The following is a 71475-nucleotide window of genomic DNA, read 5'->3' as shown; positions in this document are numbered from 1 at the left end:
TCATTCTAAATTTAGGTATTGCAGCAGAGTTGCAAATGAAGAAAGCAGTATGTTTCCCAAAGCACTTCTGGGTTTCTTCCAGCAATTTGAAGACTTGCTAGAAAGCTAGACTTGATAATGCTATTCTGAAAATCCCTTCCTGAAGAAAAAAACCTTCAAATAGGGATGAGAGAGTAGTGCATATTGGTAACATGTAATATCTTGTAAATTTAAGCTATTCCTATCAGTGGTTGTCCTCTTAACAGCTGCCCTCTTGTGAAGCAAGAGCTCTCCCACAATTTCACTTGTTTCAAACCCAGCAAAGAAAGAACAATGTGTAAGAGCAGTATTTCAACAAGACTAAAAAGACCCTGTACAAAACATTTAAGCCCTGCTGAACCTGCACTCTCAGTAAAATATACATGGATTTGACAGCCCTGTTTATGCATGTCTTCCTTCTGCATGCTGCAGTTTCTGGCTTCCTATGCTTTCAATCTGACAGCTTGCCCTGAAACTTACAGTGAACCCCTCCTTGCATTTGCCAGAAAGCTATTTTGTATTACAGATGCATTTGGATCACATCCAAAGACCTAATGCTCTATGTAAAGGAAAGTAAAAAAATTCAAATATTAAATGCTCTTCAGAGTCGAAGCCTTCCGGAGAACAGCCCTCTCCCTGCAGCTTGGTGAGGAGCTGGTGGGTGTGAAGGCTGGCAGCTCTCTGGCTCTCTACAGCAGATCTCTAATGCTCTGCAGCTGACTGCTGCCCCCAGGCACTGCCAGCTGAGGGAGGGAGAAGGAGCCAGCAGCTCCTGCCCAGCCACTGACCTTGCCCGGGCCAGTGGCCACCTGCAGCTGCCTGCACTGCAGCCTCGCTGCTGGATTCCATTGTCACTGCCAATCTCATTTCATCTCACCTTCTGCCAGATGTAATAGATTGGGAATCAAAAGGATCTCTGAGGAAAGAAATGCTAAGGTTCTCTAAAGCAATCCATCATACCTGCCATTCTTGCTCTGGACAGCTTTCTTGCCAGGAACTACTCAATGTTCTTTATGTTCGACATGTGAAAGCTCACATCACATCTCCAGTAAGGGAATTTCTGTAAAATGCATTGCTGAATGTAAGGTAGTAATGCAGATCCTTGTTTAACATGCTGTGGAGGAACAGGCACAGGGCACAGAGCTTGCTGTGTGCAAGCACAGGGCAGCTTGCACGGGGAGGATGGGGTTTGCTACCATATGTGCTGCATCCCTCCCAACACCATCTTCAGCAGATGTGGGCAAGGAGTGTCCCTGCAGCTCTTTTGCCCAAATACCCAACTATATCCAAGTTTTTTGGTGCACAGTCTCTAAATCTGCTACTCTGAAGCCCAAAAAATTTCTTTAAAATGCTCTCTGCCTTTTTCCCCTCTGGAAGATTCCATCTCAGCTGGAAAGCATGACAAATTGTATGTCTCTATTGGAGATGTGTTCCATGAGGCTAAATGCATGCTTTTTATAACAGATACTGTTTCTTCCTCAGACCCTGCAGGTTCCTCATTCTCTGATATCATTCTAGTCTTGCTGACAAATTATTTAAGCTGAAATTAACTTAATTGCTTTTATGGTCTGGTATGGCTTTGGGCTGTACATATCTCTGTTCTGTCAGTATTTTTTGCATTAGCTTTGTTAATGTAGTTCTTCAGTACTAACTTGCTGAAATTGTATTGAAGTATCTGAAAATCTCTTCTGTCATTTTTAATCTAGTGCTTCACTTATTGCTCCTTCAAGCTGCTGACCCTAATTACAGCATGACTGTGCCCAGTCATTGGCACAGTCCCCAGGTCTTCCATGAAGAAGACCCCTGCCCTGAAACCTGATACACTGAGTGTGTTAGTGGGAGGTGAGGTATGCAGGCTTGAATTCCCTTGGCCTGAAGTGGCTACTGAAGCTACATCTCCTGATACTCAGAGAGTGGGAGACAGGGAAGTTTTGTTCAGCTGTTTTGGTTACTTATAGTTGTTATATAGTTCTTCCTCTGTCTATATAACAGCTCACAGAATCACAGATCACAGAATCATTTAAGTTGGAAAAGACCTCCAAGGCCATTGAGTCCAAGCTTTGACTGATCTCTACTTAGAGCATAGCACTGAATGCCATCTCAGTTGTCTCTTGAATATTTTTCCAGGGATGTTGACTCCACTACATCCCTGGGAAATCTATTCCAATGTTTATAAACCCTTTCTGTGAAGAAAATTTTCCTGATGTCCAAGCTGAACCTCCCCTGATGCAGATTGAAGCTGTGTCCATTTGTCCTGTCACTGGTTGTCTGGGAGAAGAGATTAACTCCCATCTTGCTATAACTTCCTTTCAGGTACTTGTGGAGAGTGATAAAGTCTTCTCTGAGCCTCCTTTTCTCCAGGCTAAACACCCCCAGCTCCCTCAGCTGCTCCTCATAGAACTTACATTCCAGCCCCTTCCCCAGCTCCACTGCCCTTCTCTGGACATGCTCCAACATCTCAATGTCCTTGCCATGAGGGGCCCAAAGCTGAACACAGTTCCTGAGGTGTGGCCTCACCATGCCCAGTGCATGGGAACAGCCCTGATCCTGCTGGCCACACTATTACTGATGCAGGCCACTGGCCTTCTTGGCCACCTGAGCACTGCTGCTTCATGTTCAGCTGCTGTTGACCAGTACTCAAGGGTCTTTTCCACTGGGCTGCTTTCCTGCCATTTTTCCCTCAGTCTGTAATACTGCATGGGGTGGTTCCTTGATTACCATGATATCTGCTTAAGCTGAACTCTTTTTGTCATTAGAAAGGATGAGAGAGAATTTTTACTATCTCACCACAGATATATTATGTGTATATATATCTCCCAGAAATACACATTTTCTGAAATGGAAACAGCATTATATCCTTCTTGTCTTCCCTTACAACTACTTCTCAGACAACACAGTATTAAGCATTTGATCCCATTAGCAATAAAAGAACTTGGAACTTAGCTGCAAAACACAGTGTTGGAGAGTCAAGCCAGAAAGGTTATTTTCCAGTTCCAGCAAGTGTCTAGTAGGATAATGATTAGATTTTTGCTACCTGGTGCTAGTCAGAAGGTATGTGATTTGGGACTGTACTGGAGCTACTCTGTCTGGCAGGCCATACTGACACAACTAAGAAAACTCCCACCATCTCTCTGATTCCATAGGGTAAGTGGTGGTACACATCTGTTCTACACTTGCAAGTGCTTAGCTACAGCTAAATCCTGACTAGTCCAGGTCAATGTTCTTGGGTGAGCATAGCTGTCCAAACAACTCAAGTTGGTTGGCATCACAAAAACACTATGTGCCTAATATGATCTAGTCTAGCTGTATAACATCTTCTGCTCTGTGAAGCAGAAAATATTGGAGACTGCTTTCTTAACTAGTACAGCAAATTACCCATATGTTTCCTGAACATTTGCTGGTACAGAACCTAACTGTGGTAACTGTTTAAAAAAAAGAAAAAATCTTTCAGTTTGGTAGGCAGTTCTAGGATTAAAGCAGAAGATGCTGAACCCATTATCCACACTGGCACTTGTAAGTGCTGCTCACAGAATGCAGAATCTGCTTCAGACTGGAGGCTGTTCACAGCTGCAGAGATGTCCCTGCCAGTCAGCACCACATTGTGCCAACAGCTGCATCTACCTGACCATGTGCCTGCACAATCAAAATCTCTCCCAAGCCAACTGAAGACAAACCACAAGCCTGAAGGAAAAATCCAGGATTTCCCAGAGATGCTAATTAGACTGAGCAAGCTGAAACAACTCCAACTGATCAATCTCACGAAAAAACATTTGCAGCATTTATAGCTCTGTGTGCTTTGTGGAAAGCTGTTAGGAAGCTACTCCAGAGTCTGGTCTATCACATCTGCCTTTTATTTATTTCCAGAAAGAGTTTCTCAAAAGTGGTAGATGAGCAAAAATAAAATATATAATGTATAATTTCTGCTATGGTAAGTGCCATTAAGTCTGTTTTTTGATGAGGTTTTCTCCTGAGCATTGCTAGCATGTTTTGAACCCCATCTCTCTGGCTTGCTCAGTGCTGTGTAAAACTGTTTTACAGAGAATAGTTTTGCAAGTATTTTTCTCCTGCAAGTATCACTTATTTTACTGTTCAAAAAAACCAAGACAAATGAATCTCTTCAAACTTCATGCCTTACAAAGACAAGTCTGAATGAAGGACCACTACAGGAAAATCTTGTTTGCAAACCCCTAGAGATATTCTGTTACAACTCTAGGAGAGAAAAATTTTTCAAGAATGAAAAGCAGTCGTGTTCTTAATCTGGGGCAGGTCAGTGTTCAAGGAACACTTCCCAGAACCAGATAGATTTAGAAAATTATTATTGAACAACTATATCTCAGGGTAGAAAAGATGTCTGAGATTAGTTGTAAATATCTCTATATTATATTGCAAACAGGAACATTTCAAAAGAGATTAAAACAACTAAAATCAACACTCCCCCACCCCCTTCCCTCAGTTTTTAAATTAAAAATAATTTTCTTATTTCTAGTAAATGAAGAACAAGTGTCTCTGCTCATATCTACTATGTCCTTCAAATGTTTACTCTTTTTTAAGTGTTCTTGGTATTTAAAAGGATTTTGATTAAAACATTATTTCCTTGCCTTCTAGATGTGAAATTTCATCCTTTTGATTAAGGTTTTGATGTTTCCCATCAAAAATATTTCCCATTTTTGTTTATGGAGAATAAAAATGATCCTTAAGATATTAAAACTTAGCAGCTTACCTTTTAACACTATTTCCGTGAGAAACATACAATTTCTTACCAAAACTGCTTGTGTCAGAAGACTGACATACGGGTTATTAGTAAGTGAATTTAATAGCAGAGAGTTGACATTCTCTTACAAGTGAAGCAGATTACACAGCTTGTGTAAACCTCACAAAACAGGTGACTCCCTGCAGTTTCCTTTCCAGCCTTTGTTGAGTCTATTATTCTTTCTTTGCCTACAAGATAATCTATGGATATTCTCTGTCTTCACGGTTACTGCCACCTTATTCTTGCAAATAAGATAGTAAATGATTTCATCCTTTCTCTTCTATCACTATTTCTCTTATTTATATTTTTAAATGTTGTCAATAAGAGTTTTTAAAAAGATAATATCACATATACTCACGTGTATTCTTTACTTGCATATGTTTACATATAGGTGCGTATGTACATATAAAAATATACATACAAAACATGTCTTATTAAGTTATTTCATATATTACAATAATATTTTGCAGGAGGTTGATCTCAAGTTCTCAAAAGATGATCAATGACCTTTCTGGATAAGGTGAAGGATAAAAAGAAACAACTGTTTCAGTATCATGATTCAAAGAAGATTCATTTACACTCTGTGCCTAAGCAACTCCATCTGTGTGACAAATAACCAAAATTTTCTATTGAATGATGACACATGCTACTTAGGCAGAACTGATGTGAAAAAGTGTCTCAGAAGCCAATCCACAAGCCATTCACTTTCATGTCTCAGTCTTCAACCCACAGTATTTAACTTTTCCCATTAACAATTCAGCTGAGTCCGAATTCCTATTAACAATCTTCATCTGCTTCTCCCTCCTCTGCTCCATTCTCAAAGGCAGAAGGGGGCAAGTCTAGACAGGTGACTTGGCAGTTTTGCAGGGAGGCTGATGATGCTGGTATGGCTTCTCAGAGGCAAGGGTGTTCAGTGCTCTGGTCCTTACCTGAGCATCAGCAATAGGCAGGAAGTATGAGTGAGACAAGGGGATACTTAGTAAATCTGCATTTAAGATGTGGCAGATGATGGCTTAAGGTTGGTACAGTGATGCTGAGGAAAAGAGCAGAGGAACAAATGAGTGTTCAAAGGACAAGAATTTGTGGGTTTGAGAGCTTGATTATACAATGACAAAAGAATTTTTCTGGAAGTAGAGGTGAAATGTCTGAGGGCTCTGGGAAGGAGAAATTGCTATTGAAAAGGATGTGAGGAGATTCAGGGTTCTTCTATGAGTAGAGAAATGGTGAAATCTCTCCTGTATGTTGGCAGCAAACAGAAAAGAAAATAAGTGTTAAGAGCTGTTAAGAAAATAAGTATTAAGACTCAAATAGTCTGAGTGGTTGGGAGAAAATCTGCCCAAACAGTTTCAAATATCCAGAGAAGGAACATGAGTTGAGAGTTATCCAGACAGTATTCCCTGTGTAAATGATGGGGATGCTGTCATCAAGGGTTGAAAGCTGTGTATATGTTTAAACATTAACTAAGCAGCTGTCCTTGGCTTCTGCTGGTGGTGTGTGGTTTTGATCCTGCTTCTCCATTACGGCGTTCCATCAGGCTGTCTGGCCATACCACACATTTTGTACCACAGTCTTGTTAGTGTTGCCTTTTTTGCAATAGCCATTGAGAAGGTGAATAATTTAACCTCTGAGTAAGATCCCAGTAGAGGAACTGAAGCAAAAATAAGTTTTTTGCGTAGAGAGATGTGCTGATATTCTCATTTGTGCTTTCTATTGCTTAGGTCCCTCCTTAGTGCTAGAAGCAGCAGCTCATTCTGTGACCTTTTACTATCATCACAATTGGGGTTCCAATTATTTCACTTAATGTAGGTCATCTGGTACACAGCATTTTAAAATTAATTCATACTTAATGTCTGCTGAATAAAAATTTAAAAATTGACCAAATAATTATTTTAGAAATCAGCAAAAACCTTCATGTTTTTGAAGTGGCTTATTTCCATGGGGATGTGCTATCTTTAATATATTTATTATCTGAGAATATAAATCGACTACAATTGTTGAGGACAAAGACAAGCCTAGTTCAACTTTCAAAAGACTTTTCTTCAGATCTCAAATGGATGTAACCATTGGAAAAACTAAGGTTGGTTTGGAAGCAAAGATTTTCTCAAAGGAATTTTTTACTTCTGAATGGCTGTAATTATCATATTACCTTTTTCCTCCTGCGTGTTACGTTTGGGTTCCACAGTAATTCATTATCATACAGAACAGCTGAAAATTACTGTTTTCTTGGGAGTCACCTTGAAGAGTTTTCAGACAGGCCGAATCTGTCATTGTGTAAAATTTTGCATGATATGCTGGGTGAACACAGCCTACCCCCCACTCTGGAGATTTAGGAAGCTTTGTTAGACCAATGCCTGGGGAGAATGAGGATGGATGGCCCTCTGCTCAGTGCACTGCACAATAAGAGGACACCCACAGAGTACTTGTGCTCAAATCAAGAGAGTGATGTAAGCAACAGAGTGATCTAAGCAATTATAGTTCCTAAGATTAATATTTCCTGCTGAAAGTCTGTTGCTTCATGACTCTTTTTGAAAGGAATTTTGCAAATTCAGGTGCATTGAAGCACAATCCCAATGAGACAATCCCACTGCAGCAAATGCTGACCAATTATTCAAGCTACCAGTGTGTCATTTCTGGTGGGCCAGCTCTCCATGCCCTTACCATTTCCATAATCTTCTTTTCACTAAATCCTTTTCTAAACAATTACTTAAGAGAGAAAGCAGTACCAGGTAAAGCAGGATTAAAATGTTGATCTTCTAATGAACTGAGACTCAGAAAAATTAAGGTATCTCACAAATATGAAAGCTGTTAAGATTTAGTTTACTTACGCTGAATAGGATTAAAAGGATTTTGACAACCTGCTGATATTTCCTCTAAGGCTGTCCTCCCCAGCACACTACCCCACACAGTCATGTAGAAGCCTATTGAGGAAATTGAAGAGTACTCTGAGTTTGAAGTTTTAAAATAAATCCTTATCTGAGTCATAGAATTCGTGTATAAAAAACACTGAATGATGTTCAAAACCTAGTGATGGATAAACCTTTGTGATGTGGTGAAAACTTGTTATTAAAGAAGAGACTCTTTAAACAGCGGTTTTATTCCCATTAGGGCATAACAGTCCAAATACTCTTCCCACACCTTCACAAGACATGTGAAGTTTGCCCTTGGGAACATATCTGGAAAAATACTAGCACCCTCCAGTACCTGATGGGAGCCTTACATGTGCAGGCAGGGCTGGCTGATAAAAGTCTCAGATGTACAGCAAGGGTGGCAGACTGCTGCCACAGCATTTTCTTCCCAGAGAAATTAAGTTTTGTTTGTTTGTTTGTTTTTTAAAATGTAGCAGGTGCCTTGCTAAGAAAAGCAGTCCAAGCTGTGCCAAAGCCCTGACAGGAATTGATGATGAAAAGAGCCTGTAGCTATGTGTCTTCTCCTTTGGTGAGCATAACCGTGCTCAGGAAGCCTTGTCACTGCTAAGATTGACCAGCTGTGAATAAAAAAAGAAAGATTGAAGAAAAGTACCTTACCATTTATGTTCCTAGAAAAACAGGATATATTATGCTGTGTACAACAACAGAGCAAGCATTTCTTGCCTTCACAGAAGATGTGAAATTCTGCTATGACACAGATGTTGATGTTTTCTGCTATTCACCTTGTTTTTCTCAACATGAATTATTCTTTGAATTCTATTCTATGAATTATTCTTTTCAAGTGATTTTGAAAAGCATCTAAAACCAGTCAAAGCACTACAATAGATCTGACCTTTCTTGTAGCTTTCTTTAGACTATTTTTTTCCTAAGAAATGTGACTATTTTCTGATTCCATCAATTTTGGAGTTATTCTCCACACTATCTGCACAGAATATCTCTACTCTGCTAGCAGTGTTTCCAGCTGATGGTTTTACCCATATTTCTCATTCATAGCTTCCTTCAAGGCCCATGGGAGACAGAGCCTTTAATTTAAAATCTGAGTTTATAGATTTTCTGACTACAAAAATACCCAAACCAAAACCCTGCTAAAGACCTGTACCTGAAAAGAAATAGCACCTAATTTATCAATTTTAAATACATATATTTAAAATTAGCCATATGAGGTCACCATTGTATGTTGGGATTTTTAATATTTGGGACTGACTGAACTGAGTTTCCTTACATATATATTTATTTCTCTGTAGTGTCGCTAGTCAGAGGTTGGTGATGAAGGGATGACTGACTACATCTTTGCTAATACGTGTGACCAAATCTCCTCTGGCTTGTATCATCAGAGACTCCAAATTTCTGCTGATCCAAACCCATGAAGACGTGTAAGAGAGTGGTGGAGTTTGTAAGGATAATAACAGTGTTTACAGAAAACCTGATCTGCAGAAAGAAAAAAGTGGACTAACTTCTGAGCCCACCAGCTCTTCCAAAGCTGTCTTTGATTTCCAGTCTTTTATGTACCAAACTGCAGGTACATCGACCCTGTGGGCTACTGGAAAAAGGCTCTCTGCTCAAAATCACACAAACTCTACCAGCAGCTCCAAAACTTGCAGTTTTGTCAGTGTGTCTACGAGTTCTGCAAGCTGTAGCAAGATCCTGGCAAGCTGGGTTGCTCACTTCTGTTCAAAGGGCTTCCCACCAGGCATTAGGGCTGCACAGGGCTCATTCAAGAGAAATTAGGTGTCAGCTCCTGGACCTGGGCATGTTCCCAGCCATGGGCAGTGTGGTCAGCCTGAACAACTACAGTGCCCAACAGTACCAGAGGCACTGGCCACCTGTGTTATTGCCATGATAGTCATGACTGGGCTGTGTCCCCTCCTGGCCTCCCCAGGTGACACTCGCAGTGTGAGCCGTGCTGGGTTCACCCATGGCTGGGGGCACGGCAGCCTCTGCGGCACAGCGAGCTGTCTCCGAGGACACGTCCCAGGAACAGAGGCAGATGCAGTGAGCTGGCAATGGGGAACAACTTAGCAGACCAGATAAGCTATACCCACAGGACCTGTAATCTTATGCACCCATTATCCAAGGAACCTTAGAGTTACTGGTGATAAAGCAATACTTTTCTGATATCATCATAATGACAGATTCAAAAGGGTTTCTCGCCTTCATACATTGTGTGTGTATACACAGATAGCTGGGTGGGTTATGAGAAAAACAATTCCCAGGCTCTTTAAACTTTGCCTTCTCTTTGTTACTACATGAGAAATAAAACTACAGGGCCCAACCTACTGCTCCCTAGGTTTGTCCAGTAAGAGGAGGCATTTTTGCATTTTGGAGACAAACTGTGCCAGAGCACTCAGCAAACAGAAAGAAATAAACCCCAAACCAGTCCCTTGCCTCTCTGCTTCTCCCACCAAAATGAAAAATACGAAATATTAAATGAAATTACCTTAAAATAAACTCAATTTTAATCATATTGTTTGGTTTTGCTCCATTTGCTTCTTTGCCTTCAGAGTATTCTGAATTTCTCTGCATCTAGGAGAGTGAGAAACATTCTTCAGATAGAAGTTGTAAGTGCACATTTTTTGGCTTCTCACTGGGTTTTGAGAAGACAAAAATCCTTGAAATCAAGAAAGAAAGCACAGAATTTATGAAACATTCTTCAGCTTGGAATAAGCTTAGTACAGTTAGCCATACAGTTAGCATAGCTGCACTGCAGCCATAAAAGAAGGTAGCAAATTTTTATGAAGTCAAATAATGCTGTCAGATTGATGGTTTAGGCAGGAGAAAAGGGGTTTTCTTTACCTTGATAAACAAGATGTATATTATTGTCAAATATATTATTGTCTGACAATCAGAAACAAGGAGAAAAACGAAAGAAAGGGTCTGGCTCACTGTAGGAGAATTATAAAATACCTGGACATGGAAAGGTCTCTAAGAACAGTATGAATAACACTCATCTTACTGAGTGAGGGCTGCTTGATCCAAGCAGAGCACATACATATAAAAGTGAAATTTAGTGTGATTTCCTTTGGAAATTACTGATGTTGGTTCATTTTAAGAGCACTGAAAATTGAAGTGTCTAAACTCAGGGAATTCCTATAAACTTGCATCTCTCCCTTCATTTCTACACACTAATACTACTGAGCATCCATCATACTCAGTATCACCCACTTGTAATTAAACAGTTTGTACCTAGGAGCAGCAGACTTTAACAGCATTTTTAGGAAGGAACATTTTCCTAAAAATAGCAGAGATCCAAATAACTTAACCAGTAATTTTTAGCTCTCCTTTTTCTCTCCAAAATGTGGTTCATACACAGCAGAGCAGCATCACAGAGATGGGCTGAGATAGCTGGTTTCCTAAAGCTTTTCAACTAGCTCATCAATCTTAAAAGGAGGCTTTGATGTGCCAAATTAGGGGTAGAAAGTAATTTAGCCTGGGTTTCCCATTTCAAACTATGTCAGATACGAACATCCAAGATTCCTCATTAACTGTTTCCTGGCACAAGCAAGAAATTCTCTGACTCCAAGAAAAGAACTGGTATTTAACTGGATGGATGAGCTTTTCCCTGACCTGGGTAAAAATCAGATAAATCTGAGCTGTGTGGGGATTCTTCTACCCCTTGCCTACTTTGAGTTGCCTCCAACCATGCTCAGTTACTCTCATCTCTGCATTCTGGCTTTTGTGGGTGCCGCCTCTATGACCCTTCCTTTCCCCCCTCTTCTTTGTTCCTGCCATCTCTGCTGACTTCTAAAGGGAGGAGACCTGAGACAAGACACTGTGTGCTCCAGGCAGCTGGAGTCAGGGTCCCTGGAGCCTGCTGGCACACACTTTAGCCACCCTGTGTGCTGGTTTTGGCTGGCATTGTGCTAATTTTCTTCACAGTAGCTGGTATGGGGCTGTGTTTTGAATTTATGCCAGACACAGCATTGATAATATTATCAATATTATAATTATAATATAATATAATATCTTATAATATAATTATAAGAGATGCTTTTATTGCTGCTGAGTGAGGCTTGCACAGAGCAAAGGCCTTTTCTGCTTTTCATACTGTCACACTGGTGAGGAAGTTGGAGGTATTGGGAGGCTGGGAGGAGACATGGCCAGGACAGGGAACCAAAGGGATATTCCAGATCATGGAATATCCTGACTCATGGTCAGTTTATAAAATCGAGGGAAGAAGAAGGAAGGGTGGGGGTATGTTTGGAGTGATGTCATTTGTCTTCCCAGCTCCTGGAGATGGCTGGACACATGCTTGCCCATGGGTAGCAGTAAATTAAGTCCTTGTTTTGCCTTGCTTGTATGCATGGCTTTTGGCTTTTTTTTGTCTTTATATCAACCCAAGAGTTTTCTACCTTTTATTCTGCTGACTCTGTTCCCAATCCCAATCCCTGGTGTTAGTGAGTGGCTGTGTATGGCTTGGCTGCTTGCTGCCTGGGGATAAACCACAGCATCCCACCCAGCTGTGCACCTCTATTTCTGTCAGTTCCTGCTTTGAAACTTAGGTCCTATTACTCCAGTTTCCCAGTGAGTACCTGTGAACCCTTTTAGCTCAGTCCAGCTGTTTCAGAATACTTGTAAAATTAGTTTCAAATTTTTTTCAGGTCAGCATTACTCTGGACAATTTTCCTTTTTTAACAGGAGCATCTCTTTATATTTTCCCTGCATTGCATAACAGGTAGAGAGTTTGGTTGTATTACAAAATGCCTGGGCTGGGCTGCTTGCATTTTGCTCAAATGTAGCTGAGAATAGAGAGGGAATGTCCAAAAACCTGAGATCAGAAATCAGCAGGTCTTGTTTTAACAAGCCAGTTGATTCCACTACAGGCTTTTTGCTGAGTGTGCAAACAGCAACAAAGAATAAACTTCAGTGCCCAGGTGGTGTAACTGCTCCATTCTCTTCCCAGTGGCTCACATCTGACAGCTCCGTGAGCTGAGCTGCAGAAACAAATGTGACACCTTTCACTGCCTTCATGAATCTCTCAACAACATTTTGCCCACTTTCATCTGGACAAAATCCAAGTCACTGCATTTGGTGCAACACGCCTGTTCAAGATCAGGATTTTCTGTATGTGACCTCAATTCTACCATTTTGTTAGAGGTTTAACTACCTCTCTAATTAATAGCTAGGGCCCTGATGGTGTTGCCATAATAGATGTTGGAATCTTGACTGCTGTAGTAGTGATGCACACAGAACAACAACAGAATGATGATTATAGAATCTCTCCATCCCTCCTGGTGCCACTGCAGATGAGAAGCCTACTATTACTTGTTACTATAAATATTTATACATCTTCCAACTCTGCAGCAAGCCCCAGAGGAATGAAAGTAGAGTCTGTTTCCAACTTCTAAGTGTCCTTACACTTACCATATAAGCAGGAGTTTTGATTTCTGCTTCCATGTTTTTTTGCTTTTTATAGTCAGACACTGTCCCAGGGACTTCCAATCTCCTGAGGCAAAGAAATGAAGGAGAACAATCTTCTACAGTTTTTAGCTGGATTTTCTTCCAGTTGCTAACTTCTCCTGTCAAATCTACATCTGTTTCTATTTTATCATAGAAATCATAATGTCAGAAGCCAGGCAGTATGGCTGGAAAGGACCTTGAGAGGACTTTGGCCCTGAAGGGATCAACACTAACACTGCATTTCTGATGGATATCTGTATAACTTGTTCTTGACAACTTGCAAGGAGATATTTCCCACTCTCTCCCAGATTTTTTTTCTGATGAGAATTAATCTTTCTTGCTGCAATTTAAATCTATGATTTCTTGTTCTGTCTTCACTTCTTTTACTTTTTGCAGAGGCTGCCTGAACTTTTCAGGTAATACTAAATATGCCCTCAGTTTTCTCCCTTCTGTTTAACAACTTTTCCTGTTCCTTCTTGTTGCCTTTTTCTGACCTCCCCAAACACAGTAAGATGGTCTTTATAAACTTGCTGATTCTTTATGTCTGTCAATGCTAAACACACTTTTCAGCAATTACTAGCAAAAAAAATTTCATTATTACTCTGTGGCTGGTCCTTCTGCAGAAACCAGTTTAAAATATACTTTTATTCTGAGATGTATAAAACCAGATTATGAGGATAGTTACAGTCTTTGGCTTTGTTTTCTTAGTCATCCTTCTGGCAGAAATACAACAACATTTATGCAGACAGAGCTCCAAAAGTCTTCCATGTACAGACTTGCAAGTAGGAGGAAAGGCAATTAGAGACTCATTTATGTGTAGAAGGAGAGGCAGGTTCTTTGTGAGGAAAATGAGCAGAATTTGAAGAAATTAGTTTCCAAATGAGGAATTAATGGTCCTAACCAGAGAGATTTAGTCCTAACCAAAGAGATCTGGGGGTTGCAGCATTTAAGTGCACAAGGTGATGCTTTGAAACTGTATGAACAGTATACTGAATGCTCAGTCTAAAATCTGCTGATTAAAAGTGTTCAAACACTACCTGGGACATCTTCTCCATGACCAGAATATTGTCCTTTTGTCACCAGAAAACAAAGCAGGAACTTCTGCTTGGTTCCCTGCCTGTGCTCCTGACACTTGTGATGATTGAGGCAGATTGAGCCCCAACTACATCAGCTACCTGGGAGAAATGCTAAGAGCACCCCCAGGATTTGCATCATGTTGTCTCTTCCCTGTAAACATTTATTTTGCATTGCATTTATTGCCTGCATTCCTCTACCTACACTGACAATTCAGCAGACTGTTGAGAACTCAGCAGATATATTAATTTTTTTCCAGTGCAACTTATCTGCTGCCTGGACACAGGGCTAACTTTGCTGGAAAGGTTTTAGATACTATTTTCATTAAATAAAGTTTTATGAACTGTAAACCTGAAAATGACATGATAAGTTTATAAGATATAAGATATAAGATACAATGCTGTTATCAAGATCAAGAGGCTTTTATACACATGCAGTATGAAGCAATCTTTACAGTCAGAGGTGCTTGAATCATAGAAAGTTATGGCTGGGAAGAACTTCCACAGATCAGCCATTCTACCTCCCACCCAGACACTGGATAAATTCTACCTACAACTTTCCTGGCAGATATTTGTCTTGTGTCTTGGTAGCCTTCTATGATAAAGCTTTTCACAGATTTCCTCAGGCAATTTATTCCAATGTTTAACTATACTCAGTCATTTTCCTAATGTGTAATTTAGACAGAATTATCTGAAGAAAAAAGAGTATGATCAGAGAAAGGTAATATTTCTATTTATCACTAGTAAACTGCAATAAGAGAGTGACACACACATCTTGAAAGCACTAACCCAGAGAGACCTGTGTATAAGCATACGTGGATCTGGGCATGGCAGCAGCAAAACTGACAGGGAGTTATGCAAACGAGGTGGCTGGAAGTGCTGAGCTCTGACATTTTACTGAAGTTCCTCCCTCTCTGGGTCACCGATGGCTGAGCCAGGGCTGTGAAGTAATGCTTCCCTCTATGCAGATTTCACATTTCTGGGCCTTCATGAGGGACATCTTTAGCAGCAAGTACAGAGCTTATTCTCATTTATCAACACAGATTGGGAGGAGGAACAAACTCTTTTCATAAATCACTCTGTTGTGGAGCACTCATGTGAGATGAGGAAAATTGGGTTCAATGCCCTCTTTTGCCTCGTGAGTCCTGACTCATAGTTTGCACTCAGGTGCCCTGTCTTCAGATTGCTCACAATTTTCTGCTTTTGCAATGCCCTGCTTGACATGGAAAAAACTTTAATTGCACGGGAAAGCAAGAGTGTGACTTACAGCATTGCAATTAGATTCTTACAGTGAAGCTTGGAACAGTTGGTTTGGGTCTGGCCACAAGGATTGCATCAAAATTTTATGCAATATTTGTTTCATGTAAAATGCAGACACAAACTTTGGCTGGAAGAGCATCACCCTCCAGCCCAACTGCCTCTCTCAGGAATCATGCTTACTTTCTGTGACTCACTCAGCATTTAACTTTTCCACACAGTGGAACAAGTTCAGCAGGTGAAGCAGAGCCTTCCCTGCCCTTGGTTACACACCCTTTGGAAGGTGAGTAATGGTGGTTTTAATCCTTTCCCACAAAGTGGAGAACAAACCTTGTATCCCAGTTCTTGGTGATTGTTGCAGTGTTTAAAATACTTTCTATCCAGCTACACTTTGAAGGAGAATAGCAGCTTCCATTTGGCTTCATGTGGATCCAATGCTGAGAGCTCAGCATGACCTCAGCATGAGGCAGAAGAGTATCTGGGGGGGACACAGACAAGCAAGGGCAGGGTCTGAGCTGCACACAGCCATCCCAATGGCCCCAGAAATGGAGTTGCAGAATTGAGACCATTGCAGAAACTCCCCTTCCTTCATGGGGAAGTACTAACAAACACAGGTCTTGAGGGTTGAACAACTGGACTTAAATTTACTGCAAACAGCTGGAGTTACATTTGAATTGTCTTCCTAAGAATGTGCAAAAGAAGTGGAAATCTGAAAATTTTTCATGTCCTGGTGAATGAAACTTAGCCTTATAATACCACTAATGTGTTAGGGGATGCTGACTGCTTTTAAAAATGTTAACCTGCATTTTAGAGATCAGGACACCAATTAATTAATGCAACATTCTTACTACCCTTCATCAAAGAAATTTTATCTAATTATAGTAGTTTACTACAAACTTTTCCTCAGGGAGTTTCAGACTGTGGTATTACTAGGTGTGCTGAATTAATTAAGGATGCACGTTTATAATTCAGCCATTCAGAAATATTTTAGAGCCTAATTCTCACAGAGTTTCTTATCTCTGTTGTTTTAATTTCTATTGTCATGAAGTTAATTCTGGAAATTACTTAATAACCAGTAGAGAGAATCTGATATTGAAATTGGCTTGCATTAATGTGGACAAAAGAAAGAAAGAGTTGAAGAAAAAGGAAAGAAAAACAGCCTTCAAAAAGGTAAATTTGACTAAATTCAGGTAGTGCATCCCAAAAATGTCATGGGAGACGAGAAGGAAGGTTAAGATAAGAAGAATGGCTGTCATTCAGAAAGAATTAATAGGAAAGACAGATACAGAAACAATCAGAACACAGAGGCAGCTTTTCTCCCTGTCATTTCATCACTGCCCTCAAATTGAAGAGGAAGAAGAAACGAAAAGGAAGTAATGTTCATAGTTACAGGAAAAGAAGAATGAGCAATTACAGACAGGATCCAACAGACCTAGACATAAAAAAGATGTCAAATAACAAGAAATTCAGCTTTAAACAGCCTTAGTAAGGGAAGAATCAGGCAAGAGGAAGGCTTCTGCTTCACCTGCAAAGCAGCTTGATGTGGAGAAGGCCAAAATACTCAGATCTTTCTTTTGCTTTTGTTTAAAATATTCAATAATGAGCAGGTCTGTATTAATTAATATAAGTCCAAAAAGTGTAAGATTTCAACATAGGTGAAGGATGGGATAGGGAGATCTTGGAAGGTAAAATTCTTACATGTTTGATGTTTCAGCATGGCTGATAAATTGTTCAGAATGTTGTTTAATGACAGGTTGAGGCAACCTCAGTGGAGAACATACAAGAACTGGAGGGGAGACAGGGAATAATGGCTCTTACTAACAACAATTAAAAACTAATTCTAAGTATTTGGATACTGAAAAAAATTCTATTACTTGCCAAACTATATGTCAAGAACAAATTATGTAATTTCAATATTTTCTTCTTCAAAAGGACAATTGTACTTACAGTTCAGGAAGGAGTAATATGCCATCTGTCCTGACTTTAATAGGGACTTTTGACACTCCCTTTCAATGTTTCTGCAGTGGTATTTAGGAGGATGGAACCAGAAGAAAGGCACAAGCAAAACTGTAATTCTCCATGATTCATTGTCAAAATGGAAGGATTAATTTTTCTACAAGGTCATCATTCAGGTTAAATTCAGTTTTCTACTTGATATAAGAATAATTTTTGTTTTCCATGCTGCCATGGAATGTAACAAGAAGTAATGAGCTTAAGTTTTCGAAAAACTAATTTTAGACATTAGTAGAAACATTTCTAATTGTGTCACAAAGAGAAGGAGCACCTTCAGAATCTGTGTCACTGGAGGTGTGTAATAACACTTTAAACAAACATAAAATCACGGAATGGTTTAGATTGTAAGGGACCTTGAAGACCATCTGGTTCCAACACCCTTGGAACCTTGGAACACCATGGGCAGGGACACTCTCCTCTAGACCTAGGTTGCTCAAAGTCTTATCTAACCTGGCCTTGAAGAATTACAGAGGTGGGGCATCCACAACCTCTCTGGACAACCTGTCCCTGCACCTGACCACCATCACAATAAAGAATGTCTTCCTTATAGCTAATCTAAACCTACCCTCTTTCAGACTGAAGCTACCACATTTGTTGGGTGACTCTTCTCTCCCTTTTTGCTGTGATTAGAAGCATTCAAAGAAAAAACTGACTACAAATGCAATAATTTTTCCTAACTCTAAAAGTGAAAAACTCTCCCACAAATTCATAGAGTCATGCACTTGCACAGCTTTGAGAATTGAAACCTCTATCACATCAAATATCTGTGATGTAGGTGAAGATCACTATTCATCTGTATCTTTTGTTTCCAGCAGCTGCAATCATAATTAAATTCCAGCATTGCTATTGTGGTTCATGTTAAAGTTTTTTGCTTTGCTGTGGCATAGCTGAGACACCTATTAGTCTCTGGTGATGTTAATTAAAGAATGAACATTGATGGCAGAGAATATTAAAAAGGGTTTGTTGTGGGAGAAAAAGAGCTATATAGAAATGTAGGCATTTATCAAGAGAAGCAGTAGCAACATGGAGAAAATAACTCCAATGAGTGAACACGACAACAGAGCTTCAGCAGATCCAGTTATTAAAAAGAAATGTCAGTGCTGCCTCCTTAGACTCAGCGTGTGCACTGCTGGCTCCTGGGATAGAGGGCTCTGCTCCAGCAACACCCTTAAATCTTTGCATGTCCTGATATGAACAGCCATAAAAGAGGCAGGACAAAAATTGCCAAGTAAAAGAAAGTGTTCTGCTGAAAAATACTGACAGAGAAAAGCCTACCAGCCTGCAACTGTGATACAGGGTACTAGGCTTGGGAAAAAGAAACATGCTTGAGAAATGCAGCTGACATTTTTGAAGTACACCTGTGTACCTGTAAATCAGAGACATTCTGAGACACTAGTGATGGGCCCCAAAATAAGAAGTCTGAAAAATACTACCTGAAAAATTTGAAACAGTTTGGGAAAACAAAATGGTTCTAAAGGAGCAGCAAACAGCATCATCTGTTGGTTGTTATCTGTGCAAAAGTGGAAATTCACAGCATCTATTGGCTGCTTGAAGTGGTGATATCCCATACCCCCTTATGCCTCTATGATCTAAAATGCAATTTTGTCCAAAGTGAAGCCACTGTCTCTGAGTACTTCCTATGCTTCACTTGTTTTTCTTTCCTAAGCAGGTTAAATCCCACAGAAACTTTAAGCAAGCACCTAGATGCTCACCAGAGATGTCTGGCTGACTCCAGACTCAGTGGCTCAGATTATATACAAAGTGAGAACTTTGCATAATTATTTTACTGAATTCCCTTCCATCACAGTTTTGGGGGATTGTCCTACCACCTTTGGGATGGTGGGGTAGCCCTCTGGGATCAGTTTATCCTCTCCTTTGGTATGGTTTGGCCCCATCTGAAATCTGTCTAATTCACCTGATACTGGCCAGTATTATATACCCATAGAAATAATCTATTTTAATCTATTTGCTAATTATGTTTGTAATAACCTGCAATAACATATACCCCCTTTGTTGCTACTACAGAATTGTCTGCTGATATTATCTGCCATCTGCCAATGATTGATTCTATGTTATTGATTGCTTGTCATCATTTTTATTGCTTGATACATGTACATCTTAATTTATTAATCATATCCATTTGCTATTGTTGATTTTTGTGCTATTAGTGCTAACCTGTAATGAGGTAGAGAAATTTAGAGGGTAAAAGTCTCCATGCCTTTGTGTATTCTGGAGTCCTAGAAACCACAGCCATGATCCCTACTCCCCTCAAGCCAGGTAACCCATTAGGTTGTGATGTTCCCAGGCATGTGTATAATTTCCCTAAACAGGTTCCCTGGTGCCATTGGGAATACAAGTGAACCTTCAGGTAAGGACGTGACAAAATGTTTTGCTGGATGTGCACGAAGCTGTAAAAATCAGTAACATCCCACTACAGGATCACATAGGAGGTTCAAGAAAGGGAAAGCACAGCTGCATTAATCAAGTGGCTCTGGCACTGTGTTGGTTTGTCACTGCTGAAAGTGGAGGCTCAGGGATGTAAAGCATTTTCGTGGTGATGAGAAGAAAACGTTTGACTCAAGGTCTCCTAGCCTAGCCACGAAAAAAGCAAATTAACGGGCAAGTTAAATTAGTATTTATCAAGTAAAAATTTAAAAATTTAAACTTCATCATCATGAATTAGTAGGGAAAATTTAACTTTTCCAAACCAGTTTTTTTTTCTTTTCTTTATGTATGCGGAAAGTAGCTACGTAATAAATATGTATAGTATAGATGTATTGAATTTGGTAGATTAACATAACACTTTCTCCTCATGCTACCAGGAGTCATTTCCATGGCTATTGAATGTGCCAGCATGAAATTAGTAGAGCTACACATAGAACTACCTTGCCCATCTAGGTTTCCTCCCCTGCCTTCAGTTACCTAATTAGTTCAAATTGCATCAACCACAATCTGTTTTAGTGTGACAAAGTACCTGCTGTGTGTCTCTTCAGGCCCACCTACGTACCTGCTGTGAATGTTTGCTTTAAAAAGCCAGAGAACTAAGAGCCAAAATTAAACCAAACCAAGCAAATTCTGTTGCATGAATCTTCTGTTTACCCAAATATCTTCCTTCTGGTGGAAAGCTATTGCAAATTGTCCTTTCTATCATTAGCTTGCAGGATCTCTGCCACCATAAGACAGCCCCCTCTTACATGCCCTTTTTAAAACTAAATGCATCCTGTCAATGGTGTTGCTGTCTGAGTTCATTAAGTTCATGCTGTCTCTGAAGTCACTGATAGAAGACATTGCAACAATCAGGGTAGAAGTGGATTTACAGTTCCTGCACTGCGTTTGGAAATGCTAGGGATAAATTTTCACAACTGTAATGGAAGAGTCACACGTCTGAGACACTGCCTCCGTGTGTCATCATGCATGTGTTGAAAGATATGAAGCAAGTGAGGAGAAAAAAAGACATCAAATGAAACAAAATTTTAATGAGTATGCTCAGGTAAAGATGAACAGAGCAGAAAAATCTGTCTTCTTTTGCTGTCTACGTTATCTCAATAGCTGTAATTTGATTTGGGGGTTTTTATTGTAAACTGATGCCAGTTTTAGAAAATCAGTAGTCTCTTTATAGGTTAAACTGTAACTGAATTTTTCCCACTTCCTTATCTTCTGTTCCATCCTCTATGCAGATGCTGCCTTTTTTTGTGAAAGTTAAGACAATTAAATAGCTTTTAATATTTGTGAAAAATGAACTAATTACTTATTTTCATAGATGTTCTGCTAAAGTAATTTTTTTTTTAAAGAGATGCAAATTACCTGTTTTCCAGAAAGCTCAGTCTAAAATCTTTGCTATCTGATCCACAGGGTTTTGTATAGAAGAAGACCTTTCAGGACCAGAGCCATGTGTGGAGTTGGAAGTAACTGGATTTAGTGCTCATTTCAAGTAAATCAAGGGATGTATTTTTGTGTTCTTTTTTTTTTTTCCTCGCTTCTTGAAGTGTCATTCTAAATGGGAAGGTAGGAGGGTATCCTATACTAAAGAACTCCAGTGAAGAACATATTTACCCAAGAGAGGGAATGGGGTTGTGATTTCTCTCTTTGCTTCCCATCCTTTCAATATTTTGTCCATAACTCTTTCATTTAAATAAGAAAACAAAAACAATAACAAAAACAACAAACAAACAAACCCTAGACAATCAACTCTCCAGTCTGGATTAACCAGGAGACATAATCCACTTAACTTCAACTGAGATGCACTGAAGATTATAATGAAAACTTTGGGAAGAAGAAATAAACATTAGTAACAGAGTCTGCTGAACTGGAGGAACTAAATATAGAGTTGGGGTGGCATTTCCTAGAATCTCAAGTATTAGGCTTAAGAATTGGCAGGTACAATCAGCAGAATTGAAATGCTTCTGACTAATAACTTCTGGCTAATAACTACTAGTTATTAATTTTACAGGATATTTAAATAAAAGATAGGAGAAGTTAACTGAACTGGAATGTGTACTGTGGAAAACATATTTTCTCTACTAATTGATTCATCTGACTGAATAGCAGTGGTTCTCAGTGTCAGCCACATAAATGACTGTTGATGGGAGTCATTATGTCCAGGTTTGCACTTCCTCTCAGTGGAAACTGTTATTAACATCTAAGTGCCTACAGAAGCAAAGCTTTTTACCTCCCTTTGCTATGGCAGTTTGTCATTATGAATTCCATTTCAGCACAGTGAGCTGAACAAGGTGCACAGATGAAGTGGGGATACAATTTACTTTTACACAGCTATTACAGTGCTAATTACAACTACATAAATATTGAAACAGGAATTTCTAATAACATTAACCATTACTCTCTTTTTAATGTGTTTTGCTGGAGGACTGTTGAGAACTGAAACCACAATTTCAAGTATAATGAAGCAGAAATAAGGGGTGTTTTTATTGTTTTTAGCTTTCAGTGGTGAGGTGATTGTTTGCCTACAATAGACCAATGCAAATATCCAGTAAAATGGAGGTTTATGCCATTAATAAAGTCATTCTGATGAACTTTTACACCTGAATTTACTTGGTTTAATTCTGGAAAAGCTATAGAAAATTGAAATCCCTACAGAAGTTTTCTATATACCTCTATAAATGTCATCATACCTGTTTATCATGAGAGCTGGAATGACATTTCTAAAACAGAAACATTCCCTACAGGTACCACCAATATCAGGTGGTACCAAATTAGGACCTCTTGTCCCTGCTGCTGTTGGCCTATTCTGGCCGAGTCCCTCTCCTACCTTCCCCAAGATCCCACACCGTAGCAATCCCCAGGTCAACACATCTCATCTGGGACCCTCTTCCCTCAGCTATTAGTCCTTGGCCAAGAACCTCAGTGCCAGAAACAGCATTAGGAGCTTTGTCCAAAGGGAAATTTGCAACTGAGGAAGGAAAGACAGTGTAGCTGTCTTGCAACACCATAGAGAAGTCATAGTACAAAAGAGATAAACCGTGCTGAACCCCACTAGAGTAACTTATTTTAATTCACCCTGAGCTGTATTAAAGAGCATTGCAGACATTACAGGACATCTCTCTCTTTTCACTATTTGCTTTTAGGAAGCAGAGTACCTTGGGGTCTCCCCAACAGCCTGTGGAGATGTGCTGGGTAGTGTCCTTATGCTGGGCATGTCCTGGGTGCTGAGCCCTGGCAGGGCATCTCCCGATGTGTTACAGGCAGGTCAGGAAAGTCTTTTCCTGAGAAAATTCTTTTTGTGGGAGGCAGTACCTCTCAACAATCACCCTGAAATAAACAGTGAACCTTCTGTCAATAATGCATTGGCATTCAACCTCTAGGCCACTGCCTTTGTAGGCAAGGTTATAAATACAAATAAACTTTTTACAGGATGCAGCACAGAGACCATGGAACCTCGAAATAAGCAGATGTGTTACCTGCCCATGCTTGAGCAGATCCTGAAAAATATAGTCTCAAGATACTATTGTACAGGGACAATGCAGACACAGCTACTATAGTTCCTTTATATCATCACAACACATTTGGAGGCAAAAATAGAGAGCTTGTGTTCTCTCTGGAAAATAAAACAGTTATATCTCAAAACTCATAAAGACCTGTTTATTTGTATCTGGGTTTGTTGTACCAGGGCTATATCGGCATGCAGATTAATATGTGCATGCCCAGAAGATTATCTGGTAGGATTAAAGAAAGGCTTTTAAAAAAACATGTCCTAATTTATGACAACAAAAAATGCAGGGGAAATTCCTACAGAATTAAATGCAGAATAATCTAGTGACTTGCATGGTTTTTATATTATTTTAGAATTCAGAATTGCAATCTTTTGTGATTGATACCACAATCTTCAACATACATTGAAAAGGAGGGAACGTTAATTATGCTGGCACAAATACTGTTTCACACTCCTTCTCAAATCACAGAAAAACAGAGCTAAAATCCTCAAAAAATTTTGGCATAATTTTTCTGAATAGCTCTCAGTTATTGTATCCGACAATAACCACAGGGAGCAGGAGGAGGGAGAAAGGGAGGTGTTCTCCGAAGGACTCGTGGTGTTTCCCTGGCTCCGGCTGCCATCTAGCGCTGTGCCGGGAGCGGTGAGGGGCGCGGCTCCCTGCGGGTGTGCGCATCTTCCCGAGCCCGCCCTCCGCCTGCATCCGCGGGCAGGATGGAACAGCACGGACCCACCTCTCCCGGGACAGCAGCAGAGGAAGATGTTACCCAGAAAGCTGAGGAAGAGCTCCTATGAAGTGATTTCTCAAGTATTTGCAGTACAACCACTTCTAAATAAAGTGATTCACGTGGCTGTAAACGTAGTCTCTGCAGAGCTAAGGAAAGACATAACAAAACATAAGCCTTAATCTTCCACTGCATGAAAAGGGGAGGTTGGTTTGCCTATTGCTGCGGCACAGCCATTGCCATTGTATTTTCTTCCTCTTTTCCTTCCCGTTTAATGGGAGTACAGAAGGCCCAATTCCCAGCTGAAGCAACTTTTGTGTGGAGGGAATCACCTCAGTGTAAAAATCATCATTGGGATTGTGCAAACCAAGTGTGACACAGCGTATGCAGGCAATGTACCAGTCATCAAGACAGGCTGTAAGCTTCTGGAACAGGATGTACACTCACCATTATTTTTAGCATCTTAATAGCTTGAATTGTGCTAGAAATTTAGTTCTGCTTTGTTTTGGGAGAAAGCATTCCATTCTTTAATCCATTTTCCTCCTCAAACAGGCGGGAGTTTGTAGCTCTTTCATACAGTGCCATAATGTGCTCTCGGCTGAGCACTGTCCTCCAATTTGTTTGTTCCAAATGCTGCACATGGCTTTGAAGTGTGTCTGATTTTCTTTGCCCTGTTGTTTTAGCAGGCAGACAGCAGATAGTGGGCACAGGGGACATTTCAGAAGCTCCTTCTGATCTTTAAGAAGCTGCAGATCTTTGTGTGAAGATTCTAAACTGGAGAGTGATGTGACAGGCTACATCCACTGCTGCTCTTGGTGCTGGACAAGCAGTAATCCAGAGGTGGAATGGATTTTGCCATCCAGGAGATCTGGCTGACACTCCTGAGGTGTCACATCATTGACATCCTTGTGATGCTTGGAGTTTGTGCAAATAAAGGCAGCCATGCCAGCTGCCGTAGACCCAAAACCAATGTGCTGTTGGAGAGCTGCAGTTTAGCAACAGGATCAGACTTGTGAAGGAAGTAATTACCTCTCTCACTGGTAATGAATAGAATTGAATCAGCAGCTGGCTTTGAGAGGATGGGAAGAACCTCAGGAAAAGAAAGATAGCTTCCTTATTTAAAATGCTTCATTACCAAGGCCACAGGATGACATTTTATATCTAGTCAGAATGCCTAGTTCCCACAGACATTAGACTAAGCAAAATTACACCACAGCTTTAGGTCACAGATATTATGAGGGACAGTCCATATTCCATAAGGGGAGGGGGGGCAGAGGAGGGATTTTCTGCAGGGCTGTTTAAGAGGGCTGGGCAGATCCTGAAGCCTTTTGGGACTATGGCAATATTTCATGCTGGGAAAAGCTCTAGAGGGTTGCATCTACTGGAATACTCTACTTTGCAGCTAGAGCAAAGCTCCACAGGCCGTCATAGGAAACAATCACAAATTATCAGCAAATCAATAAGTGGTCAGTGATGGATGATTGACAGGACACTAGATGCACTCCTGCATACACAGCAGTGCTAGAAATCACTGTTACCTATTTTGTAGCACTACTTGTTTAGTAGTAGCAGTGATAGTGATGAATTCCTGAAGTTCTTTGTTGCTTTCTTTTCTAACTGAATTATTACAATGATTACTGTGTCTTAGTTGCAGATGTATTCAGCAGATATTTAGTAAGCTCTCTCCATAGCCAGTTGTGAGAGAAAGGCCCACAATGGATTTGGCATGATTTATACCCATTTAAGTGTCTGATTTCCAAAGGAAAAATTTTATGCTTCAAAATGTTATTGATATTTTAACTTTATTAATAAACCAATGAAGTATATTAGTAACTAATAAGGGCTAAAAATCAGTCCCCTATGCTGAAGACCTGCGTTAAGATGAGCAGTAGGTGCTGTAGTAAGTGTAGTGACAATGTTTACCATTTAAATTCTCAAAGGTGAAGGGACAGGTTAAATTTACTCATATAGTCCTTTAATTTCCAGTCACATTTTTAAATTTTTTTTTCACTTGGTGTCATTGCTGACTCTGTCCATTTGATCTTCTTGCACCTGTAAATTTTGGTAGTGAAAAATTTCAGAAGAGCATTTTCAGAAGAGCACTGAGAAGAAGTGCTCTTCACTCAGAGCTGAGGTTCAAACCACAGTGGAATGTGCCAGCTGAAGAACCCTGTTACTCACTGAAAAGCTATGCATGAAAGTTTCCTGTATTCTCGGTCCTTTGTAAGGAATATTCATGACCTTAATTTGACAGTTTGTCTGTTCAACCTGTGGTAACTACCCTTCCTTTCCAATTGTCTCATTACCCAGCAAAAGCTACCTTGTAAACAGGCAATTTTATCTGAAATTATTAGAAAAATTAGAAGAGGATTAATTCTGCCACTCCATCTTTCAAAGCAACAAAACCACACTTGTAGTTTTGAACATTCAGGGGCTACCTCACATACAAACTCACAAAAACATTTTGAATACACAGCAACCTTGACTTCTCTGTTCCATTATAAAATCTTGTCAAAATCGCAGGCTAGAAAAGAAGCAAAATGTCTTTAAACTTAATAATTACATTTCAGTGTCCTTTTCACATGACACAAAAAGTGGGCACTTATTGAAGAGATATCTGAGAAGGTAATGCTTAGCAAAATGGCTAGTATGCAACACAAATAGTGAGAAGAGGGCCAAAAAAAGAAAATAATGAATTTTTTTTCCTCAGGCATTATTAGGAAAGCTAACAATGAGAAAACTACATGCTTCAATCAGCTGATAGACCTCCAACACAAACAACTGGCAAGATAATCGATAAAGTTTGAGTCTAAGGCTGGAGATGATTAATGAACCATGATCTAATAGGAACAAGTAGAAGTATTTGCTCCAAAACCCAACTGCAGGTGCACACATAATCCTACATCTAAAGGCACAACAGTTTATGATCTGTGAACATCTGAGGCCAAGAACAAAGTGTTCAACTCAGATCCAGTTTGATGGGCCACAGCACTGGACCTGATGAACACTAAGAAAGGATGCACAGCTAAAGCCACTGCTGCTGAAGTATATTTATTTCTAACATCTTCTCTCACCTTAAGTACTTTTTAGACATACCTCCATTTCACAAATAAAGTTATGCAGATTTTGTTATACAAAAGCCACAGAAATGGTACAGAAGACATCTTAAAAATAACTGTGATCCCACACACATAGTTTACAGCAATAAAGTTACAGTGAAATGCTCAAAAGGTTTACATCCTTGTCATCAGGAATTAAAAAGTAAATTAATTTTAAGTCTGGCTTTTTGGGAAGACCTTCAAATAGGAGGCTGACCTGGTTAATAAAAATTGTCTGGCATTAGACATATCTTAAAATTAAACATATCTGAAAATTATACAAAATCAACTGATATAAAAACCTGGCATTTATAATACGCAATCCGTTAAAACTTCAATATACCATTTTTTCAAAGTAAAAATAGTGGGACAGCAGTACATAAAGTCAGATTTTCCATAGCACTGCTGTGTCTTAACTAAACAACCAATGAGACAACTTTCTCTTCAACAGGAAAAAAAAAAATCAGTCTAAAAACCGATCTGACATCGTTTTTTTAAAGTGCATTAATTATCTGAACAGTGCACTGATGCTTTTAACAATCTTAAATACAAAAATGCAGAGAACCAGTATAATTTTCAAAGTTTACAACAACTACCACCTAGAATTAAATCACTAGTATTTCTTAATTTATAAACTCTTTAGATTCAGGTATGTATCGTCCTCTACGTACATTCTGTAAAACACAACGTAAATCTGGTCCTGGTTAGTCATTGCATTTGTAGCTTATAAAAAATTATGAAAAATTAGAAAATTATGTAAGGAATACATACTATGGGCTTATTTTTTTGCCCGCTGAAGTACTGAAAACTCTCTTGGATTCAATGATTCCTTAGATTTTGAAACACACTCATCCATGAAGAAACCCAATTGAAATTAACAAAATGCAAATCATATTGCAACTTAATTTCAAGTACATTTGGTGATAGGTGTGCTCAGAACATAATTCTGGAAGATGCACATTATTTTCTGGCACAGTTATTTTTGAAATTGTAATGGATTTGCAAGTGTACTGGCCACATATAATGCTAAAGAAGAGATTGTGTCCATCTACCATTGGAAATGTAGAATGATGACTACAAAACCAATGATAGATAAGTAATAAAGGCTTTAAATTGTAGTCAAAACTACAAGCAACCAGCAAGTTTGGAAATGTGTGAACCACGTCTACAAAAACTGCAATGAGGTAAGGAAATCAATACACTGGAGACTGGACAGAGAAAGACTGGATAAACAGTAATGCCTTCATCTTTTTGGGCTCAGGATCAGATATGATGATGTGGTATTAGGACAGTGGGTTTTATTTTTGTCACTTACAGAACCAGAGATCTTTATTTATCTATACATCAGAGTCTCTTGCTATGTGTTCCAGTGTAGTATAAAACTTGAAAATACTAGTTGCATATATTTGCTTATTTTTCTAGATTTTTATCTAACTGTGATGTTAAATAAAATACTCAACAGTTAAAGCTTACTTAGAATGTTGTTCAATCTCAAAGCTCTACTTAGCAGCCACATCAGTACTGAAAGACTACCACCTATTCAAGGTGTAGAACAACCACCATGTGGGATATGAGACAACATTAGATAAGGACATTTATGGTGCAGCTTTGGTGTTCAGTTGGTTGCATCATCTCTTCTCAGAGGAATTACTTGAAGTGCTTTGGCTATTCTCTCTCCAATAGCTCGACTACTTGCTGCAATTATTCTTCGAGACATCAAATCAAATGGTCCACCTAGAAAGAAAAGCAAACAAAGCAACCAGTTTATATATGAAGAAAATAAGAAGCATGTATGAAGTAAGTATGAAAATAAGCACTGAAAAAGTTGAATTTAAATTATACATTATTATTTAGGACCACATTTTTCCTCTGGACAGGTATCTTGTATGAGCTGCATTTAAATTCTCTTCAATGCATGTTTACTGTCTTTTTTTCACTTTTCCAGGAATACAGCCAAGGGAGTAAAGGTTGTCTTGTTGCTTAAGAACACACAACCTGTTAATGGGCTGTGAACTGATCAGTAGTGGTAGCTTGGAAAGAGGACTGCAAAGAACTTCTTGCCTTCTCATTTCAGCTACATTTTGCTCCCTATTAGCCACTTAAAAGGACAAAGGAGTATTATGCAGGCACATGTACTTACCTGTTACATCCAGCAGTACTCCACCGGCTTCAGTAATAATGATTCCAGCTCCTGCCATATCCCAGCAGTGAATCCCCATTTCGTAATAGGCATCAGCTCCGCCTGTAGCCACAAGGCACATGTTCACAGCTGCTGTACCAACAGCTCTAATCCTAAAGGAGATACAAGATGTTGTTTTAACTGAGAAGAGTTTGCAAAAAAGTTACAGTGTCTGTGTACACTGCACAGAGAACACAGGAATGTCATGATGGAGGTGAACTGAACTAGAGCAAGTATGATGAAATGCTGAGTGAAACATAAAAAAATGGGAATTAAGTGTTGCTTAAGCAGCTTGAAGTGTTTTCAAAATACAGTAAATTTTTAGGAATTACATTTACAAATTCTGTTAATCAATTTTTGTTTAAGCACATCTTAAATGATTTCTTAAACTAGAACATATTATGGAAGATAATGTCCCACAAAACAGTAACGGTCTATTCTGCTCTTTGAATATCAGAATTCAAGGAGGGTATACACTTTTCAGTGCTAAAAACACGTATTTTTTCAGTTTCTTTGGTGATGCTCAGTAAACTTCTCTGACTTGCCAAACCTTCTAACTGTAATCACAGAAATAAATTACACAGCATAAATTTAGTCTGGATAACTTCACCAAATCCTTGCGTCACAAATTCCAGTTTCTTTTGGAAATGTCAATGTACTTAGCAAGTGTGACTTGTACAAAAAACTCCAGTTATTTCAGTTAACAGTACACTGTACATTGTAACTGATAGCAGCTAAACTATTGCAAGAAGCAACTTAAATCAACTTCAGTCTCAAACTATTGTATACAAATAAAATGCCCAAGTTGAAATCACAAATGTATTTCCTACTTACATCTTGGCATATATTCTTTAACAAGTACTTTCTACTTTTGGAAATAGAAAAATGTTAAGTGTCAAAACAAGAATCCTGAGAATCTCAGCATAAAACTTGTTAGATCAGAAACATGAATATGGCTGAGTAACGAAAAACTGTCTACTGAAACCAACTTTATACAAAATGGTTTGTGGAAATGCAGACTTTGGCTTATCTGGAGGAAAAGAAGCATGGAATGCAAACAAAATAAGAGCAGTTTATGACAATTTAAACTACTCAAATTAAAACTATGGTTTTGAAAGAGGAAAGGGAGCTCTACTTTTGTCTTATAAATACATATGTAAAACAACTTTCATTACTACAAGGTAAAGGAAACTAAGAAATGCAATACAGCTGCTGTTAATCTAGTTTTATATAGGGAAAAATAAAGCACAAAATTGTATTTAATTTTTAAAAAAAACTAGTAAATACAACACTTTGTAGTCCTGCAGGCACAAACATGCTTTGCTTCTCAACACTGATTGCTAGGGTTCTCTTCTGCATGTCACAGCTTGAAAAAGTTAAACACAGTTTCTCTGAGGAAGCTACTAGCCAGAAACATTTGAAGCATACTTCATATTTAAGATGTCAAATATAATGCAACCAAAGCGCTCTAAAAATTATCATATTTACAATATTAACCACTGTCTATATATATATATATATATATATATATATATATATGAAAATGGGAAGTATCTTACCCATGAATAGGAATACTGAGAAGTCTTTCCATATTAGAAAGGATTATTTTTATAGCCTCTGGATCACGATTTGACCCCAATTCTGTTACTAAAAGGGATTTTGTAATGTCTGTAAAAGAAAAAAAAACTTGCTCTTCCAACAGCACAACTTACATAGTCACAGTAACTAGCAGAGTTTACTTCATTGCTTTCTTACAAGACTGAATAAAAGTGAGGTATCTTAATAAAATATTACATATATAAAAGTCTGTTATTATTTGGAAAATGTCAGGAAAAATAAAATACAATGAAAGAAGCACGGTCTGCTCCAACTGTGCATATACATGAATTGATGCCACTACTAATTCTACTGATGTAAAAATTAAAACAGTCTTCAGATACTTGAAGAGCTCATTTGAAGCATGGATTTCACTTGATGTAGGGTTGTAAGCATGGAAGAGTGGTACTGACTTACAGGTCACACCTGGGAGAAGCTGAATTGTTTGGCAGATTTGTTTCACTCTAAAGAACAATCTCAGAAAGACTGCAGACATACGGGGAATTAAAAACAAAGAAACAAACTAACAAAACCACAATACATGGGAAATAAAATCTTCAACTGCCGAGTCCTGGTTTTGCACAGATCACATTATATGCATCAAAGAGAACATAAAAGGTGTTTCTCAAAACTAAACTGCCCACAGCCAAAGAAAGTCTTGCAAAACAAAAATATGAGCTAAGTAATACCAATATATCCAGGTCCCAAATTTCTCTTGTTTCACTTGCAATCTGGTAATTACCAGAAAGAAGCTACTCAGTTCAGCTTACCTTCTTGGCCTGATACTTGAAGTTTCTGACCATTGCAAAATGCACCTTTTCCTTTTCTGGCAGTATACATCTTGTCTTCTATACAACTATACACAATTCCAAACTCTATCTGCAAGAAAAAGGAAAAATATCTTGAGGGGCTTTTTCGTTTTCTTCTTATTAACTGTGAAATAGGAAATTACAGAACTTAGTTGTAACTAGGAACAAGCAATTAATCTGGATTTGATTAGATATTAAGTAATAAAAAGTATACCTTTTTGTTTACAACAAAGCCAATTGAAACTGCCACAAACGGAAACCTACAAAACAAAACATTTCACTAATTTATAGTGAGATACTAAATTTCTTTTATTACCATGATTAATCTCAATAAAGACAGTGTTCAGTTAAATGTAATATATATTTCAAAAATTAACTTGCACTATATAAAACATAGTTTTTTGGAATTTGCACAATTTAGCTGAAAATAGAGCAAACAACATTGATTACCATTTGAAACACAAACTTTTCTACCCACCAGGGGCTGCCATTTCATTCATTGATACTGAAGAATGCAGGAAGAGTGAAGACAGTAGGAGCATGCAAGACATGGTGGACTGCATCTCAGTCTAGTTTGAAACAATCAACCAATTAATTATTTATTTTTTTGTTATTCTCAGACATTTGCTTTTATTCCTTCTGCAAAAAAACCCAAATTTAAGCCTGTAGATTCAGCAGAACGGGATATTTTCTTATAACTTCCTGAATATGTTATTTAGCATGATTCAAAAGGTGTTTGAAAGCCATTGTGCACATCGCAGCAGTCACTTCAAAACTGAAATCAAACAGACTCAGAAAAGCTCACAGGGGTCAAAATTTGTCACATTTAAAAGAGGTAAGAAACAGGCTGTCAGCATTACTATACTAGTCCCCTCCTCATCTTGTTGCGAAATATCACTGATAACTACTAGTGATATCCTGATTTCCTTCATAGCTGGGGCTCCTAGATGTCAATGGATTTGAAATTTCTTAGAAATTTCAAACCTGGAGCTGTTACTCCTTTCCTGAAGTTGAGTTGCTTCAACTTCTTATTCTGAATCCTGCTCCTGTACAAATCTGCCCATCTATCTTTGGAATCCATGCCACAGGCTGCTGACCCCTGCCATATAATACAGGCCTTATATGGAACTGATGTAGGTAACAGAGCAAGACTGTCACAACACTCACAGGAACATTAAAATGCCCAATGGCTCTCAATATGTAGTAACTGTAGCTATTAACAAGTTCATAGTATCTCTTTTAAAGCAGTTTAAAAATTAAAAACAACCTTACATGCATGGAACTGGAGAAATAAAAAGGGTAATCATTTGAGATTAACTAATAAAAAAAGAAAAAGAAAGGTGGACCTGTGTACAAAGTTGGTAGTTCCATCAATAGGGTCTATAATCCATGTGGGGTTATCTGTCAGAATGCTGCCCTCTCCAGCTGCAACAGATTCTTCTCCAATAAAGCTACAGTTGAAACACATTTAAAAGACAGAAATTGTTTAAAATATCTGAATTACAACATTGTCCTTGACATTGAAATTCTTAAAAGTGAGATGAAGCTTTGAGTACCACCAGTGATCATACGCAAAAAGCTGAGAAATACATTATTTATCCGGAAAGCACCAACCATATCTGACCAAGCTTGCATGAATATTTATAATGTCAAGGATAAGCACAACATGCTGGGAAATAATTTTATGTTTAAACTCAGAAGTAATACCAGAATTTAGCATTCAGAATATTGATGTTTTCATCATTTTTTTCCAGTAACATCATCAAATTTTCTTCAGAATACCTATAGCTATTTATACCTTTCAGCTTATTTGTGCTATTTGACATTATTTTGTACCTTGTGTTTTCAGTGAAGACTTTGTGGTCTTATGTACCTGGTTAGAACACTGCAGCCACTGTTGAATTTCAAGGCCGATTTCAACCCAGATATGACAGAAAGTTGTTAATCTCAAAACTTTAGTTTTACAAGCATGACAAAAGGGATGAAATTCAAACCAGAGCTGCTGAAGAAGATGGATAAGTGCATACTCAGCCACAGTACTAAACTCCAGGGACACAGAAGTAACAGTGCCACAGCACCCCAAATTTCACAAGTTTTCCTGCTCATTAATGCATTTTAAACTGCAAAATTATTAGAATGACTTAAGTGGGTGGAATTCTCTTTGAGGCCTTTTGCAGGTTGTCACAATTTATCACAAATTACTCAACCTATGAAAAATCTGCAGCACACTTTCCTTCAAAAACGTGTAAAATAGCTGCTGAGAGGAAACAAATGAAGTCCCTTTAATATTGATTGGGAGTTTTATGATTAACTACAGAAGTGAAGATGACTAATCAGAAAGAAACAGCTTGTTTCCAAAAAGCAGCAGACCTTCAGAAGAATGAGACTGAATACAGGTGGATGAGTAATTCGCTAGAAGTTCAGCATCATTATGTCTACTGCGACATTGGTTACTTAAAATAAAAAGAAGCTAAAATAGTCTAAAATGCTTATCTATGTCACAGAAGCTGTTATTTCAAGGTCATTCCATAAGCCTTATGCATATACCAATTTGGTTACTGAACTTCTGCACCACCTCAGTTGTTCCAGTTCTACACAGATTTCTTACATTTCACACATACAGCTACAATAACAAAATCTCTGCAAAAATGAAAGAAAAAGATGGCAAACTGACTTTAAGGAAACTGTATTAAATTTGAGCCATTATGTCAAAATGCTAAAGACAGACCTATGTAAGCAAAATACATATAGATCATGCTTCAAGAATACATTTTTCAGGAGGTGGGCGACAGTGGTATAGAGAGGGGCAGGAGAAAGGAAAAAATGTGAAGAGCAATTAAGAAAACTAGTATTTTGTATGACAGTCTCTGTTATGCAGAGCAAGAAGATCCTGTCTTCTCTTAAGGATGCTTTATGTTGTAAAACTGTATGAGATTTGCAAAAGGCACACTCAGTTCCACAGGACCCATCCAACACAGACAGCAAAGGAACACTAGTCTCAAAAGCAGACAAGAAATTTGGGTTCCAGGTCTCCTGGGGCCATCTTTGATTTTCCACCACAATAACCAAGAAGTTTCTTACAGCTGGCTCAACTGCAAGTGACTTTCAGCCTAAGTTTTGTCTCATGTCAGTAGTCCTGGGGATGCCTTGTTTTTTTGCTAGAGCCCTGGGCAAAACTTCAACCCACTTCTACTCTAAAATACTTAATTTATTGAAGGAGAATGCCACAACTTTCCAGCATGCCACTTGTAATAAAACTTTTCCAAGCAAAATCATAAACTTTTCAATTTTCTTCTGTCAAAAGTATACTGGTAACAAGCCATACCTGTGAGAAGGATACTTCTCTTTTATCAAAGAAATAATGAAGTTTTCTACTTTTTGATCAGTTTCTGTCACTAGATCCACAGGTGAACTTTTAGTCATAAAAGATCTTTCTTCTTTGAGCGCTCCACAGATTATCTGTTACAACAAAAACAAATAGAAAAAAAATCTTTCACTGTTAACATTATGGAAAATATTAAGTTTCCCAGAAAAACTTGAGTATAATTTTTACAATCATTTTCCATACTGCACACACGAAACACAAGCAGTGACATAAACTAGATTTAAATGCAGGAGGTGGGATTTGCATCTCTAGTCCCTACTCAGTACAAAGTTTTATATGGCTTTAAATCTAAGTAAAAAAGGAAGATCTCCAGGTAGATGAAACTAGGGTCCATTTTGTAATAACAAGTTTTAGATTTACAAATTTAAATACCAGAGTTGAATAAAACACCTAACACTGAGCTCAAGTCAGCTATTTTTAGCCACACCCTGCATTTATGATCTTAAAACCACCAGCATCAGCTTAAGCAAGAATTCAGGCTTCACAACCCACAGAATTATTTTACTGTAGCTCAGAAAGATTTTCTGAGGAAAGGCTTTAATGAGGTTGTTGCAGACAATGTTCCAGATTCTGTAGCTCCAGGGGACAGAATTAGTACATGTGCCATCTTGTCTGGCTGCCACAGCCTTCAAATCTACTAAGCAGAACTACTAAGAACCAAAACATTTCGTAACCACTCGTGCTGAGGCTTTGTCAAGATGTACACACTTTTTCTTGTTCTAGGCCATTTTAGATCTCAAATGGCAAAATATCATCACTGTAAGGGATAGCTCTTACTTACAGAAGCAAAGCAGTCTTCACTTAAGAGGAACAATCACAGAATGCTTTGGGTTGCAAGGAGCTTTAAAGACCATCTAGTTCCAACCCTCCTGCCATGGGCAGGGACACCTTCCACTAGACCAGACTTAAGAGTTCCAACTGACCCGGCCTCAGACACTTGCAAGGATGGAGAGAACACAAGACAGCATTGTGTGCCATCAACAAGCCACTGTATAAAGCTGATTGAGGTGTTCACAAGAACACCTGTCACCTGCTTTCAGGCTGGAAAAATAATCAGGCAGACAGGAGTGAAAATCGAGATGCTCTTTGTTTACAGTTCTGAATTTTATTTTTTAAATCAAACTCAAGGAATAAGTTACTCCTTAGGCTTTAATCAGACTACAGGTCGAGGAAAAGCACAAAGTTGTTTTCTTAAGTTACCCAAGCTCCAAACATAAAAACACTCTAATCTTACACTTGAACATCACAAACTATTATGACCATTTAGGTTTTTGACAAACACTCTTCAAAAGAAATTCCAGCAGCAACCTCCTTCAAAAGTTATACACATATTAGACTCAATAAATCACGTTATCATTTATGAAGAGCTTATACGTACCTCCCCAGCTTTCCTTGCTAAACCAACTGCATAATCCATACATTCTTGCCAGGGATCTGCCATCTTTCCCGAGATGAAGAGCCTAGCAAAAGGAGAGATTAATGCAAAAAAAAAATTATTGTGGCTTGTTTTCTTTCTTTCATTTCTTTTTTTTTTTACCAATTGGAAGTTTTTTTGCTTCACCTCGTTCAAGCGCCGCTGAAATGAGGAAATGGGCTGAGCGCACGCCCCGCCCCGTGGCTGCAGGACGCGCAGGCCCCTGGCGCCGCCCGAAATGGCGGCTGCGGCGCGCGCCGCCCTCACCGCCGCCGCTGCCGCCCAGGCGCACGCGCCGCGGGCCCGCCTCCTCCGCCGCCGCCGCTCGGTGGCGGCCGCGCCTGCGTGTGAGGGAGCCCCGGCCGCGCTGTCAAAATATACAGGGGAAGTGTTGAAATTAGACTTTGATGTCGACTTCTTGTTAATAATTGGACGTGGCAGGGCGGAGATACCGTAAATGCTCTCCCTGTGGAGCATGCGATTGAAGTTTATCATAGAATTGAAAAGATGGTTTGGGTGGGAGGGAACTTTGAAGATCGTAAGCAACCCCTCTGCCGTGGCTGGGATCACCTTCCCCTTGACCGAGTTGTTCAGAGCCCCATCCAACCGGGCCTTGCTCCCTTCCAGAGGTGGGACATCCACATCATCCCTGGGAAACCTGTGCCAGTGCCTCAGAACCATCACGGAGAGCAAGTTCACCGAGTTCGACGATTTTTGAAAACGGTTTGCAGTTCAAATGATGCAATCAATATTAATTAAAATTATAGAGGAGAAGAACGTTCCAAGCCTGACTGATACCAGTTTCATTTTTTATTTTTTTTTTTCCCCTGTGGTCTTTTGAGCTACTGTCTCTCATCAAGTAAAGGCAGAATATTCAGGGCTTGTTTTGTCCTTACAAATGGCAAGTGATGTAACTGACTGTCCTGTGTAAAATGGTGATCTGGCTAAACAGGGCAAGGGTTGCAATTTGCTTTACACTTAATCATAAAATACCTACTACACCAAAAGAAGCAGTCTTACCCCACTGCCCCAATGCCAACCCAATGCAGAGCTAGGCCAAAGGGCTAGGCAAAAGTTTTGTCCTTTCCAAATCACTGAAGATCACAGTTTCCAAATCACATTTTCCACTCATTGAATCTGTTGTGTGGGGCAAGTCACTGTGCAATTCCACATTTCCTCCTTCCCATCTCATAAACAGGAATAAGCCGGCTTTATTAAGGATTCAGAGTCATTAAAGAACTACAGAGGTGGTAAGTTGTGTTTTTGTTGATTATTTTGCAAATAATTCTTTACAAGGTTATACCAAAAGCACACAGTCCTTTGGCTCAGATTTGGTTTTTGTAGAGGCAAGCTGCTGGACATGTCTCAGTACAACCTATATAGGACTACACGAGTGTTATGAAAATTTTTTTTTTTTAATATCATTATTTTATACTTAACATTACAGCAGGGGTCTTACAGATTTCAAATTTTGTATTCACCTTAAAATCAGCAGAAGTAAAACAGGAATGCCTGAAGTTCTCTCCTAAAAAGTATAAAAAATTTCCTAATCCAAACCACAATTTCTATTTCAGCTGAAATGAAATTTTTTCTTTTATGTACAAGGCTACTAGGTAGAGAACTAATCTGCAAGGTGTATTGTTATGTGTCACCTGATAAACTGAATGAACAAACATGATTTATTGATAGAAAGTCTGCAAACCAGACTGATCACACTCCAGGGTACATACTTTTCTAAGAAAGACACAGAAATAGAATTTGGTGCAAATAAAAGTATGAGAGATTACCGCCTGCTTTCTTAGTGTGATATATTATTTCTTGTTTACTACAGCATTGCCTAGCCAATCTAACAGATCAAGAATGCACTCAGAATCAACTCTTGGTGTTAATACAACCCTTTCCAAAATGTTGTATATATTACAAAAACATGCCAGGCAACCTTGTAACAGTTTGAACTGGAATAAGGCCAGAAGCTGCTACCACAGTATCTCATAAAATGTTAGTAAGTCCTTTACCTTGTGCATTCTCTAAAGTTGCAGCTAGATCAACTAAAATGCTTTTGTAGTTTGGCTAAAAGCACTGTTTATTGTAAAAACCACAAAGTATTTCTTTTGATAAATTCCTCTTCTTGCTTGCATAACTTCTAGATGCAAAAAAAAAAAAAATAAATATGTAAAGTTTGATTTATTAACTTTGAAGTGAAACAGTTCAGCACCTTCTAAGCACAGGCCAGTAAAATTAACAGTGGTTTCAAATGTGAACTGACTCCTCCAAAGTCTTTTGGTTTTTTTTTTGAAAATGCAACTGTTGAACTTCTGTATGAAAATATGCTAAGATCATGTTTTAAAAACAAAAACAAAAAGCTAAGTAATGATATGTTGGAATCTAAACAGGTAAAATGGGAGCAATTCTAGCCTATGCAAGATCCTAAAGGTCTGGGAAAGTTTCTGCTTTTTTTCCTAGCACCATTGAATAGGGTGGAGTTTTCACCTCTTCTCAATTATTTATCTGTCAGACTAATTTGACTTTGCTTCTCAGTTTCCAAAAACTACCTAGAATGAGCTTCTGTGTACAATCCTAGACACATTCCTGGAATAAGATGACAGTGAGAAGTTTTTGGAGTCTTACCAACTGTGACTTGCCATGTTTGTACTGTCATTTACACGCTGATAGCCCTTAGCCATTACTGGCAATTGATGAAAGCAACCACCCTGGTAAAACCTTTGAGGTCTCCCCAAATATTTAATTCCTGCATTCCAAGTCTATCTTCTCTTTATCCACAAAAAAAATGTTGTTTCAATTATTTTGCCTGCAACTGCTAAGGCAGAAAAATCAGGGGCAGGAAGAAGGGTCTAAGTAGTGAACAAAGATTTTCTGCTAAAAAGAAATGACCCTGTTGCACAGCAGCATTTTTTCACTTGCTTTTGTAGCAACAGTATGGGGAACAAGTTCTGTTTAGGGCTTTTCCCAACTCACTGGTTCCACAATGCTGGTAGGCCTCTAACAGCATATTCTGTACCACAGCATCCTAAGATAAAAAGAAAGATGAGTAGACAATTGCAGATGAAAGGAAGATAAAAAACAAGGGAAAAGGGAACTGTTCCTCTTGTCCTGGAAAACAAGATAACTGGAGAGACAGGCAATGGAAAGCAGAAAAATGCTCCTGTACTTTCTGCTGCCAAGAGACAAAGATTTCCAAAATATCCAGCTACTGAAAACCCTTTCCTTCATGGAAACCAAAACCACTTTCCTTCATGTGACATCCACACTACATCCAGTAAAGTAATTTATTCATACCTAAGTAATGTTAAAACTACAGTAAAAAGTACTGTAAAACAAAGTAAGTGACAGGCTTGCCAAGATCTTTTATCCCCACCTAATCACAGAATGAGATTTACAATCAGGAGTAAATGAAGTTTTTTAAATTCACTTCACCTGAGTGACTTTACTTTTGCTTCCTAAAGCTTTCCTTCTAAATGTCATTACAAGAATGAAATGTGGACCCAGTGTATGGACAGTACTGGTTTCCAAATGCAATCAAATCTGTTTGTGTAGATGTAGAAAAGATGCTGCAATAGCGTAGTATGTTTCTGTCCTTCAGAAAACTGTCATACTGCAAGTTCACATTTTCATTATTTATTAAGACATACTGTCGCCACCACTTACACAAAAATAAATACCGAATTTAAGAAAACATTCTTGATATTATACAGCTAAATACAGCAAGAATTCTAGAATGTGAATTTCTGTAATATTAGTTATTATAACTTTCCTTTCAGGAAATAGCTCTTCTGTCAGTCAAGCATCTGAGAAACTTATGGGAGTTATGTCTTTACAGTGGAAGACAGGTTCTGGCATACCAGTGATTTTAAAAGAAAACTGGACTTGCTTTAATACCATGCTTCCAAAAAATACTGGATTTTTTTTTGTTTGTGAAAATTTATTGACTACCTAAAGTAGGACTCTGTATCTTCTATAAACAGAACATCATTATCAAGATACTCTAGAATTATATTCCCTCCGTTGTACAGTGGATAGTCTTTATCAGATAGCCATGTTTCCAGTGTGTGCTCAAATGGCAAGGCTTCTCCAGAGGCAGTATGGCATAATCTCAGTTTCTGTAAGACAAATAGCACAGAAATTAACATCAAGAGTTGCCTATCCAAGATGAAAGAAGTGGGGTGGGAGAGGCACAAAAGGCAAAAGAAAAACTAAACCCAAAATGTAATAATCTAGAAAATGTTTGTTATTGTTGACTTACCTGAGATGTTGATTTGTTGTTGTCATTTTTAAGGCTTGCTAAGGAAGCTGCAAAATCTACTACTTTGCCAATACTCCACTTACTGCAAAAGAACATGGGTTTGCTTTTCTCTTTGTTCCCTTTTGGTAAAAATACTTGAAAGTAAATTCTTTCTGTCTAGAAAAACATGCAATACAAAACAAAAATTACCCACAGAAGAAACACATAATTCCAGTCATATACATCTAGTAAGTTTTTATAAGTAAAACTTAAAACTTTTTTAAGTTTTTCAGTAAAAAACTTAAAACTTCAGACCCAAAATTACCAACTGAAATTTGTTTTATTACATCAGTCCAATTTTACTGCAAAATATTAATGACCAAGATCATCAAATCAAATCCTCTCCAGCTGCAGGAGGAGAGGATAGGACAGACAGTAAGTTCTTAAAGGTGGAGAGAACATCTTTTCCCACCAGTCCTACAGCACACTGTTATGTATAGACAGACATGAAAAGGTATCTGCCCTTGTGAGAAAAAGGTGCGTTTGAATAAGCAGTATTTGTTTTTGGCAGCAGTATAGTGTCTCAAATGGGAATGCAGAAATAGTTAGAGCAGTTCACTGTACCAGAAATGCTTACTTCACAAACCAGCATTCAGATCATGACCAGATAATCCTGCATCCTGTACTGTATCCTCCTTTTATGTATTAAACACTCTTTCTACTAGACTGAAAGTTTGTTTAAGAAATGTCAAGAGTAATCTATGAGGGAGAGATTCTGAATGGGATTGGGGTAAAATATAACAAGGATGACTTCTATATATTCATCATTTAGGATCATCCTTGCGGAGTCAAAGTCAGAAACAAGACAAGACAGAAGTCTTTTTTTAAAGGATTTATTTATGTGTTCCCTCAGAACATATGGAACTATCTCAACCATGTTCATAAAACTGGCTCTGAATTTCAACCTGTACATTTTCCTTGAAATTTGAGTGTTCTCCACACAGAAGAAAAGAGAATAATGTCCTGGAGCTATCCCTCTGAAACATCAGAAAATATTAGTAACTGAAGTAAACGGAGCAGTAGTTTCTTATTCAATTGTTAAGGTAAAATTTGAAGTCCTTTTTTTGTCTTCCTGCATCCCCCAAAACCAGCAAATGCCACCAGGAAACCTGAATACATTCAGTATGGATATTTTGTGAGCTGCATTCAGGGGAACACCTACTGAGCCATCAAAACAATTGATGAAGAAACAATGCTAGGGCCTCACAAAGAAGGTCACCTTTTCAGGGTACCAAGTGGATTGTGAGCAGGAAATAAGCCCCCTGGTCCACTTGGTAAATTAATTATGTTGGACTTCTCCCTTGAACACCCGAAGGGTGGTGTTACGCCCTTACTGGAGATAAAATAAGGAAGGCTTAGGGAAAGCTTTTGCATGTGGTAAAGCTGATGTTCATACCACTCTGGCAGGATTTAATCAACAGATTGCTGACACTCCCATGCCCTCTGCTGTGCAATCTGACAATGGCATTCCTTAAAAAGAAAAAAAATCCAGGAATGGTAGGATGATCATGGAGTTGCCTGGGTGTCCTCCCGTCCTCAAAGTCAAGAAGTGGAATGTCCACTAAAATGGGCCCCAGGGCAAAGTTTCCTTATGGGAAAATGGGGTAAAAGCTCTACTTAAAAGCTGTTTGATGTTTAAAATAACCAGCAGACACTCACCAGATGCCCAGTGGAAAAAACTCATTCTCCTGCTCTCCAACCAGTAAAATGAATCCCCTACTGTCAGTCCTTCTCTTTCTTCAGGGTGACAATATTCTTATTAACTACCCTTATGAAGTTTAAATACCTATCTGTCCCTTTACTAACTCCCAAAGTAAAGGACACATAAAAAACTGTTTCTAAATGGGGACTCTGTTTACCTTCACTGAGGTTTGGATAATTCCCAAGAATGAATAATTCCTTATCATTTTTATAATTTATCATTATCACTCAGGAAATGAGTGAAACTTGGACAGATTTTTTAGCCTGAGCAAACCTGGAGTATGCCCAAGAAATCATTACTTTTACCTTTGTAGAAAACTCAGCTGTAAAAAGATGATCACAACACCCACTGTATTGTACTGACCTTTACCTATACCTCCTTCCTCCCTGTTTCATGAATGGGATGATAATCGTGTCATTCAGTTTATGAAAATAATTTCTCAATGGGTTTTTTACATATACAAATGGAGTTGTATATACAACACTCTCAATCTTCAGATGCTAATTCTGGGTGAGTAGCTGAATCTGCACCTGAAACATCTTGGTACCAATCTGAGTTGGCATACTCATCCTTTTACACTCTCAAGATTAGCAAACTCAAACTTTTAAGGCACATTCTTACCATAAGACCACATTGTCCACTGCAATGCCCCAACACATGAATTCAGTCTAGGTGGGAAAACCAAGCAGTTTTATGTTTCAGGTCTAGATGATCAGAAATATTGATATTGCTAGCCAAGTATTAAGATTTGACACTATCTGCAAAGGGTCCAGGTGCTAAGAAACCACAAGCTAAGATGTGCTATAAAATTCTGAGCTGCACTACTTACAAAACTGTGCAACAGTGATTGTAGAAATCCTGTTCTAGTCTAATAATAAAATTCTATGCTCTGCTGATCATCAAATTCTGCTAGAATGCTAAGCTTTATTCAATCTTAGTAATGTCATCTTTATACCAAAAATCCCCAAAAGACCCTGTTTGTCCCTGCAGGGCTATGTAACAGCCATGTGGCAGGCAAATACATTTCTGCTATAAAATAACAGAACTTGACTCCACTGCTCCAAACCCCACACAGACATAATGGACATAAGACTAGTGAGACTGCTTTTGGGAACCAGGCTGAAATATATCTTTAAGGGATTGTGGTCTTGAAAAATTAAATCCAAAACCAAGCTGAGGGAACTCAATGAAGATCAAGCAATTTAGAAAACTTTCCAGTTCCTTTGAGAATTCAATTATTGAAAACAAACATCACTGACCTGAGGCAAGGACTTGTCCCCACATGCGTGCATTTTCAGTTTCATTAATGCCACTTTTGCTGCCGTCTCACTGTTTTTTGCTCCTTTACGTTTTTTGCTTTTCACTTCATCACTTTTTTTAGAATCTGAGAAAAATATTAGTCCTGTTAGTGTGAACATTCTTACAGCTTCCTGACCATATTAGACCACTTAGTCTGTTGGGTCTCATTGTATTTCCAAGGATCCCATCCCCTTTTGTGTCTGTTCATATTCTCCCAAAGTCATGCATCAGAATTTTTAGTTCTAGCAGAATTTCTTTACATTGAAAAGTAGATTAACATTATCACCATGTAAACACAAGCTGCAAAAGCCAAATAGATACAAATTCTTAAATTTCTACACCTATGACCATTACAGCGTTCATATGGCAACAATTTCAGGTCCTCCGTTCTACACATAACCCCACTGTCCAGCTGGGCAGTGCTGTTTCCCATCCTAAAGCTTGTTCAAAACCTGCAGAACATTACATGGTAGAATCAGACTTTTCTGTCCATCTTGAATGTGTAGGTGTGATCCCAGCAGACTGACATGCACATCCAACACAACTGCATTATTTGCACATGAATTAATACGTAAATAATAATGGCTAAGTACAACTCCTTATGTTATAGTACTTGTAGAATGACAACAAGACAATAATTCTAAAAGAAGCCTGCTCCTTATTTACTCTTTAGAGATTCTCCTTGTACTGTTATTTTGGTTCAGTTTAGATGAAGAATATTAAATGCTAACATGTAAGTTAAGGGCTATTTAACCAAGGAACTCCTATCACTTCCTCTCATTTGGTCAAACCTGACCCCTCAAAGGAGGCCAGAAGCTCAAAGAGTGTTCTGAAAAAGATATAAGAAAAAGAATATATATCCCTCTGTACTTGCCTATAATATCTTGAACAAGCTGCTGGGTGGCAGCCATTCGAGGTTTCGGCATGTCCAGCTTCTCACATTCATGGTCTGATTGATGACGATGCCTGTAAACAACAAAGTAAAACTTATATTGACTTTTCCATACATCAGTGAATGAATATTGATGTTTAAACACTCTGTTCCACTCACTTGAGACAAAAATGTTTTTCACAATAAGGACATAACACTGGCAAAAGCTCCTTTCCATTGCAGTCCTTGTATGAGCATGGGTAAGATCTGTGCTGATCGGGTTTCACAGAAGTGTTTCTCACATTCACCTAGGAGTAAGTACAAAATATTTTGTGTAAATCAACAGATACCACAGATATAAGCTGCAATCCCAGCTTCCCCAAAGATCTGTCCTAGCTCTCCATTCTGTGGGCAAACCTGGTCTGGCTATTCCCTCCTGCTTTTGCCCTGGTTATGTGTAGCTCAGAGGCAGAAAAAGAACCGTCATCCTACTCAGACAATTTACTTTCGAGCGGAAGAAAAAGAGTAGATTCATTTTTTTTCAGCTTTTCACATTCTCAGTTAAATAATTCATATTTATATACCATATGCATTAATCTAGTCTGAAAACACACAGCTAAGTTGCATGGAATTTTAATTTAAGGCTGTCATATATTATTAAATTACCTCAGGACACCCATGAGCATCCCGGCTCCTGTGCTGAAGGCTTTATGGAAAAAGAAGAAAAAATCACACTGTTATCAACATTCCAGGAAAAAAAAAAACCTGCATGTGAAAACATTTAAGTGTTTAAAGAGTAATCTGACAAGTTTTATCATGGGAAAACTTCAATTAGATAATGAATCTTCTCCAAAGTTTGTTCTATCCCCATGCATTTCACTTCTTGAATGGATAGATCATATTCTTTCTCAGAATGTAAAACATTTAGCTTTTGGAACTTATTCCTCAAGGTAAACAAACCATTTCAAGAGAATGAAGACACTAGCATGCTTAAGAGTTCAGTTCAAAGCAACCAGAATTTGTCTGTTTAAATGGATTTTCAATCACCTTTCAAAATGGCAGAAATCCCTTGAAGGCTTCTCATATTTTAGAAGTGAAATCTGCCCCCAATCTCTGAGTTTCTCTCAGCTAATCCAAAGTGTAAATCAAAGTGCAGGCCCTGAATTCAACCTTGCAAGAAACCCCAAACTCTTTTTCAAGAAAAAAACATAATCAGACCACTCATTTTGTGACAAGATCACCCATTTAGTTGACACTAGGAGGCCAGCAGATGTGGTGTTCTGCATTTTAGCAAAGCTTTTGACATTGTCTCTCAGAGTGTCCTTCTTGACAAAAGGTCCAGCACACAGGTAGACAAGTCTGTAGTATGAAGTGGCTGATGATTTGGGCTCTGAGAGCCACAGTTAATGAAATTGCTTCAGTCTGGTGGCCAGTGGAGTTCCACAGGGCTCAGTTTTAGTACCAGTGCTCTTTAATATTTTTATAAATTATCTGGATACATGCTATGGTTGCCAGCCATACTAAACCAGGAAAAGCTGTGAACTTCCTTGAGGGTGGAGAAGTCACACAGAGAGATTCTGGACAGACTAGAGAGCTGGGCAGTCACCAACCATATAAAATTTAATGAGAGCAAGTGCAGGATTCTTCACCTGGGATGAGGAAATCCTGGTGACAGCATTAAACATGAGGAAATGGAAAACAGCTGTGTCACAGGAAGTTCAGGTTGAACACCAAGAAAAGTTTCTTAGGGTGGTAGGGCGCTGGATTGGGCTCCCCAGTGAAGTGGTCATGGCATCAAGTCTGTTGGAGTTCAAGGACTGTCTGAATGATACTCTGTTGTATGCTTTAGTTTTAGTCCTGTGAAGAATAGGGAGTTGGACTTGTTGACCCTTTCAACTTGAGATACTCTGTGTTTCTATGAACTTACCAAAAGATACCTGAACAGCCATCACATACAAAGGGAAGAAAATCTGAAACAAAGATATTTGTTTTCAGTTAACACAACATGGTTGTTGTTTTGCTAATAGTTTCTAGTTTAATTTTCACATTATTAACTTTTGCTTACATCACAGGGTAGGAATCTTTATAAGAATACTTAGCAACTGCATCTACAGTTTAGCTAGAGGTAGCTTTTGTTAACTCCCCTAATTTGTATTACAGAAAAACATATGAGCAGGTAAATAATATACCTTCCAGAAGTTGGAATTAGGCTTTAAATTAAAATTTTTTCAACATCAAGCTATGATACTGGAACATTTGGCTAGCCATCAAAATTACCAGTTATGTTAAAAACTGAATTTATTGCAAGATCCCTCAGAACACTATTTACAGACAGTGAACAATTTACATTTTATTTTATGAGTTGCCAACTGGAAGAGATGCTGGCTCTTTGGAAGGGAGAGCATCTCCTCCACTGGACAGTCATAATGATCCTGCCCCTTCTTCACATCATATCATACATACTGACCTTGGGTGATTAAAATTACACACACTTCCTAAGCCTCTGTACACATCCCCTGCCTACCACATAAATTCTTACAGATAAAATCACTTCACTATCTGCCGAACTCCACCACATCATTAATGGCAGCAAATTCCAGGTCCAGCCCACTACTCTGCTTCTCCATCCTTCAGATTTTATTCTGACAGACCCCCACGCAACTGGACCGTGCAGCTCAGGTCGCGATCATCTCAATCCCTTCATCTCTGAGTGGTCCCTCAGAAAGCCTTCAGTACAGACGGTTCTGCCGCTTCTTTCTGAGAGGTTACATCTCCAGTCACACCTCTCCGAGATCACTGAAGGCAGCCAAGTGTGAGGAAGGGGCAAGAGGGCTATTAACCACCCAGTGACACAACCGAGGTGACAGACGCTGGCACCGGACTGTGGCAGGGCTATAGCAGCACAGAGGACTCCCCGAGCTGGGGGGGGGGCACTCCTCGCAGCCCCCGCACCGTCCCCGGCCCACCATCCCCGTCTCCGCCGGGACCCGCCGCGCTCCCCCTTACCGAGCTGGCGGCACTCGGGCACCCCACAGTGCTGCCCCACCTCCAGCTCCGCCATGTCCGCGGCACGGAGGAGGCGGGGAAGCGGCGGGGCGGGCGGGGCCGCGCCGCGGAGGGGCCGGCGGGGCCCGCCCCGGGGCAGGGCCTGAGCCTGAGCCTGAGCCCGAGCCCACCCCCGCCCCGCGGGCTCGGAGCTGCGGGAATGCCGGCGGGATCGGCCGCATCTCCGGGCTCCGGAAAACCTGCTCTTAACAGCCCTTGTCAGTCCAAGCTCCAGACTTCAGCGGGCCCATTCAGACCCAAACATTCAGAGGCGCGGCTGGTTCTCCTCCTGGGCTGTTCCAGGCAAAAAAGAAGTGCATGTTTTGTGTCTTATTTGTGTCGCTATTTGCGTCGCCCTTCGGCGCAGAGGCCATTCCCGGAGGCAGAGCGGAGATAGCCCGGTTTCCCGAAGTACTTCATGCACCCTGTAACCTGTTGATGCCAGAGGTTTCCTTAGCCATGGCGCACGCACCACTTTTGTAAAAAAACACATTCCTTCAGAATTCAGTGTTATTTTCCCAGCCCTGACCCGCGTGCACGCCTGTGTCCGAACGTGATGCCCTCCCGAAACACCTTCCTGCGGCATGTCTCCAGTTCTGTGCTCCTCAGAGAGAGAGAGAGAGAGACATGGGGCTCCTGGAGAGGGTACGGCGGAGAGCTACAAAATTAATCAAGGGACTGGAACATCTCTCTTCGGAGGAAAGAAGAGAGTTGAGCCTCTTCAGCCTTGAGAAGAAGCGACTGAGAGGGGGTCTCACCAATGACTATAAGCCTCTTATGGGAGGGTTCCAAGAGGCTGGGGCCAGGTTCTTCTCAGTGGTGTCAAGCAATAAGACGAGGCAACAGGCATAAACTGATGCACAGGAATTTCCACATGAATATGAGGAAGAACTTTTTTTTATTGTGTGGGTGGCCACTCTATCGAACAGGCTGTTCAGAGAGGTTGTGCAATCTCTCTCCCTGGAGATACTGAGCCCCCGTGCCGTGCGCTCTAGGATGACCCTGCATGTGCGGGGAGGTTGGACCAGATGACCCCCTAGTGCATTCTGCGATTCTATGACATGGGGAAAAAAAGCAGGGGGGAAGCTCAAACTCGGCAGCCGCCTCCGCAGCGCCGGCCTGGCCCGAGCGGCTCCTCCCGCCGCTCTGCCCGGCGCTGGCTGAGGGCAGCGGCGGCTCGGCCTCCGCGGGGCCGCCCCCGGGCCCGCCCCGCCGCCAGGTGCGGTGCCGCCGCCGCCCGTGGGATCTGGAAGTGCAGGCACAGCGTGTGCCGGGCAGGGAGGCTCCTGAGGACCGGGCTGGCGGGTGCCGAGCCGGGATCTCCGCCATGAGCAAGATCTCCAAGTTCTTCAAGGGGGGCGGCTCGGCCGCCTCCAAGGGCCGCAGGGGTCCCTCGCCGCAGGAGGCGCTGGCCCGGCTGCGAGAGACGGAGGAGATGCTCAGCAAGAAGCAGGAGTACCTGGAGACGCGGATCGAGCGGGAGCTGGCGGTAGCCCGGCAGCACGGCACCAAGAACAAGCGAGGTGAGTGCCGGCCGGGCCCCGCGCGATTAAATCCCGGGAATGGAGCGCTCTGGCTGCGGCGGGGACTCGGATCTCGCCGGGGCGGGCCGGGTCACCTGGCTCCGCAGGTGTACAGTGTGGTTCGGCTGTGGGCTCCGAGCAAGTATCACCACACGCGAGGCGGGATGGTGGTTTTGGGTCTTCGGCATCTATTAGTGTTTAATGAACGGTGAATTAATATAGCGGGATGGGATTTTGTTATTCCTCACTAATTTGCTGTCTGTGGTTTCCTGTGCAATTCACCTGTCCGTGCTTTGCACCACAGTCGATGCTGGCTGGGTACACGGAGGGCAAAGTACTGCTCCTCAGCGAGGGGAGGGAATTGCTGTTTGGGGGCTCAGCATTGGCTGGGCAGCTGGCAAAGGAGATGAAGGATGTGAGGATCTCCTGTATATTCACGAATAAATGCACATTATCCCCATTGCTGACAACTGAGGAACAAAGTGATGCAATGATTTGTCCAAATCATGTAAGAACTATATATGCAACCAAAAAAAGAATGTAGCTAACAAAGCAGTAGTCACTAATGCTCTAAGCTATCAAAGGAGAGGATGCTAGGGGGTCAAAAGGTCTGGCTCCTATGTATACTGCTGTTGTCATCCCTGGGAAGCAAATGATAGTAGTCAGTGTCTTGGGGATATACAGGCCTCAGAGAAACAAGTTAATTACTTCCTGAAGTCACATGGAGACCTATTTGTGTACTCTGAGCTGTATTTTAATTTAAATGCTTCAAAACAGAAGAACATTTTGAGTTAAAGATTTGTGATGTAACAAGAAAGCAGGTCTTTTGCCTGTTCTTTCTGTTACTCAATAATTTAAAAAATAATGCCCTGTAAGCTCAAACTTTAGAGGAGCTGTTAGAGGTATTTTGGTTAGCTCTCTAATGTATTTGTAATACTTTAGCATTTAATAATTATTAGCAGAGGCAGTTTAACTAAACTAACTTTTAGTTAGAATGGATTTAAAATTGTGGGTTAAGATGGGACAGATTCGAAGGCACATCCAGAGGGAGTAAAGTCACTTGAGAGCTTAACTGAGCCAGCTGTTTAAGAGAATGGGAGTTGCACACTTGTCCCAGTCTCACACTTTCTACTCCCCTGGCTTCAGCTGGAGTGTCTCTTGGTTCCTTCTCCAAGCACCTGTGTACTGTCACAGTTCAACTGGAAGCTAACTTGCTATGGGACAAAGTGACCAGGTGGCTCTTAGGGCTGAATTCATTGTGCAAAAGCCTGAGCTGTCAGGCTGGTGCGAGAAAAAAGGTTGGTCCCTATGACTGTAGCAATTCCTGGTTAAATCCCAACATGCTGCTCTGGAACTTCTTCCCAAACCTGAACTATAAGCTGGCACATTTTCAGGAAGAAGAAACATTTCCTGCCTCACTCCTGCCCTTGTGCTGCTCCCTTCCTTTTCCTTAGCAGAGCTCCCTGAAGGGTGTGTTTCAGAAAGCTGCATATTTTAAAATACTGTGGTTTTCTTTGTCTGGGCTGTTATTTTTACCCAGGATAGTTTAAGGTCCGCTTATCCAGTTGACCTGGTAGCTACATGAGTGCTTGTGCACCTGCGAAGGAGAGGGTGGGGCACAGACAGGAAAAATAACTTGTTGGGAAAAGGTGGATCTGCTTCTCCTTTAACTCAGCTGTTTGATAGTGGTTTCAGGTGTGTGTTGGTCTTTTGCTTCAGGCATGCAGTATTTTATATCTGAAGCTTTTCTCCCAGATCGTTGTTTCCAATGCAGTGCTCAATGAGCAATTTACCTAGTTTTTTATCTACAAAATTATTCATGGAGTTATATTGCAAACTGATCGTGGTTAAAAATAACTGTCTTTTTATATTGTCATTTGCTCAGGGACCAAAAGTTAAGAACAGTAAAGAGGGAAGAGTAGGGCTAAAATTCAGTGTGACAGTTTTTATTCACACCAAAAATGTTTCTAAAACCAAAATGGGATAACCTAAGTGCAGTCAGAGGAGAAGCAGTATGAACCACATATTATTTAAAATATAACCCTGCTGTGCCAAAGTGCTTAAATTTAGAAGGATAGCCAGTGAACTTAAAACCCCAATAATACATCTTCTTTTGATATGTCAATTGCTTTGCAGTTTAATTACTGTTGATTTACATATGGCAGCATATTAGCAAGTGTACAGTACTGTATAGCTCAGAAAATCTGTGCTGACCACCATCTATTGGAAATATATTATGTAAACATACACACAAATGAGAGAATGAAGGTTTTAATCTACACTGCCTTGTTGAAGTGGGTGTTTCAGAGGGACAACACTGGTAATTTTAATGTAGTTTGTTTCGGTTTTTTTTTCATTGCATCTGCGTAGAAGCCTATGTGTACTTAAATGGGTCTGTCTGCAACTAGAGCAAGATGTATGTAGAGCTAGAAACTGCACCAAATTAGTATGATCTCACTTGATTTTTATGTGCATGAGTCTGAGTCAGTTGCACCAGCACAAGAGAGAGCAGATTCAAGCACCAGCAATTTCTCATGACTTCATATGATTCTTGAATGGGTTTCATGTGACATCAGTAGACTTAACTTGATTTGAAATCTGTAATGTGCTAGCTATGCCATAGATGTGAAACATCCCTGAAATACTCCTGGCTTTTCCTTTATGAAGAATCTCTACAGTTCCTGTACCTAATCTGGAATTACCTCTGCTTTTGATGTGATACATTTCCAGCATTCTCCATTAATATCTGATTGTAGCTAGACCACTTCAGGGGTTTTTGTTTGCTGAAATTCCTTCTGAAGAGGTTATATCATGACAAGCAATATTTTTATCACAGTTAGCACTGACTTCTAATGCCTCTCCTTTCCAGGGACAAAATATTTTTTTAATCTCTTGCTGTACTTTTTGGGAGTTTCTCAGTTTCAGCAAGTGCACAGCTCCCAACTCCATCTACATATTGGCTTTTCTTCTCCATTATTTTGAATGATATTAGAAGAAAATTTAAAGAACAGGAAGTGATACTCAATATTTGAGAACTTTGTTTAAAATGAAATGCGTTTTCTGAAGCGTGCCTGTAATTGTGAAAGTAACATACACCTGAATGTGTGTTGTTTCAGCCTGGTGTCTTTCACAGATCCTAAAAATATTAAAAAAACTTAATAAAAAGAATAAAGTTAAGATAAGCCATCCAGAATATGATTAAATCTTAACCATAAAAAAATCCCATCGTATTACTGAGGACAAAACCTATGAAGAAAGTGTGAATAACAGTGAGGATTTCACAAATAGATGCTGCTAAGTATGTTGTGTGTTATGTTTGGGCAGGGCTTATGTAGCTGTGTAGCATTCCTTTTCCATGAGGTGTAACCAGGAGGCTGTGGAAGCCAAACAATGATGTGTGTTAGATGGACAGGACAGTCATGCCTACGGTAGGCTGTGGGACAGGTTGGGAGTGAGGGGTTTTGGCAGGGACATAAAGGAGAGTCCTTGGTGTGTCCTTGCTCTGTGAGTTACAGTGATTGTTCTCTGACTTTCATGATCACATTTCAAGTGTCTTGCCATGAACTGGAATACTTTTAACTGGTTCAGCTCATTATTATTCTTGGTTTTGCTCCTCAGTTGTAACTGCATGTGGCTTCCTCCACAAGGCTTTAAGGACTATGAAGTGCTGAAAATGAGCCTAATTAGGGTCCTATCATTTTTATGGCCTCATCAGCACTGTCTTTGGCTGTCCCTGGAGTGAGGGAGGTCAGAAGCTGCAGTCCATGAATCCCTTGCAGGCCTGAGGTGGAGGTTTGTGAACTATATCCAAGAATGAGACCTGGTATTTTCACAGTGGTGTTACATCTTCAGAAGAAACAGTCTTATCCTACTTCCGTAGTTTTCTCATTGGAATTCTAAGGATTATTAGACAACAGTTTTATTTCTGCTTCAGAAGATGATGAGCTCGTTGGTGCTTTCTGTACTAATGGGTGTTGGTGGTGGGCTTGACAGGTAAAGGTGGTATTACTGCACTGTTGCTTTTCGGTCTGATCTGTCATGAAGCCATGAGAAAGGTGCCACAACTCTTATTATGTCATTACTGCCGTTTTTCATTTTGAAATGTGGATATTCAGTGTGGCCAGGATTCTTATTGCGCAGCTGGCGATTTCTGCTTCCTTAACAAAGTGTCAGCATTGTAGCAATATTTAAAAATGCTTGCGATATGCAGTGGAAAACCAGTAAATGTTCTATGTACTTTGTAAACACAGAAAAATAGATACCAAATAACAATGAAATCCTCTTAAATTAGTGGTTGGAGCTACTGTAGGAAAATACCCTGCAATAAAGGACAGTCATTTAACACAAATCAGGAAAATCATACAGCGTGGTGTGAATTTATAATGCTTTGCTTGATAAGGAAGGAGTATGAATTTATTTCCTATGAAGTGCTTTATTCTGTAAGTCGCTGGTAAAACTAAAGAGAAGGAAGATAATATGTTGCACCACAATAATTAGGAAGAGCTGTTTATGAATAGCTGACGTCAGAGAGAATTTAGCTTCTCTGTGTTTTCTTGATTTGGGCGTGGTTTAATTAAATGATCTTGAGATTTTGAAAACAACTGCTTTGTGTGTAACTGAGGAAATCCATTTTCTCTGTGAGCAACCAATAATAACAGCAGCATTGTGGAGTCCCATTTCTGAAGAACACTGACTAAAAATACTGCCCATGATAGATGCTTGTTCCAGCTGAAGTCTTTCTGCATCAGTTTATTAGTGCTCCTTAGTCCACAGGGCCTCAGACTCCGCTCTGGCCCAGCCAGTGCTATGCACAGTTTCAGACTGTTACATTTGTCTGGAACCTCTAGCTTCCTAACCTAAGAATCCAGGATCAAATTTGATCCAATGGAAGCTAAGAAAGGAAGTGGCTGGTGTCTTAACTCTACAAATACTAAGCATAAATAAGCGGGGAAGTAATAAGTAGGTAAAGCTTGTTGGGGATTAAATCAATATTAAGTATTTTAGAATCACCAGTGAGACTTTTACAATTCTTACATTTGCTGTGTGCATGGCATCATCTGGAGTTTGTGCAACTTCTTCAGAATATGCATGATCTTTGAACCATCCCCCAAAACCTGGGAAAATCTTGGATTTGAATGCTGTGATTAATCTGTTGGGGTTGTGGTTTGCTGTCCTGAAACATCTCACTGCAGATGGTGGAATGCATCTTAGCCTGTGTGAATGCCTGTCCTTGTGCAGCTCATGATGAGTAATTTTGATCAGGTTGATTTAAGCATTTGTCAACAAAGCATTGATATTTTTAGTGTGCTGTTATACACCATAAATCTTTGTGCCCTACTTGGGGGAATCCTAATTTAATTTGGAAAGTTGTGTACCCAGTGTCAAGGTTCAGTGTTATTGCACATGGACAATTTTAACAGGACTGCAACAGTAGCTGCTGCTTTTGGTTGAGTTTGGGGGGGCACAGGGCTGCTGGAGCTTGCAGGCACTGAATCTGTTTAAAAAATTAACTCTAGGAGACAAGGGAAGGAAGGGGGATGCTAATAGAATTGAAAGAAACCAAACAATGGGTTAACTCAGTCCCTTGGTTTCGTTTGGTGGGGCTTTTTTGCCTGGCACACGTGTAGTTTGGAAAGGGCTCTCATCAGGAAATGCTTGTGGCAAAACTGTGTGTTCTACACCCTGAGGCCAAGAGAAAGTTCTTTTCTCCTCATGCTTGTCACGTGCATTTATTCTGGTAATGATTTACTCTGGGCAGAGTACGCTGCTCATAACTTAGTGAATATAAAAGACTAATCTCAACAATTTACAAAGATAATGGGGTGTAGCTGGATTTGACTGTGCCTGTGTCTACAAAGTTCTCTATGTTTTTAAATTCTAAGGTTTAAAGATCACATTCCTAAGTGATTGTAAGAAATAGATGAACTAAAAAATGGAGTAATGTATGTAACTCATCTGCCTGGCTGGGCCATTTGGGCCCTCTGTTGCACTTCACAATTATTGCTGCTGAGACAAAATTTAAAAAGTGGTTTTGGTGGAGTTGTGGTTATCATGGCAGATCTTCTTACACTGTCTTCCTTAGGTTTTACTTACATTTTGCAGCTTATTCTTTTCTTCTCTCTTCTGTTTCCTCCCTTCTGACTTCTCTCTGATGTTTTTCCTTTTCCTTCCCATCTTCCCTGCTTTGCCTGTGTGCACAGGATGGAGTTCAAGATCTCCCACAGTGGAGGAAGACGCTGCTTTTCCTTGTGGTGCTAAAAGGAGTTAATCTAAAAGAGGCTTCCCAGCATGTTCATGCAACAGCCTGCTGGTGATTAGCAGGCTGCCGATCTGGTGTGGCCAAAGTTTGTCTCCCTCATAGTAAGGTAGGAGGGTGAGAATTATAAATTCTGCAGGTCAGCTTGGTGCTGAACTACTTGTCCTTGCATTTCCTATGAAAACACACAGTGCATTTTGCCTCTTCCCATTCTAGCTGCCTTACAAGCGCTGAAGAGAAAAAAGAGGTATGAGAAACAGTTGAATCAAATTGATGGGACACTTTCGACTATTGAGTTCCAGAGAGAGGCATTGGAAAATTCCCACACCAACACAGAAGTGCTCAAGAACATGGGTTATGCTGCACAAGCTATGAAAAAAGTACATGAAAATATGTAAGTGTTTTCTAGTAGCTTCCAAGTTGAACTTACTAACCACTTTCAAATTATTCCATCACTACAGACTGTTGTATCATAGTTTTGACTTAATTTTTGGTTCGGGCATTGAATGTCAGGAATGCTGTTAGTGCTGTAGTGTTATATTTGGCAGGAAAATATATTTTCCTAACAATAACTCTAGAAGGAAATTCACTTAACTAGTGAGATCTGTTTTCTTAAGTCTATCTTGGCAGTGGAGAGTGGTCTCTGTCCTTGATTTGTCTAGAAGAAAGTCTAATAGAAACTCGGTGGACTCTTTTCCTTAGAATCCATAAGCTGGACTGTGGGATTCAAAATACTAAATAGATCCATCTCCTTCCTATCTGCCCCTTCTAAAAGAGAATTACATTTTTATTTTCATAGGTCCTATATTGTTTCAAGGGATGTTTTTCTGCCTGAACAAACAGAGTTAAATCAGAAGGGTTGTTCTGGGAGAAATAAACAGGAACTGAAACAATAATGAAGTTAACAATAAGGGGAAACCTTTAAATGGGGTAAAATTCTGTTAAGTTCCCCCCAGCTCTGGTGAAAGCTTAACATCAAAAAAGATTCATAAAATCATAGAACAGTTTGGGTTCAAAGGGACTTTTAAAGACAACACTGTCCAAACACCCTGCAGTGAAGACGAGGATCTTCAACTAGATCAGGTTGTCCAGAGTCCATCCAACCTGACCTTGGATGTTTCTAGTGATGGGGTATCCACCATTTCTGGGCAACCTGTGCCGGTGCTTCACCACCCTCATTTTAAAAAACTTCTTCCTTGAATCAAATCTAAATTGACCCTCTTTTGGGTTAAAGATGTTACCCTCTTCTCCTCTTTTTTATAAACCCCCTTTTAAGCACCAAAAGGCCTGTAAAGATGCTGACCTTGGGGATCTGGTCATGGGCTGTGACTGTCTGGCAGAGGTATGAGGAGCACAGAGAGGGAGAGATGCAGTCTACTGCAGTTTGACTTATGTTGTAATCCCAGCATGGAAGTAGGTGGACTGGGTGTAGGTGAGGAAGATTATTGCCAGTGAATTCTGCTGTTTAAGGAGTCATGGGCATAAAAAGAAAATAGGGTCTTTTCAAGTGTGTTCTTGAAGTACTCCCCCTCTGTGTTCTGCAGGATTTGAATGATATATCTTTAAAAAAATGTTTCCGTGTTACCTTGCCAGGGATTTGAACAAAATCGATGATTTGATGCAAGATATCACTGAACAGCAAGATGTTGCCCAGGAAATTTCAGATGCTATCTCAAACCGAGCCACCTTTGGTGATGAGTTTGATGAGGTTAGTACTTCAGGCCTGTGAGTTTTAACTCCATAGTTATTTTGCCGTGCAGTGGTTTGTTTCTCAGGAAATGTGGATGTGAAATTCCTTGGTTCTAGCTTACCCTCTCCAGGACAATTGTATAATTTTATTATAAATATAAAAATGAAATAAAAATATTCTATACAAAATATATAATGCACTAAATAAAAATCTGCACATGTAAAAATATAAAAATTATTTTTATTTTTGTCTAAATTTTAAGAAAAGCATTTTTAACTATACTCCTGTAGTTATTCTCATTTGAGCTTCGGAGGAAGGTCACTGAAACATGTAATTTGTACTACTCCAAGTGGACACTGAAACATATAATTTTTTGTTGCTCCAAATAGACATCCATTTGACTTAAGTGCATGTCCCTATGTCATGGACAGGCTGCTGTTCATAATTCTGAATATTTGGACCATTTTTTAAGGTTGTTTTTGGTGCTTGGAGATGCAGGTCCTTTCCCTGTTGTTCAGACCACAGAAGTAGGTCTTATAGGTGGAAGTAATACCTCTTGGAGGCAGTAAGGTTTCATTCTAAAGCTCTTTTCTTCTGAAACCCCCACAAGGCATTTAGGACCTTCTCAAATTTTGTTGCAGTAGCTTTCATCCAGTGCTCCCAGATTTGATTTTGTACATCTAAACAGGATATAACTTATTTCTGATCGAACTATGGTTGAGGACTCAAGGGTCAAGGTTACTCAAAATTCTTGTAATCTGTGGAATGCAGAGATGGGTATCATGCTCAATATCACAACCAGTTTTGTTTTGTTTTTCAATTTTGTTTCAAAATGGCCAAGCACTAAGAATGGTTTGAAGAATGTCCTGAATGCTGAAACCATTCATTCTCTTCCCAGCTAATTTGTTTCTAGGTGCCCAAATGCACAACAAAGAAAAATATAAGTGCTATATTGCACATATTGCCTTGATTGGAAGTTTCATTCAACAGTTCTAACTTGTTAAAAATAAGAATGATTCTTTGTATTTTGTTCCCATTACCTGCTTTCCTGTAATTCCATTTAGAATGTAAATAGACTTTCCAAGAAACGTTTATTCATTACTGGCACAAAGAATGGGATTTGGCCTGAGCTTTGAACAATTGAAAAACATCCTATCACCCCAAACAGCTATACAGTGTCTTACTTTTCAACAGTGCTTAACTTTTTGTAGTCTAGGCTTAGTAAGCATGTTACAGATTGACCTAAGGAAGTTCCTAAGGGATCCCAGTTGAAGCTGATGTGCTTTGTTCTCCTTTGGGAAACAATCCCGTCACTTGGAGCGTCATCGTACCAGCTTTTGCATAGGAGCCTAACACTTAGAGCACTTAGCAGTAACTGGGAAGCCTGGTTTGTAGGCTACTCTACATTAAGAGTGCTAGAATCAGTGACTTAATTGCTGGGATATAAGGTGGTTTGTGTTGAAGGATAATATTTAATTTAATTTTTTTTTAAGGATGTTTATTCCATGCACTTGGATGCTTTTTCTCTTAACACGTGTGCCGTGGCTGTAAGGAGACCATGGAAACATGTGATTTCTCCTGCTCCAGACAGGCACAGAAACATAAGAGTTCCTTTTCCTGGGTTGGCACAGTGTATGTTTACCTTAAATTATAAAACCATGAGAAGGTAAATACAGGTATAAATCCTGTGGTGGTTATGCAACTATCATTTTAAGTTTGACATTGGTGATAAATGAAGTATAAATGTGTAGGCAAAGCCCAGTTCAGTATCTAATAGCTCCAACTTTACTACTTTTTTTAAACTTCCCCCACCCCTCTCCAGTTGTTTTTGCCCATTGTTTCTTTGAAACCATTTTATCAATGTGGCAAAGATCCATTTCTCTACAAATATGTAACATTTATCTTCCTTTCTTTAGGAAGCTTCAGCTGAGAAATAAGTTCCTTGCTTTTTAAAAAAGCATACGACCTTTTAATTTTTAGCATTGTACGAGTAGATTAGATTGTCTGTCCAGATCAGCCTCTGCACCTAAAAGCCCATGAGTGCTGAATGCTTCAAGAGTGAATAACAGGACCCAAAGGACAGTTTTGATTCCAGTGCTGCTTTGAAATCACATATAATCCTGGACTTACAGGATAGGGCTGAAGCATAATGTTTAATGACAATCTGCCTTATAACCACTGGAAGGTGTTTACCTTTTAAAATGGAAAAAAGGCACATTAAAGTTAGAATCCATTGAAGGGTACAGGCTCTAGATTTGGAACAAACCTGAGAACGGCAGCAAGGCTTTTTACTCTGTATTTGCCTTTTTGGCATGTATTGTACTGCTGTTAGTTTTGTTTCTGATTTTATTCCTTGTCCTGTTTCTAACTTCCATTATCCTATTTTCAGTGTTCAATTAAGGTTTACTTAATTGCCCATACTTAGTAAAAATTACACTTTTTAATGTGCTGTTTCTTGATATGTCCTTTCAGGTGTAAACTGTTTTTTTTTTGTAGTACTTTGCTTCACAGTGGTTAAATGTGCCCTTGCATTTGTAAATGATGTTTTCCTTGAATTTAGGATGAGTTGATGGCAGAATTAGAAGAACTGGAGCAAGAAGAACTGAACAAGGGAATGAGAGATGTCAGGTTGCCAAGTGTTCCGTCCACATCGCTGCCTTCTCGCCCTGGTAAAATGCCTGCTTGCCATTATGTATTTCTCATTATTAAGCCATGCTGTGAGAAAGGGGAGAGGAAAAGAATGTTTCAGATATGCATTTAACTCTGTCGTAACTTTTCAAATGTTATAAATTCATTTTCCTATTTTTGTATCTGCTTAACAGAAAAAGCAGAGTGGGATTCCATTTTTCTCTGTGAAAGCATTTAGGACCAAATTCTCTGAAGATTTGGGGTGACAAACTCAGCACATACCTTGCACATATACTGATGAATCTCCTACTGAAATGTAGTAAGATCATTGAGGAATGATCTTTTTTTGCCTTTTTTTTCCTTCTTTTTGGCAATTAAATCCTCAGTCTCTTTCAATTAGAGTCTGACCTAGATTCCAAATGTTTATGTCATAAAGATCCAGCTTTGCAGGGTAGTGGTTTGATATTTTCTACTGGTACTTTAATTGGAAATGAAGGAGGCATTGGGAAGCACATATTTAAAGACATATTTTCATTCCTTTGCTTTCTTTCTACTGAACAGGCTTATTCCCAGTACTAAGCTGTAGTTTTATTTATCTGTAGTTCTGCCCTGTTCATTTTGAATTCAGCCAGAGGCAGTCAACTTTTAATACACTTTTCACTGCAAGTTGAAAGACTTGCTGTGACTGACATTAGTAAGAGAATGTAAATATTTACTGGTAAGGACAGCACACATGTGACACAGGTTGTTTATAGTTTCTGCTACAGAACAGGTTACCTAGACCAGCTCAACTCAGATGCTATGATAAGTGTTTTGGCACATGACATTTAAATCTTGAGAAGCAGTTTAAAATGCTCAAGTGGAGACTGTTGCCTCATCTACTGAACTCATCTACTGAATTGCAGAACAGTTAGTAAAAAAAAAGAGATTTAGAAAAACAGTGAAAATTTAGTTTGGCCATTATGATTTGTTCATACATTGCCTTCCAGATCCAGCTGTGCTAGTTGATATTTTTATGAAATGCAGACCATCTCCATGTGATTCTCACTATTTTAATTTTCTACTTCATGCATCTGAATGACTGCTTCAGGCAAGATGAGCTGGTTGCAATTACATAGTTCAAAGCTGTGAAAAACTGGCTTATGCTTTCTGAAACTCTCTGCTTACTTAAACAGCACAGCAACAGACCAGTTGATGGATCTATAATGCATCAACTGGAGATGCATGTTGCCCTCCTGATTTTGAGGATGAGGAAACTGCAATGAGCGAGGCATAATGACCTTCCCCAGTTACAGAGTGGACCTGTGACACTTGCAGAATAGGGACTGAACCTGTGGTCCCCCGTGTGCCTCTCCCACCCTCAGTCCCCAAAGGGTAGTAGCAGTTCCCCTCAAGACAGCAGCTGCTGGCCCTGTGGCTGTCCCAGGCAGGAGCCAGCTGGCTGTAAAGGTGCACACACAGGTGTTGGACCCAGCAGCAGTGTTCCATTGGTGGCTGGAGAGATGCCACTCCTGACGTGCACAGCCCACAGATGGAGGAGGCAGCCTGAGGTTGAACCTGGGCTCTTGGGTGTCAAATTTGTGGGTCAGCAAATGAAGACAGTTTGGATGAGGTTTTAGTTTAGTGCATGCAGGTGATGTGTGATAGGAGATTTGGGTACAAAGTGTGGGGCATGATACAGTGCTGGGAATTGCTGTTAACACAGCAGTTAACTGATGTCACCTGAGTCCAGAAATGTCTTTATCCATTTAATAAATGACACCATCCATTAAAACAGGGTGAGTTCATTCAGAGCAGAATTCATTCTGCTTGTGCAGAACCTCTCAGCATTATTTGGAAAGGTAGCAGGATGTGCAGCTGGCCAGGATAGGTCACTTTTGCTCGTTTACATGGGGGTGAGAGAACTGACAGCATTCTTGTGGGCCTTTCCTGGCTGTGACAACCTTTAGAAATGAAATGTTTTTTCTGTGTGAGTCTTTCAGAAGGAATGACGTCAGACCTGTATTATGAACTTTAGGTTCTGTAGGAAGTATGATGAGGCAGAATAGTCACATCTCTTATGAGCTTCATTCCTGCATTACTCATGTTTAGCTTGCTACTCAGTAAATTGGTCTGAGATCTTCACACAGAAAAGCACTATGCAAGTCCTCATGCTAATAGATACAGTGGTTCTGATTGTTACTTTAGTTGACTGTTATTGTCTCTTTATCTGCAGCATCGACCAGGAAACGAGCAGAGGATGAAGATGAAATGAAGAAACTGGCTGCCTGGGCTTCATAAGAGCATGGTCTTTTTAAAACTCCAAACATTATAGTGCAGAATGTAAAGAGCTGTACTGCTGTTTTATAATCTCACTGATTTAGTGTGGTTGCATTTCATACAGGCTGGGGTTTTTTATGGCATGTCTTGCTGAGACTGGTGTTACTGCCATATTACGGAACTAGCTTAAAAACCAGCAAACAAAATAATTAAGTAGTTGCCTAAACCTTCAGGCATATATTTTTTTTCAGCCTTGTCAAGAGATTTGTTTTATTATTAGTATCAGTTTTTAATAGGTACTATCTTACCATATCTGTTGGTTTGTAAAAACCTGTGTGCCTCACTTATGCTCAAAGCTGGATTTGTTTTTGAAATGTGGAAGTTAAGTAAGTTGTCAGGGCCCTATAACTAGAGGGTTATTTGGTTCAGACTATTTTAATATTAGCAAAACAACTTAATACATGTCCTCACTTGCAAGTTCTTTGAGCCCAAGAATTACTAACAATTCATTTGGACATGAAGATTCAAACAGTCTGCCGGGAGCAACTTACGGTGTCCTAGATATTAAGAGGAAGCTCTTCTGTAGGCTTATTGAAGTGGGATGTGTTACTTGTTTTGTTTTAACTGGACACAATGTCCCATGCACTTCTCTAAGTCAACTTGAATTGTATTTTAGACTATTTCTGACTAGGTTACAGAATTACAGTGATTGAGGACAGCAAAACACTTAGGTTCTTACAGATTCTTGCCAAACACTACTGATTTTCATTAACCCTGTCAAAAGTTCAGAAGATATTTGACCTTCCTGTATTCTTATCCTCTTCCTTGTCTTTCTAGGATGAGTCTTTACTTAGTATGATAATACTCATCCTCACAGAAGGAATTAGCAATTCCTTTCTTTTCTCTTTACTTTTCTCTTACTCAGCTTGTAAATGATAATAGTACCAGTGTGTTGCATTTGCAGTTGCCTTTTTAAACCCTGGTTAGAAGCTGATTCTGGGTTACTTGTGAAGTTGGTGTGTTGAAGTCCAACTGACAGCGTTTTAGCCTGAGGAGCACGTGCCACTCTTGAGTGCTAAACTATTACATATATGGAGAAACTGCTGTTCAAATGCAACCCAAAAATTAAATAGGCTGCTTTGTACTAACAAAATATTAAACAACTCTTAAGCTCTATGCTAGTAGCCTGCTGTCAAACACAAGGAAATAGTAAAATACTATGGAGTTCTTTAGGGTGTAGGAAGCAGAGTCCTTGATCTAGGCTTCTTGTTTTCAAATGAATTTAAATTTAGTGGTGACTGAACCACCTGGGGAATAGTGGTGGACTTGGTTTCTGTAGGTCTTCAGCAACAGATGACTGACCCCTTCTCCTGCAGGCTTTAGCCTGTGATTTGCTGGGTGTTCAGCTTCAATAGGCTTCAGTAGCCTTCAGCTTAGTGGATTTTAGGTTAAGTGTAAACAAATATGTGTTTCTAGACGTGGCCTGCTCAGAGCCTTTCAAGTTGAGCCCCATGGATAAAACCCAAAATGCATAAACCCTGTGGAGAGATTGACTTTTTCAGAACTTTCATTCTATGTGGAGGAATTGCTTTTGGATTGTATCTGTATGACAGCTGAATCAAGTCTTGCCACTTCAGATAATTTGCTTGCTGGAAAAAACTGTGCGTATTAATTCTGTCCTAAAATTTGGAGGTACCAGGAAAATTGTCACTTTTTGTTGAGAATAGAGAAAGTCTGGAATTATTTTTGTTTTAAATACAAAATAAAACATAAAAAGAAAGGGCAGAATTGCCTTAAATTTAAAAATACATTTTGAGCTCTGTAGGAGTAGGAAACCAAATACTAACAAAATGCTACTTGGTTTTAATGCTTGCTGAAATTCAGCATGAGATGCTAGCTGAAAGCAAGAGCATTTAGGAAAATAGAAAATATTCTAAATTATTTCAAACCCATTTGCTAACCCTTCTGGCTTGAATCCTGTGTTCAAAGTGTGTAGTTTATGTAGGTCTCTGAATTGGATACAAAACATATTAGCACACACTGGGTGCAGGATCATGTGAGGCTGGCAGTGCTTCTGGACACTTCTGGTATTTCTAAATATGAAGCCATGCCTGCATAATCCCATGGTTAGTTTGGAAAAGCTGGCTTCCAGGCTCTGTTCTTGGTTGAATTAGTAGTTTAGCAGTGTTTGGCTCTTATGCAGCCCTTGGCATTATTTAGAGTGCTCTATAACCTAATGGATCTCTAAACTTCCATTTTGAAACTAAAGTGACTTTAAGTCTACTTTGGAAAATGTGGGCCTGCTGTTTTTGAATAAGAACTTTCCATGTGAACACCCCTCACTAGAGACAAAAAAAATCCTGTAGAGATCTTCTTTGCTAACCAGTGTTTGACTTCCAGCAATGTTTTGGCCAAGTGTTGATCCTGAAGGAGCTTCAGGTGCGTTCAGTTTATTAATCTCAGACCAAGCACTTTAAAAACAAAATGTTTGAAAGGTGAAGAAATGAAACTCCATGTTCAGGTGAGCTGCTCTGTAGGCTTATGTATAGTGGCTGGTGATCCTGAAAGACAGATTTATGTACCAGTTCATAGGCCAGGATGTGAGGTTGGTGAAGTTGTATTCAGAAACACTGTAGTGATGTACAGAAACCAAAATACACCATATGGACCTCCATAACTGCAGTGTTTGTTGCCATATTTTTTTGGGACACCCATTTTCTTCAAGGACAAAGGGGCTGTAGGGATGTAACTCAGCTGAAGGAGTGGAGCTTTCCTTGTAAATTCAGATAACAGTGGGACAAATGGCTCTTTCTTCTTTGAACATATGCCTCTCTTCACGCCAGGATGGTATTTGTTTAGTATGTAAGCAGTCAAGAGTGAATAGTGTCAATGTGTTATTGTAAATGTACCCTATTAACTGGAACATATTTTACAGGAGGACTATGGTAGCAGATGGTGTACTGTAACTGACTTCCTTCTTGTTGCTTATTTATTCTGAGATTGTTTTTTCTCCTAACAGGCTTAGAAATTTTTACCCTGGATAACTTTAAAAAGGGGAAATATATTAATAAAAAGTGAAACTAATTCATATATGTATATATATATACACACACTGTAAATAAATCTTTTGGTGTCATGTTTGTGTTACATGATTTTATTAAATTTCTTTTCCTATCAGGCAAAATTGTAAGTACTGTCCTTACACTGTCATTAAGATATAGTGCTCTTTCAAAGGATATTTTGAAACATTTGTTTGATGTATTAATCTTTCAGCAGCGAGTTAGCATTCAAGAATTCTTTTAAGTTGATTTGCTTTAAAAAACAACCAACAAAAATCCACACCCCAGTGTAAGCTGTGGTGTTTGGGCTGCATTCCTTCACACTTAACCATTGTGTAGCAAGAAATTATTTTAATTTAATATATCGAAAATACCTCCCTCTCCTCCCCTCTGACCCAAAGATATTATCATTGTTTCAGTGATATGTGTTTTTCACTTTCCAGGCCTTGAAACGAAGCATGATCTGGTCTTTTAAAAAGGAAAAAGAAAAAAAAAATGATAGGCAAGGATGAAGTGAGATAAATACAAAATGCATTTTTTCATTCATCTTATTAAAATTTCTTTAAAGTCTGTGTGTGTGTATAGTGTCTCACCTTTTATGTAAATGCACATATATTTATATGTATGTATGAAATGCTGGAGAAGAGATTTAGGACCACTATTCATTATCTGGTATGGAAAGGCTTCAATTGCTTGGGCAGCTTCTCTTTTCCTCTTTGTAAATCCTAAGGGTTTTGTCACAAAATGCCAAGGAACTGCTTTGGTACGAGTACTGCTCTCTGTCTACAGCTCTGGGGGATGGAAGAACAGGATGAGAGTGCAGGGGGAATATTTAGAAAATCTCACCATCTTTCATGATGTAGAGCTTATATTATTTTAATTATGTCATTTTTTTAGAAACATAAGGAGAAAAATTTAGTCTCAAAAATTATTTAGCAGCACATTTTAAGAAGTAGTATATATATATAAGTATATACTTATACAAGTAGAATAATCTCAGATTGCTCTCATATTTTCTCACATCTGTCCCCATTGCAGAGACTGTGGCAAGATCCACCTTCATAGCACTGTTGAGCCAGGTGTATGTTGTAGGAAAAGTACAGCTGGTTTATGTGACTTTGATCATAGTTTAAATGGCCTGTTGTGTTATCAGCATGTAATTGCCTGGTCACCACTGAACTATACTCTTAGGATCAATATCTGCAGATAAAACTAGATAATATAGTTTTGAAATGCTAATATGTGCCTAGAAATTTCTGAACAGCCTGTATACATACCTAAGATGAGTGTGTCTGGCAGGGTCACACGTGCCCCTCTGCTGCCCTGCTTCCCTCCTCTCCTGCACACTACACTTGTGTTTTCATGTTTTGCTTGTATGTATGCTAGCTGACTTTTCCCCCTGCATCTAGAATTCTTCTGATAATTCCCTGGTTGCTATTTGCTACAGTTATTTGTCAAATTCCTTATTACCAAGACAAACTTTGGGCAAATGCCATCTTGGGGAGTGTGGGCTTGACGCTCACCCAGGCCCTTACAGCCTGTGCTGTCTCAGCAGCCACTACTACCCAGGCTGTTTTTGGGGCAGCAGGGCAGTGTAGGTACCCCTCAGCTGGCTTTCAGCAGGGCTGGCATCCAGTTCTCCCTAAGACTGAAGGCAAGCTGAGGATCTGTGATTTGAGCTAAATTTAATCAAATAAGTGTTAGGCTAGTTGTCTGAGCTGCTGGTCTGCTCCCATGAAGCTGGTAAGTGTCAATACCTCTCATTCCCACTGCTGTGACACCAAGTCTTATGGGGCAAGGAGTGTTCAGTGGTTTCAAACAGGATTAACATGGACACCCCAACTCTACCCTGAGCTTAGCACTCTTTTCTCAAAAAATTAAACTTACACTTTAGGAGTAATGTGAGTGTTCAGATATGTTTAATTTATGAATATATCAAGATGTCTTAGCTTTACTTTTGTACTCAGCTTACTAAAGGGACCTTGGTGCAGCTGATGAACAAACTAAACTCAGCTGGGGCTGTGATGTACAGGCGTGTGTATTACCAACTCTCTGTGTGTATATGGGGTTTTGGAGTGCCTGCTGCAGCTGCTTTGCTGCCCAGCAGCAGTGGTGAGCTCCATCAGCAGCAGGACTCTGCGGACCTCCAGGAGGAGCTCTGGGTTCAGCATACAGCAAGAAACTCCAGCAGGATGCAGTTTTCTTACAGGACCTGATTTCAGTCATATTGCTCATGCTGGAGGAAAAGGCCTGCCTGGAAGTGCTGTTCAAAAACCAGGGGTGAAACCCTCCCACTCCTCCCACAAATTTCCACTTGTTGAGAGGTAAAATGCTCTTTTAAATACTAACCCACCTTCTCAGCTGCTTCTCTGGCTTCTGTCTCTTTTCTTCCCTTCCGCTGTCTATGGCCACCTTGGAACCCAGCTTTGTTCCCTGCTCTGGACTGAGGCAGGAGCTCAGAAGCAAATCTTCATGCAGCAGTTTACCAGCGCCTTCTCTACACACTCAGGCCAAAGCAAAGAGCTAATACCAACCTCAAAGCTTAAAATCTTTTAAAAATACTAATTTTTAAGAGTTTTTCAGTGATTTGTTCAGTGATTTGTGCCTTGCAGTGACCAGCTGCAAGCTGGATGTCATTGGAACACACTGAGGACACTGAATTGCACGAGGGGTTTCTCGGTCAAGGCTGTCTCAGATGCTGTGAGGGTTCAGAGCATGTCAGTCATTGTAATGAGATAATGCCAGTGCTACTTTGGGTTAGGTGGGAGCATTTGGGACATGCCAGTAGTGAGGTATTGTAGCTGCTGGTTGATGTTGGCTGTAAATGTTCATGTGTAAAACTAATCACTTTGATTTATTGAGGATTTGGATCTTAAATGGTAACTTTACTGAGGAGAGGGTTTATTTGATACAGGAAATTCCATCTGAATGGACACCTTCTTACAGCTGTTTCAGAAGTTCACAGATAAACATAGATTGGAGATACCACCTTTCACTTTTCAGGTTAAAACCTTCAGTTCCCAATGCTTTGCAAGCTGTTAGCAAAATATTTTAGTCAATTTAGTTTACTGAGCTAGGGAAAAAAAATCCTCCTGTGTGAACCAAGTAGTTCTGGAAAAAGTTTGTTACAGCACTGACCTGAGAACAGATCTTATCTGTATTGTAGTAGACAGTTGTGGTTGAACACAAAGGATTTAATTTTATAAAGAAGACAATAAGAGAAAAAATGATGGAGGAAAATGATAACAAGTTGAGACACTAATTTATGTAGCCTGAAAATCTGTCTAGAGCACATATTGTGTCTGAATAAACTGAAATCTGAGTCAACAGCTGCTTCACCAGAGCAGAACATAGAAGCCTCTTTGTTAAGACAAGAGATCTTGTCCTGTGACCTTTGGATAATCATGAGTCTTGTGTAGCTCACGTCACTTGAAAAGTGAAAGATGTTGGTCTTTCCATGGTTTTTTAGATTCAGATGTGAAACTTGTCTCACAGAGGATGCCAGTAGTGAACTACAGCATGCTGGCAGCAAAAATAGATGGAAGTAATTGCTTGCATGTGTTCTGTTTCTCATGCATCTCACAGCAAAGTTAAGCTGAATTTTTGATTGTTTAATGCACTTCCACCATACATTACTTTGCACATTAATTTTGTTGTATTCTTACATGATTTTTAATTGCCCATTTAGGTAGTAACAACTGAGACAGACCTGACCGGTGTTCTCTGCAGTTATCTCTATGAGAAACACATTTTTTGGGCTGCTTTTGTACACCTAAGCAGGAGCAATGTCTCTGTAGGCATAAAAACACCTCACTGAATCTTAATTTTTTTGCAAAAAATTACACAGAATGAGACAGTTTTTTTCACCTGTTTTTTCCCATGCAAGTTATTATCCCCATGCCAAATTAAAATCTAGGAGGAAGCTCCTGATGTTTTTGTTAGGTTTACAATTATCCTACAAGCTGTGCTGCAAGACTTCTAAATTCACACTGCGCATTCACACACAAAAAATAAACTTCTCAGGGCAAGACTTCTAAGTGTACAAAGCAGTTGCCCTAACAGGGTAGAGCTCTTGCCTATTGCCTCTGTTTGTAACAGGTGTATTTATCCTGTAGAATGAGGGGGAAATGGGCACTCCATCACACCCATAACCTGGTTACCAGAAATTCCTAGAAACAAGCCACAGGAAACCTGGGGAGAGACTAGTTTTGCCACATGTTGCAGCTGCTTCCTAATCTATCTATCTATCTATCTATCTATCTATCTATCTATCTATCTATCTATCTATCTATCTATCTATCATCTATCTACCTACCTACCTACCTACCTACCTACCTACCTACCTACCTACCTACCTATCTAATCTGCCTGCCTTCCTTTCTATCTGTCTATCTTTCTGTTTTTCAGACAATGCAAGGCAATAATGAGATCTTGAAAGGTCAATGTGCAACCTTCTCATAGTAGGTGCTTGCCAGATGAACAATGCTTGACAAACCTACATTAAGTGCCAAACAAACAACCAAGGAGCATTTCATAGTCATCCTCAACATCCTCATAAAACAGCTGTGGCAGCTGTGGTTTCTTCTCAATGAAAAGAATTAATCCACATGGGATTGAGAAAAGAGTGGCCTGTTTTTCCACCACATGCAAGCATCCTAGTGTGTTCAATTTGAACTGGTAGAAGAAAGGAATGTTATAAATCTAGAAGCAGTGAGTAATTTTTAAGTAAGGACATTTAAACCTACTTGAAATCCAGTTATCTCAAGACAAAGTTCCTGCATTGTACAGGCAGAAGTCTCACTGGATCAGCAAATCATCTAATTTTAACCTGCTGACAAGTCAAGGGGATCAGCAGTAACCCTAGACTACACCAACTGACTTAGTGTGCAATTAGGGTGAATCATGTAATTGCTTTCTTCCTCAGGTTCTTCGTTTGCACAGCAGAGGGAAATACAAAACCTATCTCTCAGATACAAAGTGGGCACAAACTTTGTTTGGTGAGCACTATGGTGATCCTCAGGTCAATGAAGTGCTGAGTATGAATCAGCAAGCCTTTAGAGTCTCAGTGAAGAGCTTAAAAGGGCAAAAAAAGGGAAGGGTCCCCATGAAGATTGTGTTGGAAACCAGGAAAACAGGTTGGAGCACTGCTTTTGAAGGGTCAGCAAAGGGTTAAGGTGCAGAACCTTGTAACTTCCCTTAAAATAGATGAGACTTGGCCATTGCTGATCCCAGAATCACATTTATTAGCCCAGTGCTTTAATTACCCTCTGCTAGAAGGAAGACCCATGCTAAGGGTTTCTGCACTGTGGGGAGTGACCTCTAACAGGTGATGCATGTCCCTGTCTCCCAGAGCCAAAGGGTTCAGCTCTGGCTAGCAGTGACTTCTGAGGACTGAAATTATCACTCCAAGTTCAGCACTCCCACATCCACACCTCCTCTTTCTCCAGAGCCATGCTGCTCAGCTTTGCAGTTTACGGTATTTGCAAGCCATACCAAAATTCCAGCCTGGGCTGGATGCTCTGATACCCTTAATGAGACAGAAAAAACACAAGTCATACAAAGAGAGGCAGGAAAACTGTGAGGATCTGGGTTATGCACCAGAGAAATGCATTGAAGACCATTTTTATCAATGTCTGGTGGATGTTAAAGGTATAAAAGGACAAAGAAGCTTTGCCAGTTGAGTTAGAACATCGCTAGATTTCATGAATTTTAATTTCAGTGTCAGGTGCTGTTCTGTAAGACTTAATGTAAAAAATTGTCTTTCTCTTAAGAATAGCCTACACATCAGGCTTTCTGATTTATCCAGCTAAGCAGAATTACATTTGAGAACTCAGCCAATTACAGAGCTCCTTCAGCCTTCCTGTTACATAACAGTGAAAAATGCTTGTCTTGGAAACATCCTGCTTGTGCACATCCTGTGCTCTGGGCAGCATCAGTGTAACTCTGCCTGACCCTTGTTAAACAGGATTCTCCAATCCTAGTATCACTTTGTTTCGATGATGCTGGATAAACCTGAAATTTGGGGCTTTTAAAATATGGCCACTAGAAGAAAAAAGATGCTTTGTATGTGACATGGGGTTATGCTTAGACATGTCTCATGGCAGCCTTTTCCTCACTCTAGAACAACCATCATAGTGGTTCTGAACTCATCAAGCCAAGGAGAAATTTCAAGAGAAATTTTTTTATTCCAGAATAACACTCAAGCTGTCCAGCTGGAAAATAATCTGTAAACTCACCAACAGTCACTATTACTCT

General features: G+C 39.6%; 3 protein-coding genes across 4 annotated transcripts; 1 reads left to right on the top strand and 2 right to left on the bottom strand.

The window, feature by feature from the left end:
- Positions 1–27142: 27142 nt before the first annotated feature.
- IMPA1 (inositol monophosphatase 1) lies at positions 27143–36893 on the bottom strand. Its single transcript, XM_023920838.2, has 9 exons — positions 36736–36893; positions 36553–36634; positions 35115–35248; positions 33136–33240; positions 32004–32049; positions 31751–31859; positions 30944–31052; positions 29346–29497; positions 27143–28939 (listed from the first exon to the last, which is right to left on the bottom strand). Exons 2-9 carry the CDS (start codon positions 36613–36615, stop codon positions 28821–28823), a joined length of 837 nt encoding a protein of 278 aa, XP_023776606.1. The 5' UTR covers positions 36616–36634; positions 36736–36893; the 3' UTR covers positions 27143–28820.
- A 3315-nt stretch (positions 36894–40208) lies between these two features.
- Positions 40209–47869, bottom strand: ZFAND1 (zinc finger AN1-type containing 1). Of its 2 annotated transcripts, XM_086883964.1 has the most exons (9): positions 47767–47844; positions 46688–46730; positions 46410–46560; positions 45427–45466; positions 44941–45068; positions 44764–44855; positions 43850–43974; positions 40850–41005; positions 40209–40706 (listed from the first exon to the last, which is right to left on the bottom strand). In XM_086883964.1, exons 3-9 carry the CDS (start codon positions 46436–46438, stop codon positions 40536–40538), a joined length of 741 nt encoding a protein of 246 aa, XP_086740090.1. In that variant the 5' UTR covers positions 46439–46560; positions 46688–46730; positions 47767–47844; the 3' UTR covers positions 40209–40535. The 2 variants fall into 2 exon arrangements, with proteins under 2 accessions (XP_086740090.1, XP_023776604.1); XM_023920836.2 differs by lacking the exon at positions 46410–46560 and having other exon boundaries at positions 47767–47869.
- A 1068-nt stretch (positions 47870–48937) lies between these two features.
- CHMP4C (charged multivesicular body protein 4C) lies at positions 48938–65345 on the top strand. Its single transcript, XM_023920834.2, has 5 exons — positions 48938–49328; positions 55801–55978; positions 57178–57292; positions 59835–59943; positions 62118–65345. The coding sequence occupies exons 1-5, from the start codon at positions 49133–49135 to the stop codon at positions 62180–62182; spliced, it is 663 nt and encodes a 220-aa protein (XP_023776602.2). The 5' UTR covers positions 48938–49132; the 3' UTR covers positions 62183–65345.
- Positions 65346–71475: the final 6130 nt, after the last annotated feature.

Source organism: Cyanistes caeruleus, chromosome 1, assembly GCF_971803275.1.
Source record: "Cyanistes caeruleus chromosome 1, bCyaCae1.hap1.1, whole genome shotgun sequence".
Classification (NCBI taxonomy): Eukaryota; Metazoa; Chordata; class Aves; order Passeriformes; family Paridae; genus Cyanistes; species Cyanistes caeruleus.
This window is presented reverse-complemented; position numbering and strand designations above follow the sequence as displayed.

Coding starts and splice junctions, on each gene's coding strand:
- IMPA1 (XM_023920838.2), bottom strand. CDS start 36,615: ATGGCAGATCCCTGGCAAGAATGTATGGATTATGCAGTTGGTTTAGCA. Junction 31,860..32,003: donor GCTTTGTTGTAAACAAAAAG/GTATACTTTTTA, acceptor TTTTTCTTGCAG/ATAGAGTTTGGAATTGTGTA. Junction 31,053..31,750: donor TCAAGTATCAGGCCAAGAAG/GTAAGCTGAACT, acceptor TTTCTTTTACAG/ACATTACAAAATCCCTTTTA.
- ZFAND1 (XM_023920836.2), bottom strand. CDS start 47,821: ATGGCGGAGCTGGAGGTGGGGCAGCACTGTGGGGTGCCCGAGTGCCGC. Junction 45,069..45,426: donor ATGCTCATGGGTGTCCTGAG/GTAATTTAATAA, acceptor ACTTACTCCTAG/GTGAATGTGAGAAACACTTC. Junction 43,975..44,763: donor GCTTGTTCAAGATATTATAG/GCAAGTACAGAG, acceptor TATTTTTCTCAG/ATTCTAAAAAAAGTGATGAA.
- CHMP4C (XM_023920834.2), top strand. CDS start 49,133: ATGAGCAAGATCTCCAAGTTCTTCAAGGGGGGCGGCTCGGCCGCCTCC. Junction 55,979..57,177: donor AAAAAAGTACATGAAAATAT/GTAAGTGTTTTC, acceptor TTACCTTGCCAG/GGATTTGAACAAAATCGATG. Junction 59,944..62,117: donor ATCGCTGCCTTCTCGCCCTG/GTAAAATGCCTG, acceptor CTTTATCTGCAG/CATCGACCAGGAAACGAGCA.